The 72089-nt window shown below is 35.7% G+C and overlaps 1 protein-coding gene across 2 annotated transcripts; it reads right to left on the reverse strand.

Annotated features, from left to right (window-relative positions):
- Positions 1-24636: 24636 nt before the first annotated feature.
- Positions 24637-35205, reverse strand: LOC140168482 (uncharacterized). 2 transcript variants are annotated; one of them, XM_072191885.1, is made up of 4 exons: positions 34919-35205; positions 34082-34204; positions 27114-27237; positions 24637-25496 (listed from the first exon to the last, which is right to left on the reverse strand). In XM_072191885.1, exons 1-4 carry the CDS (start codon positions 35021-35023, stop codon positions 25483-25485), a joined length of 366 nt encoding a protein of 121 aa, XP_072047986.1. In that variant the 5' UTR covers positions 35024-35205; the 3' UTR covers positions 24637-25482. The 2 variants fall into 2 exon arrangements, with proteins under 2 accessions (XP_072047986.1, XP_072047985.1); XM_072191884.1 differs by having other exon boundaries at positions 27114-27246; positions 34919-35202.
- Between the last annotated feature and the right edge of the window lie 36884 nt (positions 35206-72089).

Raw genomic sequence — 72089 nt, forward strand, 5'->3', positions numbered from 1 at the left:
TACTTCATCAAAATTGAATTCACTATAAATCCATTATAACTTGACTTCGACTAAAACATGTAATTGAATCAGGATATATAGACCTAGCCTTTCAAGCACATGACACTGTTCACTTTCAAGTTTCAACTCTTATTATTGATAAAACCGCCACTTCGCAATAGATAGGATGTCGCCATTCTTATTTGATTTGTTTTTCTTGTTGCACACCACTATACATGCAAAAATCCTCATTGAACGACATGTTCATATTGATGATTTTGTCAATGCTGATGGGAACTACAAATGAAATTTGGTATCAAAATAAAGCTATTCATAAGTGATAATGTTATTATATTATCTGTATACCATGCTAATCATCAACTTCTTTTAACCATCAACCTTACAACCCCCTCCCCACCCCACCCCCATTTTTTTTTTTTTTTTTAATCAACCTGGTGTGGTTCTCAGAATAAAACACTGAGTTTGGAGTTTGATTCGAACCCGATTTGGTGGTGTGTAAAATCAAGATTTGTTCAAGTCTACTCACCACATACTCACAACAAGTATGCATTTCTCAATGGGCTAACTTTTTAGCCTGATTACAAGTCTGTCCTTTTTAAGCAACAATTTCTCATTCAATTAAAGCATCAAAATAAATTGCAAATGTTTTATTTTTTTTATTTTTTATGAAACAATATGGACTTTTCATAATAAAAAAAAAAAAAAAATCCTCTTGTAAGTATATGCTGTATTGCTGTATAATATTATACCATGAATGCTGTATAATATTATACCATGAATGCTGTATAATATTATACCAGCATCAGTGCACTGCATGCTGTATTGCTGTATAATATTATACCATGAATGCTGTATAATATTATACCAGCATCAGTGCACACATGCTATGCATGGGTGCTGTATAATATTATACCATGAATGCTGTATAATATTATACCAGCATCAGTGCACACATGCTATGCATGGGTGCTGTATAATATTATACCATGAATGCTGTATAATATTATACCAGCATCAGTGCACACATGCTATGCATGGGTGCTGTATAATATTATACCATGAATGCTGTATAATATTATACCAGCATCAGTGCACTGCATCTAAGTATATGCTGTATTGCTGTATAATATTATACCATGAATGCTGTATAATATTATACCAGCATCAGTGCACTGCATAACTAAGTATATGCTGTATTGCTGTATAATGCTGTATAATATTATACCATGAATGCTGTATAATATTATACCAGCATCAGTGCACTGCATGCTGTATTGCTGTATAATATTATACCATGAATGCTGTATAATATTATACCAGCATCAGTGCACACATGCTATGCATGGGTGCTGTATATTATACCATGAATGCTGTATAATATTATACCAGCATCAGTGCACTGCATAAGTATATGCTGTATTGCTGTATAATATTATACCATGAATGCTGTATAATATTATACCAGCATCAGTGCACACATGCTATGCATGGGTGCTGTATAATATTATACCATGAATGCTGTATAATATTATACCAGCATCAGTGCACACATGCTATGCATGGGTGCTGTATAATATTATACCATGAATGCTGTATAATATTATACCAGCATCAGTGCACACATGCTATGCATGGGTGCTGTATATATTATACCATGAATGCTGTATAATATTATACCAGCATCAGTGCACTGCATCTAAGTATATGCTGTATTGCTGTATAATATTATACCATGAATGCTGTATAATATTATACCATGAATGCTGTATAATATTATACCAGCATCAGTGCACACATGCTATGCATGGGTGCTGTATATTATACCATGAATGCTGTATAATATTATACCAGCATCAGTGCACTGCATCAAAGTATATGCTGTATTGCTGTATAATATTATACCATGAATGCTGTATAATATTATACCATGAATGCTGTATAATATTATACCAGCATCAGTGCACTGCATGCTGTATTGCTGTATAATATTATACCATGAATGCTGTATAATATTATACCAGCATCAGTGCACACATGCTATGCATGGGTGCTGTATAATATTATACCATGAATGCTGTATAATATTATACCAGCATCAGTGCACACATGCTATGCATGGGTGCTGTATAATATTATACCATGAATGCTGTATAATATTATACCAGCATCAGTGCACACATGCTATGCATGGGTGCTGTATAATATTATACCATGAATGCTGTATAATATTATACCAGCATCAGTGCACTGCATCTAAGTATATGCTGTATTGCTGTATAATATTATACCATGAATGCTGTATAATATTATACCAGCATCAGTGCACTGCATAACTATAAAGTATATGCTGTATTGCTGTATAATGCTGTATAATATTATACCATGAATGCTGTATAATATTATACCAGCATCAGTGCACTGCATGCTGTATTGCTGTATAATATTATACCATGAATGCTGTATAATATTATACCAGCATCAGTGCACACATGCTATGCATGGGTGCTGTATATTATACCATGAATGCTGTATAATATTATACCAGCATCAGTGCACTGCATAAGTATATGCTGTATTGCTGTATAATATTATACCATGAATGCTGTATAATATTATACCAGCATCAGTGCACACATGCTATGCATGGGTGCTGTATAATATTATACCATGAATGCTGTATAATATTATACCAGCATCAGTGCACACATGCTATGCATGGGTGCTGTATAATATTATACCATGAATGCTGTATAATATTATACCAGCATCAGTGCACACATGCTATGCATGGGTGCTGTATAATATTATACCATGAATGCTGTATAATATTATACCAGCATCAGTGCACTGCATCTAAGTATATGCTGTATTGCTGTATAATATTATACCATGAATGCTGTATAATATTATACCATGAATGCTGTATAATATTATACCAGCATCAGTGCACTGCATGCTGTATTGCTGTATAATATTATACCATGAATGCTGTATAATATTATACCAGCATCAGTGCACACATGCTATGCATGGGTGCTGTATATTATACCATGAATGCTGTATAATATTATACCAGCATCAGTGCACTGCATCAAGTATATGCTGTATTGCTGTATAATATTATACCATGAATGCTGTATAATATTATACAATGAATGCTGTATAATATTATACCAGCATCAGTGCACTGCATGCTGTATTGCTGTATAATATTATACCATGAATGCTGTATAATATTATACCAGCATCAGTGCACACATGCTATGCATGGGTGCTGTATAATATTATACCATGAATGCTGTATAATATTATACCAGCATCAGTGCACACATGCTATGCATGGGTGCTGTATAATATTATACCATGAATGCTGTATAATATTATACCAGCATCAGTGCACTGCATCTAAGTATATGCTGTATTGCTGTATAATATTATACCATGAATGCTGTATAATATTATACCATGAATGCTGTATAATATTATACCAGCATCAGTGCACTGCATGCTGTATTGCTGTATAATATTATACCATGAATGCTGTATAATATTATCCAGCATCAGTGCACACATGCTATGCATGGGTGCTGTATATTATACCATGAATGCTGTATAATATTATACCAGCATCAGTGCACTGCATGAACATGATTTTTTTCAAAGTGGACCAGGAAAAAGTTCATTGTTTAAGTTAAAAGTTAAAAAAAAAAATAAAATAAAATAGGAATCAGTGCACACACGCTATATGCATGGGTGCTGTATAATATTATACCATGGATCAGTGCACTACATCACAGTATATGCTGTATTGCTGTATAATATTATACCAGCATCAGTGCATGCACACATGCTATGCATGGGTGCTGTATAATATTTGTGTTGGGGTTCGGACATAGAGTTAGAGTTTATCGACGACGACGATGTCGTCGTTTCACCGACGCGGCGACGGCGGCGCTGAAGCGAACGATGGGAGTTATACTGCGTTTCGTGATTTTTTGCTGGACGCGTCTCTGTCGCCTCGCTTTCGACGTTATTCTAGACGACGCTTTTGTCATTTCGCGACGTCGGGCGCCGACTTCAAAATTAGGTTAGGGTTTAGAATTAGGGACGGCTATACGTTAGAAGTACATATATAGGATTTAGGGTTATTGCGATGGTTAGATTAGGGGTATTGTGGGTGTAATTTTAGGGCACCCCCCCCCATTTATAAAACATTCTTCCATTTAGACAACATGGGATATTTTTAGCATGCAATAAGCCAATAACAAGATCCATTGTGCAAAATCACAGGTCCATTTCAATGCAAACAGACAATGTAAACAGCTAGCCCTCATTTCATATTCATAACCTTGGATTAAGGGTGTAAATTACAAAAGGTGTTACATAACAAGCATCTATATGGCCATGCAGAATCATAGGTTATGTGTGTACTGTAGTACATTGTAGCATTGGGAAATTTGCCTACTGAATAGAATGCTAAAATGCACAAAAATTAAATGAATTAACATCTGGGAAAAGTTAAATTATATATTTTTTTATTTATATGCAGGCTTTTTGCTAATCAATGGTTCGTTGGATGTGTTCGCCATCTCACGATGCGTCGCAAATTACAAATAATTGACGCGTCATTTCAAACGGCATGATTTAGCCGATAAAATTCGGTATGCATAAAATTTCATTTTAAAAAGGCTTAATCTTGTATATGTTGTTGCTACCCTATGGCGATTACAGATATGGCAATGGCATGCATGCGCTCAGCTACATGCAGTTTCGGTCAAAGAAGAACGGCACTTGTTTACATTTTGAGAGCGTGCACAGTGTAAACACGGACGTGTGTTTCTGATCGGTGATTCAATCGTCTGACAATCATAACAACATACGCGGTAATCTGATTGGCCGATTAAGCGCCAAAATGTCGTTCATTAACAGGGCGCTTAAGCGCCAATCTGAGTAAGGGACTGCCGTTCTTCTCTGAAACTGAGTGTGGTTCAACATGCATGCACGTACATGTATGTCATGTATGTATGTGTACTGTGTAAGTAAGCTTAAACAAATTTTTTTGTACTTACTTCATCAAAATTGAATTCACTATAAATCCATTATAACTTGACTTCGACGAAAACATGTAATTGAATCAGGATATATAGACCTAGCCTTTCAAGCACATGACACTGTTCACTTTCAAGTTTCAACTCTTATTATTGATAAAACCGCCACTTCGCAATAGATAGGATGTCGCCATTCTTATTTGATTTGTTTTTCTTGTTGCACACCACTATACATGCAAAAATCCTCATTGAACGACATGTTCATATTGATGATTTTGTCAATGCTGATGGGAACTACAAATGAAATTTGGTATCAAAATAAAGCTATTCATAAGTGATAATGTTATTATATTATCTGTATACCATGCTAATCATCAACTTCTTTTAACCATCAGCCTTACACACCCCTACCCACCCCACCCCCATTTTTTTTTTCCATTAAATCAACCTGGTGTGGTTCTCAGAATAAAACACTGAGTTTGGAGTTTGATTCGAACCCGATTTGGTGGTGTGTAAAATCAAGATTTGTTCAAGTCTACTCACCACATACTCACAACAAGTATGCATTTCTCAATGGGCTAACTTTTTAGCCTGATTACAAGTCTGTCCTTTTTAAGCAACAATTTCTCATTCAATTAAAGCATCAAAATAAATTGCAAATGTTTTATTTTTTTTATTTTTTATGAAACAATATGGACTTTTCATAGTCCGTTTCGAAAAAAAATCCTCTTGTAAGTATATGCTGTATTGCTGTATAATATTATACCATGAATGCTGTATAATATTATACCATGAATGCTGTATAATATTATACCAGCATCAGTGCACTGCATGCTGTATTGCTGTATAATATTATACCATGAATGCTGTATAATATTATACCAGCATCAGTGCACACATGCTATGCATGGGTGCTGTATAATATTATACCATGAATGCTGTATAATATTATACCAGCATCAGTGCACACATGCTATGCATGGGTGCTGTATAATATTATACCATGAATGCTGTATAATATTATACCAGCATCAGTGCACACATGCTATGCATGGGTGCTGTATAATATTATACCATGAATGCTGTATAATATTATACCAGCATCAGTGCACTGCATCTAAGTATATGCTGTATTGCTGTATAATATTATACCATGAATGCTGTATAATATTATACCAGCATCAGTGCACTGCATAACTAAGTATATGCTGTATTGCTGTATAATGCTGTATAATATTATACCATGAATGCTGTATAATATTATACCAGCATCAGTGCACTGCATGCTGTATTGCTGTATAATATTATACCATGAATGCTGTATAATATTATACCAGCATCAGTGCACACATGCTATGCATGGGTGCTGTATATTATACCATGAATGCTGTATAATATTATACCAGCATCAGTGCACTGCATAAGTATATGCTGTATTGCTGTATAATATTATACCATGAATGCTGTATAATATTATACCAGCATCAGTGCACACATGCTATGCATGGGTGCTGTATAATATTATACCATGAATGCTGTATAATATTATACCAGCATCAGTGCACACATGCTATGCATGGGTGCTGTATAATATTATACCATGAATGCTGTATAATATTATACCAGCATCAGTGCACACATGCTATGCATGGGTGCTGTATAATATTATACCATGAATGCTGTATAATATTATACCAGCATCAGTGCACTGCATCTAAGTATATGCTGTATTGCTGTATAATATTATACCATGAATGCTGTATAATATTATACCATGAATGCTGTATAATATTATACCAGCATCAGTGCACACATGCTATGCATGGGTGCTGTATATTATACCATGAATGCTGTATAATATTATACCAGCATCAGTGCACTGCATCAAAGTATATGCTGTATTGCTGTATAATATTATACCATGAATGCTGTATAATATTATACCATGAATGCTGTATAATATTATACCAGCATCAGTGCACTGCATGCTGTATTGCTGTATAATATTATACCATGAATGCTGTATAATATTATACCAGCATCAGTGCACACATGCTATGCATGGGTGCTGTATAATATTATACCATGAATGCTGTATAATATTATACCAGCATCAGTGCACACATGCTATGCATGGGTGCTGTATAATATTATACCATGAATGCTGTATAATATTATACCAGCATCAGTGCACACATGCTATGCATGGGTGCTGTATAATATTATACCATGAATGCTGTATAATATTATACCAGCATCAGTGCACTGCATCTAAGTATATGCTGTATTGCTGTATAATATTATACCATGAATGCTGTATAATATTATACCAGCATCAGTGCACTGCATAACTATAAAGTATATGCTGTATTGCTGTATAATGCTGTATAATATTATACCATGAATGCTGTATAATATTATACCAGCATCAGTGCACTGCATGCTGTATTGCTGTATAATATTATACCATGAATGCTGTATAATATTATACCAGCATCAGTGCACACATGCTATATGGGTGCTGTATATTATACCATGAATGCTGTATAATATTATACCAGCATCAGTGCACTGCATAAGTATATGCTGTATTGCTGTATAATATTATACCATGAATGCTGTATAATATTATACCAGCATCAGTGCACACATGCTATGCATGGGTGCTGTATAATATTATACCATGAATGCTGTATAATATTATACCAGCATCAGTGCACACATGCTATGCATGGGTGCTGTATAATATTATACCATGAATGCTGTATAATATTATACCAGCATCAGTGCACACATGCTATGCATGGGTGCTGTATAATATTATACCATGAATGCTGTATAATATTATACCAGCATCAGTGCACTGCATCTAAGTATATGCTGTATTGCTGTATAATATTATACCATGAATGCTGTATAATATTATACCATGAATGCTGTATAATATTATACCAGCATCAGTGCACTGCATGCTGTATTGCTGTATAATATTATACCATGAATGCTGTATAATATTATACCAGCATCAGTGCACACATGCTATGCATGGGTGCTGTATATTATACCATGAATGCTGTATAATATTATACCAGCATCAGTGCACTGCATCAAGTATATGCTGTATTGCTGTATAATATTATACCATGAATGCTGTATAATATTATACAATGAATGCTGTATAATATTATACCAGCATCAGTGCACTGCATGCTGTATTGCTGTATAATATTATACCATGAATGCTGTATAATATTATACCAGCATCAGTGCACACATGCTATGCATGGGTGCTGTATAATATTATACCATGAATGCTGTATAATATTATACCAGCATCAGTGCACACATGCTATGCATGGGTGCTGTATAATATTATACCATGAATGCTGTATAATATTATACCAGCATCAGTGCACTGCATCTAAGTATATGCTGTATTGCTGTATAATATTATACCATGAATGCTGTATAATATTATACCATGAATGCTGTATAATATTATACCAGCATCAGTGCACTGCATGCTGTATTGCTGTATAATATTATACCATGAATGCTGTATAATATTATACCAGCATCAGTGCACACATGCTATGCATGGGTGCTGTATATTATACCATGAATGCTGTATAATATTATACCAGCATCAGTGCACTGCATGAACATGATTTTTTCTCGAAGTGGACCAGAAAAAGTTCATTTTTTAAGTTAAAAGTTAAAAAAAAAAAAATAAAATAAAATAGGAATCAGTGCACACACGCTATATGCATGGGTGCTGTATAATATTATACCATGGATCAGTGCACTACATCACAGTATATGCTGTATTGCTGTATAATATTATACCAGCATCAGTGCATGCACACATGCTATGCATGGGTGCTGTATAATATTTGTGTTGGGGTTGGGACATAGAGTTAGAGTTTATCGACGACGACGATGTCGCCGTCTACCGACGCAGCGGGCGGCGCGGAAGCGGAACGATGGGAGTTATACGCGTTTCGTGATTTTTGCTGGACGCGTCTCTGTCGCCTCGCTTTCGACGTTATTCTAGACGACGCTTTTGTCATTTCGCATGACGTCGGGCGCCGACTTCAAAATTAGGTTAGGGTTTAGAATTAGGGACGGCTATACGTTAGAAGTACATATATAGGATTTAGGGTTATTGCGATGGTTAGATTAGGGTATTGTGGGTGTAATTTTAGGGCACCCCCCATTTATAAAACATTCTTCCATTTAGACAACATGGGATATTTTTAGCATGCAATAAGCCAATAACAAGATCCATTGTGCAAAATCACAGGTCCATTTCAATGCAAACAGACAATGTAAACAGCTAGCCCTCATTTCATATTCATAACCTTGGATTAAGGGTGTAAATTACAAAAGGTGTTACATAACAAGCATCTATATGGCCATGCAGAATCATAGGTTATGTGTGTACTGTAGTACATTGTAGCATTGGGAAATTTGCCTACTGAATAGAATGCTAAAATGCACAAAAATTAAATGAATTAACATCTGGGAAAAGTTAAATTATATATTTTTTAAATTAAATGCAGGCTTTTTGCTAATCAATGGTTCGTTGGATGTGTTCGCCATCTCACGATGCGCCGCAAATTACAAATAATTGACGTCATTTCAAACGGCATGCGTATTTAGCCGATAAAATTCGGTATGCATAAAATTTCATTTTAAAAGGCTTAATCTTGTATATGTTGTTGCTACCCTATGGCGATTACAGATATGGCAATGGCATGCATGCGCCAGCTACATGCAGTTTCGGTCAAAGAAGAACGGCACTTGTTTACATTTTGAGAGCGTGCACAGTGTAAACACGGACGTGTGTTTCTGATCGGTGATTCAATCGTCTGACAATCATAACAACATACGCGGTAATCTGATTGGCCGATTAAGCGCCAAAATGTCGTTCATTAACAGGGCGCTTGCGCCAATCTGAGTAAGGGACTGCCGTTCTTCTCTGAAACTGAGTGTGGTTCAACATGCATGCACGCATGTATGTCATGTATGTATGTGTACTGTGTAAGTAAGCTTAAACAAATTTTTGTGTACTTACTTCATCAAAATTGAATTCACTATAAATCCATTATAACTTGACTTGACGAAAACATGTAATTGAATCAGGATATATAGACCTAGCCTTTCAAGCACATGACACTGTTCACTTTCAAGTTTCAACTCTTATTATTGATAAAACCGCCACTTCGCAATAGATAGGATGTCGCCATTCTTATTTGATTTGTTTTTCTTGTTGCACACCACTATACATGCAAAAATCCTCATTGAACGACATGTTCATATTGATGATTTTGTCAATGCTGATGGGAACTACAAATGAAATTTGGTATCAAAATAAAGCTATTCATAAGTGATAATGTTATTATATTATCTGTATACCATGCTAATCATCAACTTCTTTTAACCATCAACCTTACAACCCCCCCCCCACCCCACCCCCATTTTTTTTTTTTTTTCCATTAAATCAACCTGGTGTGGTTCTCAGAATAAAACACTGAGTTTGGAGTTTGATTCGAACCCGATTTGGTGGTGTGTAAAATCAAGATTTGTTCAAGTCTACTCACCACATACTCACAACAAGTATGCATTTCTCAATGGGCTAACTTTTTAGCCTGATTACAAGTCTGTCCTTTTTACGCAACAATTTCTCATTCAATTAAAACATAAAAATAAATTGCAAATGTTTTATTTTTTTATTTTTTATGAAACAATATGGACTTTTCATAAAAAAAAAAAAAAAAAAATCCTCTTGTAAGTATATGCTGTATTGCTGTATAATATTATACCATGAATGCTGTATAATATTATACCATGAATGCTGTATAATATTATACCAGCATCAGTGCACTGCATGCTGTATTGCTGTATAATATTATACCATGAATGCTGTATAATATTATACCAGCATCAGTGCACACATGCTATGCATGGGTGCTGTATAATATTATACCATGAATGCTGTATAATATTATACCAGCATCAGTGCACACATGCTATGCATGGGTGCTGTATAATATTATACCATGAATGCTGTATAATATTATACCAGCATCAGTGCACACATGCTATGCATGGGTGCTGTATAATATTATACCATGAATGCTGTATAATATTATACCAGCATCAGTGCACTGCATCTAAGTATATGCTGTATTGCTGTATAATATTATACCATGAATGCTGTATAATATTATACCAGCATCAGTGCACTGCATAACTAAGTATATGCTGTATTGCTGTATAATGCTGTATAATATTATACCATGAATGCTGTATAATATTATACCAGCATCAGTGCACTGCATGCTGTATTGCTGTATAATATTATACCATGAATGCTGTATAATATTATACCAGCATCAGTGCACACATGCTATGCATGGGTGCTGTATATTATACCATGAATGCTGTATAATATTATACCAGCATCAGTGCACTGCATAAGTATATGCTGTATTGCTGTATAATATTATACCATGAATGCTGTATAATATTATACCAGCATCAGTGCACACATGCTATGCATGGGTGCTGTATAATATTATACCATGAATGCTGTATAATATTATACCAGCATCAGTGCACACATGCTATGCATGGGTGCTGTATAATATTATACCATGAATGCTGTATAATATTATACCAGCATCAGTGCACACATGCTATGCATGGGTGCTGTATAATATTATACCATGAATGCTGTATAATATTATACCAGCATCAGTGCACTGCATCTAAGTATATGCTGTATTGCTGTATAATATTATACCATGAATGCTGTATAATATTATACCATGAATGCTGTATAATATTATACCAGCATCAGTGCACACATGCTATGCATGGGTGCTGTATATTATACCATGAATGCTGTATAATATTATACCAGCATCAGTGCACTGCATCAAAGTATATGCTGTATTGCTGTATAATATTATACCATGAATGCTGTATAATATTATACCATGAATGCTGTATAATATTATACCAGCATCAGTGCACTGCATGCTGTATTGCTGTATAATATTATACCATGAATGCTGTATAATATTATACCAGCATCAGTGCACACATGCTATGCATGGGTGCTGTATAATATTATACCATGAATGCTGTATAATATTATACCAGCATCAGTGCACACATGCTATGCATGGGTGCTGTATAATATTATACCATGAATGCTGTATAATATTATACCAGCATCAGTGCACACATGCTATGCATGGGTGCTGTATAATATTATACCATGAATGCTGTATAATATTATACCAGCATCAGTGCACTGCATCTAAGTATATGCTGTATTGCTGTATAATATTATACCATGAATGCTGTATAATATTATACCAGCATCAGTGCACTGCATAACTATAAAGTATATGCTGTATTGCTGTATAATGCTGTATAATATTATACCATGAATGCTGTATAATATTATACCAGCATCAGTGCACTGCATGCTGTATTGCTGTATAATATTATACCATGAATGCTGTATAATATTATACCAGCATCAGTGCACACATGCTATGCATGGGTGCTGTATATTATACCATGAATGCTGTATAATATTATACCAGCATCAGTGCACTGCATAAGTATATGCTGTATTGCTGTATAATATTATACCATGAATGCTGTATAATATTATACCAGCATCAGTGCACACATGCTATGCATGGGTGCTGTATAATATTATACCATGAATGCTGTATAATATTATACCAGCATCAGTGCACACATGCTATGCATGGGTGCTGTATAATATTATACCATGAATGCTGTATAATATTATACCAGCATCAGTGCACACATGCTATGCATGGGTGCTGTATAATATTATACCATGAATGCTGTATAATATTATACCAGCATCAGTGCACTGCATCTAAGTATATGCTGTATTGCTGTATAATATTATACCATGAATGCTGTATAATATTATACCATGAATGCTGTATAATATTATACCAGCATCAGTGCACTGCATGCTGTATTGCTGTATAATATTATACCATGAATGCTGTATAATATTATACCAGCATCAGTGCACACATGCTATGCATGGGTGCTGTATATTATACCATGAATGCTGTATAATATTATACCAGCATCAGTGCACTGCATCAAGTATATGCTGTATTGCTGTATAATATTATACCATGAATGCTGTATAATATTATACAATGAATGCTGTATAATATTATACCAGCATCAGTGCACTGCATGCTGTATTGCTGTATAATATTATACCATGAATGCTGTATAATATTATACCAGCATCAGTGCACACATGCTATGCATGGGTGCTGTATAATATTATACCATGAATGCTGTATAATATTATACCAGCATCAGTGCACACATGCTATGCATGGGTGCTGTATAATATTATACCATGAATGCTGTATAATATTATACCAGCATCAGTGCACTGCATCTAAGTATATGCTGTATTGCTGTATAATATTATACCATGAATGCTGTATAATATTATACCATGAATGCTGTATAATATTATACCAGCATCAGTGCACTGCATGCTGTATTGCTGTATAATATTATACCATGAATGCTGTATAATATTATACCAGCATCAGTGCACACATGCTATGCATGGGTGCTGTATATTATACCATGAATGCTGTATAATATTATACCAGCATCAGTGCACTGCATGAACATGATTTTTTCTCGAAGTGGACCAGAAAAAGTTCATTTTTAAGTTAAAAGTTAAAAAAAAAAATAAAATAAAATAGGAATCAGTGCACACACGCTTATATGCATGGGTGCTGTATAATATTATACCATGGATCAGTGCACTACATCACAGTATATGCTGTATTGCTGTATAATATTATACCAGCATCAGTGCATGCACACATGCTATGCATGGGTGCTGTATAATATTTGTGTTGGGGTTCGGACATAGAGTTAGAGTTTATCGACGACGACGATGTAAATGCGTCTCTGACCGCGCGCAGACGGGCGGCGCGCGGAAGCGGAACGATGGGAGTTATACGCGTTTCGTGATTTTTGCTGGACGCGTCTCTGTCGTCTCGCTTTCGGACGTTATTCTAGACGTGACGCTTTTGTCATTTCGCGACGTCAAGCGCCGACTTCAAAATTAGGTTAGGGTTTAGAATTAGGGACGGCTATCGTTAGAAGTACATATATAGGATTTAGGGTTATTGCGATGGTTAGATTAGGGGTATTGTGGGTGTAATTTTAGGGCACCCCCCCCCCCATTTATAAAACATTCTTCCATTTAGACAACATGGGATATTTTTAGCATGCAATAAGCCAATAACAAGATCCATTGTGCAAAATCACAGGTCCATTTCAATGCAAACAGACAATGTAAACAGCTAGCCCTCATTTCATATTCATAACCTTGGATTAAGGGTGTAAATTACAAAAGGTGTTACATAACAAGCATCTATATGGCCATGCAGAATCATAGGTTATGTGTGTACTGTAGTACATTGTAGCATTGGGAAATTTGCCTACTGAATAGAATGCTAAAATGCACAAAAATTAAATGAATTAACATCTGGGAAAAGTTAAATTATATATTTTTTAAATTAAATGCAGGCTTTTTGCTAATCAATGGTTCGTTGGATGTGTTCGCCATCTCACGATGCGTCATAAATTACAAATAATTGACGCGTCATTTCAAACGGCATGCGATTTAGCGATAAAATTCGGTATGCATAAAATTTCATTTTAAAAAGGCTTAATCTTGTATATGTTGTTGCTACCCTATGGCGATTACAGATATGGCAATGGCATGCATGCGCTCAGCTACATGCAGTTTCGGTCAAAGAAGAACGGCACTTGTTTACATTTTGAGAGCGTGCACAGTGTAAACACGGACGTGTGTTTCTGATCGGTGATTCAATCGTCTGACAATCATAACAACATACGCGGTAATCTGATTGGCCGATTAAGCGTCAAAATGTCGTTCATTAACAGGGCGCTTGCGTCAATCTGAGTAAGGGACTGCCGTTCTTCTCTGAAACTGAGTGTGGTTCAACATGCATGCACGTACATGTATGTCATGTATGTATGTGTACTGTGTAAGTAAGCTTAAACAAATTTTTGTGTACTTACTTCATCAAAATTGAATTCACTATAAATCCATTATAACTTGACTTCGACGAAAACATGTAATTGAATCAGGATATATAGACCTAGCCTTTCAAGCACATGACACTGTTCACTTTCAAGTTTCAACTCTTATTATTGATAAAACCGCCACTTCGCAATAGATAGGATGTCGCCATTCTTATTTGATTTGTTTTTCTTGTTGCACACCACTATACATGCAAAAATCCTCATTGAACGACATGTTCATATTGATGATTTTGTCAATGCTGATGGGAACTACAAATGAAATTTGGTATCAAAATAAAGCTATTCATAAGTGATAATGTTATTATATTATCTGTATACCATGCTAATCATCAACTTCTTTTAACCATCAACCTTACAACACCCTCCCCACCCCACCCCCATTTTTTTTTCCATTAAATCAACCTGGTGTGGTTCTCAGAATAAAACACTGAGTTTGGAGTTTGATTCGAACCCGATTTGGTGGTGTGTAAAATCAAGATTTGTTCAAGTCTACTCACCACATACTCACAACAAGTATGCATTTCTCAATGGGCTAACTTTTTAGCCTGATTACAAGTCTGTCCTTTTTAAGCAACAATTTCTCATTCAATTAAAGCATCAAAATAAATTGCAAATGTTTTATTTTTTTATTTTTTATGAAACAATATGGACTTTTCATAGTCCGTTTCGAAAAAAAAAATCCTCTTCTGTACAAATCATGCCAAATTTATTCATCTTGAAGTTCTGTCCCAGGCGCACTTTTAATATTATCGGAAAGTGTGTAGTGTTTTTTTCCATTTCCATACCACAAATTCATATTTCTTTGTTGTTTTTTCTTTAAATTGATGAAATTCTGTACACTATTCTCGGTAAATTGAAAATGTTAATATTGTGCGCGCTATCGGCGGAAAACACGTCTGCCGCGGTATGATTTCAACGTACAATTAATAATTTGTTTAACTCTTAATATTTATTGTGTAGCAATTTTACAGCAAAATAAAGTTATTACTACATGAAAATTGAAGCGTTAGGTAATTATTTATTTTATTCTTTGAGTTTAATGCATTTTTCCATCTGCAATTTTGTGCTTTCGTTCGTCTTTGCTTGCGCTGCGGGGAAGCCCTTGTTTACGGCATTTGTGTGACGTCACAGTAGTGCTTTCGCGAAATCCCTTACTGGAGGAAACAATTCACTCACCAATAAATCCAAATACTTTATTATAGAAAATGCGTGTATTGGCGATGCCGTGAACAATACCTGTTGCTCTGGCATTGAATGAGTTTCACTTTGCGTTATAAATTTATAAGCAATGGTCTCAACATCATGCTTGCACGGATGCTCAGAGCACAACATTCCATTGGATTGCGACTGATAATGCAATTGGGTGGACCAGAGTTGAGTTATTGACCTTTTGTACCGTAAATCTTTCAGATGCAAAAGACTAGAAATTCATATCTGGTGTACACCTTAAGTTATTAGGTGTCAAAATTTGCCGATTTTAAGCGCCATTTGTGGCTGAACCACTTTAGGGGGGCCTAAAATTCTGTAGGGGTCTAGAAATTTCTCTTTTTTGAATTGCTCATAGACATTGGCACATGGTTAATCCATTCTGAACATAATTAGGACCTATAAGTGCACTGTGGCATTATCATGGGTCCTTCAAAATCAAAGATAATTTGATTGAACAGTATGAAGTGCTGATTTTGACCCCCTCTGAAATCCCAACGAAATTCCTAAATCAATCTTTTTTGGCATTAGGCATTTCAGACACAGCCAGTGAGTGACCACATTCAAAGAGGGTCACAACTGATTTAATTAAGAAGAAAATGCCTCTCAAAGAGAGCGCTTTGTCATTTGGACACCTTAAATTCCCAATTTTGGTCAAGGTCGCCAAACTTAGATGGCCCGCCATTCGGAAACGAAATTGAATTTGATTTTTTTTCTTGTGACCTCACCTAGGGGTCCATGAAAGGTACCCCTGAGCCAAAGGAGAGCATAATCCAAGAGGGTGGGTGTACACACAGTCTGTTTTGACATGGACTGACCCTATGGCTATTCTGACACAAAAACCTAACCGGTTTCATCAATCAGACGTGTTTGTATGCACTGTGGTGGTCTTTACACTGCGCCGTAACTCGCGGCTGCAGTGACATGCATAACACGCGCTGTACGTAGATATGCGAATTGCCCCGTGCTATAATGGCGATTTCATCCGTAAATACTGTACAAATCATGCCAAATTTATTCATCTTGAAGTTCTGTCCCAGGCGCACTTTTAATATTATCGGAAAGTGTGTAGTGTTTTTTTCCATTTCCATACCACAAATTCATATTTCTTTGTTGTTTTTTCTTTAAATTGATGAAATTCTGTACACTATTCTCGGTAAATTGAAAATGTTAATATTGTGCGCGCTATCGGCGGAAAACACGTCTGCCGCGGTATGATTTCAACGTACAATTAATAATTTGTTTAACTCTTAATATTTATTGTGTAGCAATTTTACAGCAAAATAAAGTTATTACTACATGAAAATTGAAGCGTTAGGTAATTATTTATTTTATTCTTTGAGTTTGATGCATTTTTCCATCTGCAATTTTGTGCTTTCGTTCGTCTTTGCTTGCGCTGCGGGAAGCCCTTGTTTACGGCATTTGTGTGACGTCACAGTAGTGCTTTCGCGAAATCCCTTACTGGAGGAAACAATTCACTCACCAATAAATCCAAATACTTTATTATCGAAAATGTGTGTATTGGCGATGCCGTGAACAATACCTGTTACTCTGGCATTGAATGAGTTTCACTTTGCGTTATAAATTTATAAGCAATGGTCTCAACATCATGCTTGCACGGATGCTCAGAGCACAACATTCCATTGGATTGCGACTGATAATGCAATTGGGTGGACCAGAGTTGAGTTATTGACCTTTTGTACCGTAAATCGATTCGATGGCAGGTTTGAAGACTCTCTTTCCTTTGTGTTCAGGCGAGACAATCATGGGTTCAAAGGACATGCTGCAGATGACCGTCCATGTCTTTAGAAACAGGAACTGCCCAAATTCAAGAGTCTAGCCGTTGCTCTGCTGGACGTAGAAGAAGAAGCAGAAACTTCCCAGAAACAAAAGTCCAGCCGTCGCTCGGCAATTACAATGGATTCACCGGGTGGTTATAATTGTTTTTTTCATTTTATACCGCAGGTATTCCGTAGCTCCACAATAGAGATTATTCTTTTGTTTTAATTGTAGTCTGATATATTATTTTATGATTTAAAATTTGGGATGACGAGGAATGTTTGTGTGAGGTTCAAAATGCAGATATGAGGAGCATAATATGAAAAAGTGCGATTAGAGGTGGATATGATTAAAGATTTTCAATTGAGTTGGGTTCCAAATGTCATCACGAGACAACGAGTCTCGTTACATAGCCATCTACAACCCAGACCTCAACCAAGACGGAGGCCGCCACCACCTTTCAAAGACCTACGGAACGCTTCTGGAGTCACATAGATCGATATCACAAGATCGATCACGTGACTCCAGTACCGCTAACGACTACCAGCAGTCACAACAGCTGAAGAAGTGAACTCGGATGAGTCACGAAAATTTCTGAGTGAGTTTTCATTTTGCTTGTGTGAATTAGTTTAAATGTTTCAAATAAATATGTTGGAACTTAATTAGATAAGAAAAATCGTAAATTTACCTTTACGCTCATTTAAGTTATGTAATGTTTACCCCAGCACCTTACCATTGATTTTTACAGTAAAATGAATAGTTTTCAATTCGCTCTTGTAATATTATTCGAAGAGATACTGACTTTTTACTTCTTAGTTGGTTTAAATAGTCATTTCCTTTTATATTTAGTAGGTAATTTGATGAAAATTGCATTTTCATAGAACGTTTAGCCCAAATCAAATTTGCCTATACTTTTGTAGATAGCCAGAATTTCCCAAACTTGCGCGGGCGCCCTCACATTATGACGTCATAGTGATATTATGGGGGGCATGTTTGCACTTATTTTGAATGTACTTTGAAAGTTATTCATCTTGCGCTTTTCCAGGGTATGACATTAACCTCTTGTACATGTTGTACTGATTCTACGGATCATCATGATATAATAGTAACATTTGATGTTACAATACAAATAACTATGTGTACTTTCATTCTGGACAAAATTAAGTCCGCTCTTCTGGAAAACTTGATTTTAATTTCAAATCGTTATCCATCCAGACTTGTTGCAGTCTAAGAAGTGTGCTGTTGAGGAGTGCACACCAGTAAATAGGAATCTCCTATATCCTTTTTGAAAAGTCACAGTGTTTCAAACGAGGAAACGTTCAATACGACTTAATATAATACATTAGGAAAGGCTTAAAAACAAACAATTAGGCCCTGATTAATACTTAATCCTCATTTAGGCCTGGGAAATAGATTGTCTGTGAAAGATGAGCAGGAGCCGACTTTTTATGAAGATCTGGCTAAGCTTTCAAAATGTGGTACATTTCAGAAACACCAAGCTATTTCTGAGTCACCATAAATTGCATATTATATAGGGTGATCTAGTGGGCAATTTTCTGAAGAAAAAAAACGCTGGACTCCGTATGATTTCTCTGTAGTAGATGTCTTCAGCCGTCCTTCAACTTGCAGAAAGCGTAAGTTTTGAAGAGCTGAGTCAAGTCAAGAAATGACGTTTTCCCGGACCCTGTTTGTACAGAAAGTCAATGGAGGCTATTTACTGGTGTGCACCCTGCACATTTTGATCTTTTGACCTACTGTCACAAACTTTTCGTGATTTAAAATCTGTTACTGATAAGAGTCTTCAAAATTAAGCTACAAGTGAAAGTCTGGCATATCAAAAGTCAGTTTCTTGATGGCGAGGAAATTGCAACCAAAATTGTGAAACAAGTTAACTCTCGTTTAAAATTCCTCTCAGACAAGCAAATTTTTTAAATTTTTAATCAAAAAGTGAAGAAAATGTTCTGCTCGGCTCTTGTTTTTTGCCTGTTTGATTATTCTATTTCCTCCTGGTATTGCGCCATTTCTAAATATCATTCGATCAGATTGCAGCGTGCTCAGAATAAAGTTACAAGATCACATGTATCATGATTATCATGTATGATGATTTATTAATGTGTTTTTTTTCCCAAAATTTCTGAAGTGGATGTAAGGGGTTTTGAAACAAAGTTCTTCAAATAATGGATGCAGATTTTGTTCTACATATTTTTAAACTTCATTCGGATCGATGTGACTTACACGAGTTTGGATAAAAAAAGAGAGCATTTCAAAAGTAATATAACTAAAAAATATTTTCTCTCAAAATACGTCATTTATGAGTATAGCGAATGTGACTGTCGATCTGTCACGATGTAATGAGCCCGTTACAAAGGTTTGGCGGGAATCCTGAAGGAGGAAATATCCAAATTTGTCACTTTTGAAAAGCTCTACTGTTCTATTCAATTTGGTATAACTTCAATAGGTATCAAAATAAGCAGCACAAAATTGATTACTTTATTTGGTAAGTTTTGGTAAGGGTTTAATAGTATCTTAAAGGAGTGTTTCGTGATCCTAGCAGTCTCTTTTTATGACATTTTAAGTAGATTTTCGCGAGTTATGCATGATTATGTGTATTACACTGCTCCATAGACAATGTGTTGTAATTTCGTTCTAACGACATTCAAATTTCACGATATTTTTGCGAAACGAATGAATTTGTAGGAAATATTTGGTACATTAACATTATGTATATAGCCAGAGGTTTCCAGTGGTATAAAAATCTTTACTTTTTTGAGAAAAGTGGGGGGGGGGGGGATGAGGCTGTGGATCACGAAATGCCCTTTTAATATATTGCGTTTGTTATAAGTGTACGGATACTGTTTGTGTGCAGTATGTTATAGCTTTCAGATAACGAAGAGCTATCTACTCCTTTCATGATTGAGATTTGATGATAATGTCAATATTCTTTGATTTATACATTTTTGTAAGATAAATGGCGTTGCGTTGTCTTTGCGTTGTTATTACCATTATACCCTTTGCAAATTTAGAGTACAATGACCATCAAAGAAGCGGACTCAAGATCATCATCGGGTATGATTATATCACATACGCTGTTATGATTTTACCACATGTATACGCTGTTAGCGCTCACCACTGCAAAAACGTCACATTGTTGTGATCAATGGGAACAAGAGAATAATTTGACGTGAGTCACGTGACATGTAATCTCCATGATTAAGGGGGTTAGTTGCAGATCTTTATGAGGGACATTGTATAAAATTACTGTTTGAGAGACAGCAGGGTGGTTGCCAACTTTTATAAGGTCAAAGGTCAAAAATGCCGTACGTATGTTCAATTTGTTCACAATGTAACGAGTCTAAACCATGACGTTTTGAATTTCATCCTTTTCCGTACCGGAAGTCAATGTAAATCTTTGAGAACAACATCCTTTACTTATGTCGGGAGTGGAAAAATAAAATTGTTTATTATACGGAATATCAGATATTAATATCTTCTCAATAAACTTCAAACTGGTTCAAAACTCTTCTGGGGGCACGTGCACACACTAAAAGTCGCAAATTCAATCAATCACATTTTCGATTTCCATAAACAGATGCATCAGTTGGATTGTAGATCATACTATTTCTTATTTTGCGTGACAAACCCAGAAATATTACTCATGGCTTGAGCTTTTGCCATCTTGGCTGATGCCATGATCACACGTGTATGTTGTGATCTGGTCCACTGCGTTTACCGTGGATGCACTCTCACTACCAGGTTTGAAGGTTGGTTTTAGCAGTGGATCATATACGTGACTGAGAGAATAAGCCCGTTGATCTTTCAAAACACAAGATCCCCACAACGATGCGTCTAACCAACACCATTAAAAACATCTAAGTTCACCTAAAGTTCAAGAAAGACATTATGGAAATCAGTGATACAGTATACCCTGCAAAGGCTGCGATAAATAATATGTCGGAGAAACTGGTAGACCCTTTGGAGTCAAGATAAAGGAACACTAGAAAGACTCCGAAACTCTCAAAGACACTAAATTTACTATTCAACAGAGAGGCTTCCACTACAGAACAACATAAATCCGCAATTACAGATCATATCGCCCAGGAAAATCACGTCATCAACTGGGCAGAGGCAAGCATTCTAGACAAAGACTCTAACGCCGCATCTCGTTGAATTAGAGAAGCAATATAAATACGCAGAAAGGGGGCCAAAACGATCAACCGCGACGACGGGGCTTATTCTCTCAGTCACGTATATGATCCACTGCTAAAACCAACCTTCAACCCTGGTGGTGAGAGTGCATCCAACCTCCGTGGGAAACGCAGTGGACCAGATCACAACAAACACTTGTGATCAAGCCATATATTGGGTTTGTCACGCAAAATAAGAAATAGCATATTCAGTCTAAACGCAGGACAACCGATTCTTTTGTTCTGCTTAGTCGCGCTAAAAGTCGATCGATACATGTTAAAATCAGCACAATTCCGAGATGCACCTTTTTGCTATGAAATTTATTTTCTTGGTCAAATGTAAAGCAAAATTGTTTTTTTCTTCAGTAATGTCAAATAAAAACATAGTGCTTGGATGAACATTTTTTTTTAAAATCCTGGTGTTAAAATTAAGCATCAAATTGTGTCTTTTAGTGTGATATTTTTGATTTTTATAGGCCTTTAGTTCGCCCGTGAGCTTTTTACAGAATTAATTTTTAGCGTCTCAAACTAATATAGTTTGCTAAAGAAAGATATTTCCCACCTCTGTAAAGCACATCGTGTGGGTCTATATATTATAGTTTTGTCAGAATTTCCGTTTTTATTTTACCCTTTTTCCCTTCATCCTCCGACAATGTCAAAATCAGTACTTTATCTCGAAAGCAACCAGCTGAATTAATCGATATTTCAATTGTTGTCAACCAGGTCCCTTTTCCATTGAAAACCAGGATTGCCTGACCAGCGATTTGGTAGCCCAAATCCCCAATTCTGGTAAATGAGGTGAATTTTGGAAATTTGCTCCCGTGATAGCATGCAATTTCAATTTATAGGGGCTATGGATTCCATGATTATGAAAACCATTTTGTCTGTTTGTTTGTTTGTTTGTTTGTTTGTTTATTTACCTAGGATGAGGTCCATGGGAAAATCCACTGTCCAAACCTAGAAAAATTCGCGTGTTATTAGAGGGGATTTTAATTTTCTGTCCCTCCTATCTCAAGGTGATTTTTGAATGACCCCCATCGGGCATCGCGGGTTGGCATTTTCATTACACCCTTCAGACTTGCGTTCGGGTTTGTGTAGGCCTATTTGTCATAATTTAGCGCTATAGGACCTACTTTATAAATGTATAGCTATAGCCGTGCTATATAAATATTATAAGGTACCGGTATGTAATATTATGTAGGCCTATGGGGGTGGGGTGGGTACTCAACACATTTTAACCATGACTTACAATGCAAGGCTCATTGTTGCCATAAATGATTTTTCCTTTAGGTCATTATAATAGGTTGTTATAAACTTCCATGTTTAACCTTGTATTGTTTTGGCTGCTTCATTATGACTTTCGGTGGGTTTAAGAAATTTCAAACAAACACAAACTAAAGGCACTATACCCAGTCACCTTCATGACAATTGAAACACCAGGTAATTTCTTTGCTATATTGAAGTTCTGGCAACACTCTATCCAGGCCGGGCACCCAGAGATATCGATCCACAATGCTAGTATTAGCCGAAGATTTCACGCGTGGATTTGAAAATATTTCAGCTGGTAGTCAAAAATTATGGAATCAAAACGGAAATTCTGACAAAACTATAATATATAGACCCACACGATGTGCTTTACAGAGGTGGGAAATATCTTTCTTTAGCAAACTATATTAGTTTGAGACGCTAAAAATGAATTCTGTAAAAAGCTCACGGGCGAACTAAAGGCCTATAAAAATCAAAATATCACACTAAAAGACACAATTTGATGCTTAATTTTAACACCAGGATTTTTAAAAAATGTTCATCCAAGCACTATGTTTTTATTTGACATTACTGAAGAAAAAAAAAATTTTGCTTTATATTTGACCGAGAAAATAAATTTCATAGCAAAAAGGTGCATCTCGGAATTGTGCTGATTTTAACATGTATCGATCGACTTTTAGCGCGACTAAGCAGAACAAAAGAATCGGTTGTCCTGCGTTTAGACTGTATTGAATGTTCTCGAATATTTACATTTGCTTCCAGTACATCAAAGGATGAAATACAAAACGTTATTGATAACCTGCGAAGGTCTTCATGACTTGGTACAACCATTATAGTCCGGCTCGTAATCTCAGACCACGATTTCTCCTCTGCTTCACATAAACTTTGGAACTCGATCTTTACCTTCTGATCTTCGACGCTCACATCCATTGGACATTGAAAAAAAAAAGACTCAAGAATACTTCTTTTCAATATTGACTTAATGTATATATGATACTGTTTATTGATCATCATATTCTTGTGTTAATTGTACATGTATATGCACATTACTAAAAGAGGTATATCCCAGCAAACACAAACTGTTTTGGTAAAATCGTCATAGTTTTGGTCAAAACTCTGAACCATTGAGTTATATTTAAAATGACAGGTATTATAACGCGTTTTTTAAATGTTTACATAAAAAGAACCACTACAACACTATTTTTAATGTGTTTAAAATGTTATTGTAAGATATTTTTAGCAAATATTTTTGCAAGCTATTTTGTCAACACTTAACTAAAATTATGTTAGAATGTTTTGCAGTAAGTTTTTACAAATGTTTTGCATATTAAAACGTTGTATACTCTTTATAAACACTTTCAATTGTTCTGCGTTTGCTGGGATATAATGTTTTTGTGTTTTTTTGTATTATATATAATATTCTATTATGTTTTTATGTTTTATAGCGCCATGTGTTAGATTTATTTCTAGATAAATGCCGTGTTGCATGTTATTAAAACGTTGTATACTCTTTATATACACTTTATAGAACCCAACAATATTACGATTTCTGTCAATTATTCTGTGTTTGCTGGGATATAATGTTTATGTATTATAATTCTATTGTGTTTTTATGTTTTACAGCGCTTTGGGTTAGATGTATTTCTAGATGAATGCCGCTTTCCAAATACTTCTATTTCTATTCTAATTTAAAAGGTGTATCGCCTATCGGTGTAATCAACCTTGTTGAGCCACTGCTAATGTTGTGCCCGTCAAGCAACCTTTCGATAAATAAGTTAGCCCATCACTGCTGCAAGCTAAGATAATGTTTCCATGACACACTAGGCTACCCAACCTGTAGTGGAAAATGAAAATGTTACAATCTTAGCTTAACGTTTACAATTAGATATTAGAGAGTTTACGAAATGGAATTTGAAAATTTACTTCAGCTATAAAGGCAACTTTGCTCGGTTTTACTTCAACGCAAACGTCTTATTGGTTGTCGCTTAAACATATGTATCAATATGCTCCCTTTTGTTTGGTAAAGTGGGTTATTGGTCATACTTCCAATACAAAAGACTCTACCTTGGGCGCTTCGTTTGAATAAACATGAATGTACTCGCCAGGCGATGACCTTCTTTACAGGGATTATGTCGGGAGCCAGCGCTAATCGCCTTATCATATTATTTTTAAACTTGCTATAATGTTTCGATTAAATAGTCTTATGAAAATACCCATATTATTTAATAAAGGCTCAATTGTTAAAGTTAAAATTGCCTTTGTCAATTTCATATTTCCATTTTACAACTCACAGCGTAATGAGACACCAATTATTTCTTTCGTTTCCCTCGTTATCTGTCTCACCCTCCCCGTCCCCTCATGTTTCAGTGTTTTCCCTCCCCTCCCGTCTACATATTCTTCATAGGAGTAGATCGGGGGGGGGGGGGTTAAATCCCTCCAATATTTTGCCAGTGGGGATGGTCCATACAATCATTCCCCCAATGTTGACGCCTGTATGTGGGTTTCTGACTAAACTTTGGCCATTTTAGCCCCCAAAGCCCAATTCACGCGCATTTGTACCATAAACTTATTCTGTCGCCAAATGATATCGGATTCACTTATTTCAAGATTTTTTTCTCCAAAAACTAAGCTAGGGGGCTGTGCAATAACAATCCTCCGCCCATTTCAACATGTTTTTGATAAAAAAAAAATTGGCCCGCTCTCTTGGCAACCCACCCAAAAATGCTTGCCCACCCAGCCCCCTCCCTCACCCCTTGCGCATGCCAAATTTTGAGGAACCCGATTTGCAAACCTTAATTGTCTAAACATAAATACGAGCTTGGCGATCAGTAATTATGCCATAAATTTTGTCCCATAAGTGTGTGGCAAAAAACTCTTTCCCCCTTTGATTTTACCAAATTTGCTTGACACCCCCCCCCCCCACATCCATTCGATCTGTCCAAAAGTGCTTGCCTCCTTTTTATTTTCAACAAATCGCTTGCTCCTCTTTTGACCTGTCAAAATGCTTGCAACACCCCCTCCACACACACACCACCACCACCACCAAACCATCACCCCCACACCCCACACCCTCAAACACCCTTTTTTTTGTCCTGCCGATTGAGGTCACTTCAAGGTCAGATCAGAGGTCACTTCAAGGTTATTGCTGGACTTCGTGGCCTTGTAAGGCTACAATATATCTAGTTTGTGGTTTGGTTTTAGGTAAAAACGTTTTAATAACACAAAATATTTTGTATCAAAATACACTGCAGCAGCATTTTTAAAAATGTCGTCAAAACGTTATTGTAAAATAATTTCTGGAAACAGTTTTCCCCAACTATTTTGTTATCACATAACATTATATTAGAATATTTTGCAGTACGTTTTCAACAAAAAATTAATGCTATGAAGACGTTTTATACCTTTTATGTAACACGACATTTAAACTTGTTCACTTGCAACGTTTTCTAACCTTTTGAGCTTGCACACAAATTTGGGTGAAGTAAGCAAAATTCTTCATACGTCTGCCGTGCATCAATTATTTCTTCTGTACGCTTGTTGTCTTGATTGTCATTTACATTGTCCTTGAGGAGATCCTGTAAGTCCTTGAAATGAAGCAAATCATGATGCTAATTACGTTAAAGGGCGTATCTATGAATAAATGATGTTTGAATTCACATGTTTGATACACGCCCGCATTTGTGATACTTAAAGGGTATATATATTGATCGGACAACATATCATTGGCAAGCTAATATTATGAGGACAATGAAAATGACTCCTTTTTTGAGAAAATAAGACGTTTAAAATTGATATTCTACAAAAAACAACTGTAAGCGGATTTGACCTAGAAAAGGTTTGACGTCATAAAATGAAATGTGCCCGCTTTGAGAGAATGGACTGTAAGCACTCTCAATGCACAGAACGTATACTGTTGGTGTTCTCAGAAAAAATCTGAATCAAGTATAACAAATTTAATGGTTTTTAAACATTATGGATAAAATCAGCCGCTTCTTTATTATATATTAGTAAATTGTGATATTACAATTGAATACCTGAATGGAAAAAGGGCCCAACTGCAATGTTTTACAAAAATGAGTTAGACCCAGCATTTTATTGCCAGCAGATTGTTCTTCCTTGTGTGTGAAAGATGAGCTAAAATCCACTCTCTAAATAGTCTTGCACATACACTTAATTATGTTTTTCATGGAAGAAAGGCCCAACTCGGCTGGCTCTTTGTGTCCTTGATCAAGGCACTTCACTCTACTTGCTTAGTGCTTCGGAGGGCACTTTAAGCTGTCGGTCCCGTGTACATGCATATTTTCTCACATTAATGTAGTGTGCACGTTAAAGAACGTCACAGGCTATTCGTAAAGAGCAGGGGATCATCCCGGTACTGTTGACTGTACTTCAAAATACACTCAGCTACTCTAGGTTCCAGAGTAAAAATAAGTACAGCTTGTCTGTACGCAGTGCGTAATACTCATACATATGAGGTCAGCACTAATAAGGAAGAAGAAGAAGAACTCCGTGGAGTTGGGCCCTTCTTCCACAAATATTTGGTTTAAAAGGAATTTTGTTCATCAATGAAATCTGTTTTTCACTACAATAAACTTTCTTGCTAACATGTTACATGCTTCTACTTGTGCAATTAATGGATAATTACCAAATTTCTGTAGATATTTATAACACATCTACTTACAGAACTGGTACTTGCAGTATATATTAGTGATTTTGAATGTATATGTAATATTGTATGTTCGTTTATTCAAAGTCTCCTGTACCGTTGCCGTGGAAACATTATCTATAATTTTGAATGTATGTAATATTGTATGTTCGTGTATTAAAGGTCACCTGAAGATGAAAACATTCTGCCTATAAAACTTTTCCAAATATTAATTTTTTTCTGAATATCTCAAAAACAGTTTTGATGGAGTTGGCCCCTTCTTCCACTCAGGTATTCAATTCATATCGTTATCAACACAGAGTGCCGAATACGCAAAATTGTTGTTCTGAGTAAACGGCGTTTGAAAATATTGGTACCATTCCATTGGTCCTTCTAAAAATTTAGAACATTCGTGAGCACTCATTTGAAATGTATATTATAGAATTGAATGCACACGAATTATTTGTAATACTTACATGTTCTGAAACAATCGATATATCCCTCAAAACGCGTTTTAACAGCTATTCGGCTTTATGCTATATCCAAAATGTCTCTACCACTGCGCAAAGAGTCGTATTCGGGGTTGAATACGCACTCAACTACGTGTAAACCATTTGAGGCTTTTGTGTAGAAATTACTGGTTGTCCTAAAGCTATGTAGACTTAATTTGGTATAAGTTATAAATAGTCATTGCTGTAATATTTAGCAAAAACGCGAGGATTTTAAAGCAGAAATAACAATATTGACCTATATTTTACGTATGATTTTCTGGGATTTCCCAATTTTACGAGAGCGCACTCACATTATTTAGCCATAGCAATATAATGTGGAGAATGTTTGTACTTATTTTGGCATCACTGGATAGAAGATACTTGGATAGAAGATACGTTGGTATCAAATATAACAGTATAGGATATTTATTGGAAATTCGGGGTTTCCAGCTATACAATACTATAGATCAACCTGATTTGTACAGCTAAGTATACGATTCGTCTCTTTGCCGAATTCACTTATCGCACTAAAGGTGCGATTCGTCCAATTCAAAATTTCAATAACTACGTCGGGGAGTAAGATTTACCATTAATTTTTGGTGGAAATAAAAATAACCTGAAACATAATCATAAGCATATAATAACTCAATTTGCTCAAAATTCTCAATTCGTCACTCTGCCGAATTCATAACGATATGTATATCAACATCATGAGAAATATTTGGACTAAAAAATAAAAAAATATTCTGTGCTTAGAATTTGAACGTAATCAATATTGTATTTATTATGCAAATAAACAATTTCAATGGACCGATAGCTAACCTTTTGTCGACCATTGAAGGTCGCGCATTTATACATGAATGAACATGAAAAGAGCTCAAGGCACATGTGTTTATATCGTGAACATAGAGGAATCCCATTCTTGATATTGGTATGGTTTATTCTATCTTACGTTGTTTTATGTGTAGTAATATGCTTAAATGAAAAGGTGTTCGGGATTAACCCATTCTCCCCTATAGTATCCGCTTCATTTACTTACGTCATTCAGCCCGCTACCTTGAAAATTAATTTCGCTTCGAACGGCGTACGAGCCCGAATTTTACCAAAACAATTTCTCTTTTTTCAGGAGAAATATGCAATAAAAAATTGCAACGAGTGTCAACTTGTAATGTAATAATTATTCTCTTCGAATGGAGTTGAACTTGTTTTTTCAATAGATATACCCTTTAAATGTAATACAGTCATGGACAAAAGTTTGGAATATTTTTTATTTTTGTATCAAATGCAGTTTACAATCATATTAGCAACAAGTTTATTGTTCTGGAATAGTGCTCAGTTGAAGTTAATTGAAAGATACCAATGTCCTTTGATGTTTATATCACATAGTTTGTCAATTAAACAAAGAATTACCTGAAGAAGCGCATTACAATGGAAGGATCACACAATCGCAACACTTTTGGCGGTCTCTTTGTATCACAAAATGAGATTAAAGACACTAGCAAACTTTATTGTTTAAACAAAAAATTTAACTCTCACTGCTCGTAAGTCTCTTGCTTGAGAAAACATAACTCAACATTTGGTGTGTCCACCCCATGTCAGCTCAAGGTCATGTACGCAACATGACATTCCCCAGACCAGGTTTGCCAAGGTTCCTTGTGGAATATCTCGCCAGCAAGCAAAGAGGGCATGTCTAAGTTCCTGCAGGGTGATTGTTTGGTTGTCCTTGTTACCTAACCTGCTGGATATATCTGCCCATAAGTTCTCCATAGCGTTCATATCCGGGCTCAAAGCCGACCAGTCCAGGTGTTCTACATTCTCATTTTCAAGGAATTCCCTCACGTGTTAGACTCGCCGTGGTGTTGTCATCTTCGATCACGAAATTGTTTCCGAAGTATGTTCTTTCAAACGGAAGCATAACCGTATCAAGAACATGCAGGTATCGTTCCTGGTTCATGCGTTCTTCTAGCAGGTAGAGATGTGATTTCGAACTACTGTGAAATGCTCCCCATACTGTGATTCCACCACCATCTCCCTGGACTCTAGACAGGATACAATCCTCGTGCAGGCCTTGACCAACCTGTCTTCGGACCTTGAATCGGCTATCTTGTCTGTAGGGGAGGAATCGGGCCTCGTCACTGAAGATCACATTACGCCAGTGGCCTACTGTCAAATTCCGATGTCTCTGTGACCAAAGCAAGCGCGCATGCCGATGTCTTTGCATAAGTATCGACGTTCCTATTGGTCGTCTTGCGCGAAAACCTGCACTAACCAGTCTATTGTTCACAGGTTTCCTGGTAACAGGCGCGTTTATGGACCTCAGCCATTCTGTTCGTAGCCGCGATGCAGACTTCAAGCCGCCATTGTGGCAAAGTCACAGGAGAGATTGGTCTTCCCTGACGGGTGTCGTTCGGGGCCGACCGGACCTGGGTCTAGATGTAGTAGTTCCGGTCTCTCGACGTCTCTTCACCTATATGGAATTCCTAATGCGGCACCAATATCCTTCTGTTTGTAGCCGCGATTACGTAAGTCAACGACGCGGGCGTACAAATCTGCGCTCAACTTGCACCCTATGATCAGAAATATCGTATACAACAGACAGATGCAACAAAGTAAAGCTGGTTTCTTCACACGGTAATGCAAAAACCAAAAACCTTATGAATCATATCGCTAAAATAACTGCAAAAAGGATACCCGATGGTTCATTGGTCAGGCATGAGAAGGCATTGTCCTACATTACGTATTGTGTGGTATGGAATGGTACCTAAGACCTTGGCAGACACCCGTGATCCATTTTGCATGGCTGACGGGTCATTGATGGTAAGAAATCTGCACTTAATAACAGGGCTATGCAAAGAAATAAAAATATTCCAAACTTTTGTCCATGACTGTAGTATCCCCCATCAAATAATTATTATTTTAACCCGAGCATTATGTCTGTTATATGGCACGCCGCACCGGACAAACTATTGTTCACAATGTCTGATAAACAGTACCAAATATATAGGGTTTCGAGCTTAGGAGTTTTGTAGAGCCGAGTTTTGGGAGGGAATGTGACATATATGGCACATACGCTTTTGGTAATGCATGCCAATAAGCTAGTGCGATGTGGCTAAATTATGCCTTCTCAACTAGTTTATTTGAAGAGCCAAGTGGGAAATTTTAGTGATCATGAAGTGCCAACATATTAAGGGAGGATTTTGCGAGAGAGCACGTGCGCACCTGAACGCATATCGGGTAGGGTCCAGGGGCATGTAATGGCCCCTGGAGGTGTCCAGTGTGAAAGCCCCAGCCGCGGGGGTCCAGGGGGCAGCGTCCCCGTAAGCTCTGAGATTTTAGGGCTTTCTAAATGCTCAGATGTGGTATTTTCACCATCTTTGGTTTAAAATTTATGTGAAAAAAATTATATAGTAAATTTACCGTGTGTCACTTCGTGCGCCACTCGACTAACTCCAAGCGCCACAAGTGCCCCTTTGCTTCCAATGGACATTTTATTGTGCAATGTCATTGTACAAGGAATACATCAAAAAAAATTCCACATAGCCCTCGAATGAAAAATATTTAATTATCTTTCTAATCACTCAAAAAGCATTATGTGTAAATTTTACATCCGAACTAGAGGCTATTAAATTTTTACGAGCCTTTTTATTTTACATGTAAAGCCTATGGGGTGACGATTAGAAATGGACAGCAATATTGAAAATCCCTCATGCATTTTGGGCCATTTTAGACACTAAACGTCTCATACCAGTTCTTGGACAACACCCGGCCCTCCCGGGACAAATTTATCGTAAAATCCCTGGTTACATGACGTTAAGTTCCGGACCATCCCCGCAAAGCCAATAATACGTCTCGAGGCATTTGACAATCCCGTGCAGTCGATATGCGCAAAAGTTTGTATGTAGTGGAACTATCCATACTTGACCATGAAATATGAATTGTTGTGGGTGTTTATATATGCCAAATACGGGTTTTACCACCCTACACGGGTTTTACTGCCCTATACGGGGTTAACACCCTACTGAGGTATGCCGACAGCCAGAAATTACAACTCACAAATTCAATGTCCAAATCAACCAAAGAAAATTTAGAAAACAAGCTTTTTTCGTGGATATCTGTTCAACCATACCCTAAAAAAGGATCATCATGCTAAAATCACGAAATGTCCCTTTACCTGAGGATAACATTAAAGATGGATATTGATTTGCAAAGCCATGTAGTTACTGGGCGTATATTTCTTGTTTTTTTGGATTGACTTGGGATACGACTTCATGCATGGAAACGTAACGTAACGTAACGTAACGTAACGTAACGTAACATAACATAACATAACATAACATAACATAAACATAACATAACATAACATAACATAACATAACATAACATAACATAACATAACATAACATAACATAAGAAAACGTATAATGTAAGTTCGTAACGTAACATATTATATACATACACACAATATGCCAAGTGTGCCATATCACTACCATATCTACAGAAGAATTATAATTATAAAGCTGACTTATCAGGTCGAGGGATGTGGGTCATCACACATAAAAGGAGATGAAAAAGCATGAAATTTTTGAATATCCTATACTTTTGTACTGAGCAAGTATATATGCAAAAATAGCTGGAAATAAAAAAAAAAAAAGCACAAGGATTCCTCAGAATTATTACAAAAACCACAAAATGGGGAATCAATTCTACCAACTTTCTGACGACCTTTTATAACCTTTTGCGAATGATGTCGAAAACATTTTGTGTTTGCTGGGATATTATCATTGTTCACCTGAAAATATAATCAAATTAATCTATTATTTTACACCCATATTTGGGTGGTGAGTGGGACAAAAATATCCTTCTGGTGTGATATACAAAAGACAAATGATACCAAATACTAAACTATGAAACAAAGCTAGCCAATACTGACTGAAGCAAGAAGGCTGACAAATACGCCGTATCTATAGCAAATTCCCTCAAAATATAATCCCCAAGGGCACGGCACTGAAACCCAATGAGCATTATGAATAACCAAGAACTTTGCAAGGAAGATCCTTAGTCAGTCGGAGTAGTTTAATATGTAGGCACATAATCTGATTGGACAATCGCATAAAATAATATTCAACTGACTAAGAATGAGAAAGATAGGAATTTTTGTCGTAGTGGATACCGGCTGTGTCGGCATCCTTTACTCAAAATCTATCACAGGGTAGAGGATAGAAAAAACAAAAATTCCTATCGTGTTTAACTTTTCTTATTTCTCACAAACTTGAAATTGCTTACCGAGAGGAAGCTTTCATCCAGTATTCTCTTGGACGTCTTCAGCCCCAATATTTGGATCGTGGGGGCGCTGTTGGCTATTCTGAGCCACTGACACCAGTAGCACCAGTTCCTATCGTTTATTTTCTAATTAACAAAAAGAAATGAGCAAACGTGCAATATTGAGTTCCTATTACTCAAAGTACGACCTTGACCTTAGAAGTCCCGTTAACTGCTTAAGTAATTTGGAGTCCTAAAAATATTCATACATTCAAATGTTCAAACATTATTATCTATAGACAGATAATGGGACAAAGAGACACGAACTTTGAGATTCACCTGTTAATTGCCATTACCATCTTTCAATATATAAGCAATAAATCTTAGGTTAAGAATGTGTTATAAGCATATTCAGCATTAAACTCGTTATAAAACTAATAAAGTTATTTAGCATTAGTAACAAATCGATTAAATTGTTATGAATTCATTCCAAAGGCAAAGAAATCATCAAAATAATTAAATCATCCACCCAAGCACAACAATCTGGATGAGCTTGCTAAAACCGTCTCCACCCCAGTGGCGTAGCCAGGATTTGTTCAGAGGGTGGGCATAAGGGGCAGGGCAAATTACAAGGGAGCAAACATTGACGAAAATTATCAAAAATGGGTTAAAAAGTACCCAAAAAAAATGGTTGAAATTTTTAAATATTAGGGCGGCCAACACGGGGGCCAACATCCCTCAGGAGGTTAGACTTCTCACAGAAAGGGTAGATGCCCCCTTCCCCTTGGCTACGCCACTGCCCCCCGCCCCATCTACGCATATATGATTATGCAATATGCAATGCATAGTATGCATACCCACCTTGTATTCTCCATCTTTTTCTTGCAATTCTTCAGATTGAATTACGGCGCTGATTGCCAATGCGAAGAGCATCAGGAAAACAAGTACCATATAAAGACGAGTCATCGTGATGCTGTTTGACTGCTCAAAAAAGCTCCAAATACTCTGCAGGAATATTATTCGTAGTGGTGTCTGCTATGCCGTTGCAAGAAATTGAATAATCTAAATATGGAATTTCAATCTAAAAGTTGAGAGATCAGTGTAACTAGACAGAGCGTGAGCTGATGCAGATTATCATACTTCTGCCACAAACAAGTAACTATATATAGGCCCTATAGTACGTTTTCTAATGTTTATCAGAATCACCGACAATGGACATAATTGAAGACCGAATTAAAAAGATCGGTTTGCGTCTGACGTCAGGACAAAGGCGTGGCATGATTGGTTGCTGACCTGCTCAGTACGGATTTTTTAGTCTGGTTGACAGGACGCCATACGCAAGCTAGTCTTTTAATTCAGTCTTCAATCATAGTCTACATCAGAACATTATACCGTCCCATAATGCATTGCCATTGTGCCAAATCACATCATAATTGCAATCATTATCTCAAACGTTTATCAGAGTTGCTGCTGCCTAAAGATATAAAGGTGATCTTAGCATATCAAGCTACTCGCAAGAAAGATACACACAGAAGGATAAAGATATCCTTACACAGCCTTACCCCACCCCCTCACTTTTTCCTTTTTCCTATTAAAATTGAGATTTTGTATCGTTTAGAGGTTATGAACGAAAAAGTGATAGGCTCATCCCAAATTGTGGTATATTCCACATACCGTTCTGTGGGCCATTGTAAAACATGTTTTTACTTCTAATATCAAAACTGCTATTGGAATTTATTTTGGATAAAAATAATTGTATTATTTTGGTATAGGCCTCAATGTCATGTACAAAATATAAAAACCCTGACCACTTTTAATACTGCTTATTTCGGGTGGGTTTCCAGAATTACGTACGTAGCTCTCCAAGCAGAGGCCTGTCCTGCATCACAGTATCCAAGTCAGATACTTCCGGTCCAGTGTCCTATTTGGGCACATCTGGCATCTACATTTTACATAATAATAAGGACGTCTACCGGGCATTCAGAGCAATAATTTTTTTTTTTTTATTTGCTTTATATGTTATATAAGATACATTGGTTTGTGGACACTGGAGTGAGGCATGCCGGGAAGGCAATGTTTCCTGCTGCGGGACTATTAGCTAATCGAATTGAATTCAACATAAACTGAATCCTTCAATTCTTAGTGCGTATGATACATTGTCAGTTAACCTGAACGTTGATCGACTGAGGGCAGTAGTGTAAATCCACCAAAATACAGAAACAACTTGTGTCACATATATACTGTGAAATCCACCCACTGATTATTTTGATGATAATGTCAATATTCTTTGATTTGCATAGAACATCATTTTGTCATGTAAATTATATATACTGCGCCCAGAAAGTATCCTTACACTTGGAAAAATATTCCTAATTTTAAAAATAAAACCATATTTGAGTCAATTTATTTTTTTTATTCTGCTCATTATAACACCCCATTGAATCCAATGTGACATCCAGGAGTAAAGTTACAAGCATTTGATTTGACGAAGGTCCCGTTTAAAAAGTGACAAACTGCCCTATACCTATACAATCCTGATCGGGAGCACGCGACAACGATGTACAGCCATTATGGACAATAATGGGGGTCACATAAAATATTGATAGGATCAAAAGAACTTAAAGAAAACTGATAAAATAAAAGTTGTGAAAAGTACAAAGAAGAAAAAAATGAAATCATAACTTACTGGTTCAATAAAGCATAACTGAAGAAACTGTGTTGTCTCTTTGTTGCGCTTGTTGGAATCTTTTCGCCATGTTTAGCCCAGTTTGTCACTTTTAAAACTGGACCATCGTCCAATCAAATGCTTGTAACATTACTTCTGGAGGTCACATTGGATTCAAAGGGGTGTAATGTTCAAGATTAGATAGTGCGTCTATTACAACAACAAAAATTACCCACATATGGTTTAATTTTAAAATTAGGAATTATTTTCCAATTGTATGGATACTTTCTGGGCGCAGTATAGTTAAATGCACGTGTTGCACGTTCCTTTCGTTGTATACTAATTTTCAACCAAAAATACCCAAAATCTTCCAAATTTGCCATAATTGGGCGCTTTTAATCTCCCAAATGCGCCCATTGGACGCATTGGTCGCCACTGAAAACCCACCCATCAATATATCCATTCAAGCGCATCAGCAGGAAAATCATAAACAACATCAGATCGACCTTAACCGAGACATAAACAGATAGCCAACAGATATCTGCTCTTGTTTTCTTTAAACTCCCATTCGCAACTTAACCTCAATTTTTTTTTTTTTATGTCGAGCATATCCAGGCATTAACAGCTGAAATCTAGTAGATAACGCTGACGAAACTTCGGCAAGGCACAAGTGACCTGGTGAAGGGGGTCGCCGTAGATATATGGTCGGGGTATTTTTACAGGGCAGGCAAGTGTAGCCGACAATCAGGCGTTACCCTAATCGGAACCGACTGTAACGAGGTCTTTTGTCATGGATCATCTGCCCCACCATTACCAGATGAACCACGGGGAGAGCGCATATTTGTTTTTTTTGGTTGTTTTGTGTGTTTTTTTGTTTTTGTTTTTGTTTTGTTTTGTTTGGGGGGGGGGGCCTTTATTAAATGTTTGAGTTGACATGGCTGTGGATCCAGTCATTGTATATATTTTACATTTGCAATTATCAATACTGACTATAAAGAATAAGAAAATGTCAAACATCTGCATTGAAACACGTCGTTTACATGACAAAATGACTTTGTATATCAAAAAATATTGACATTATCATCGAATCGGATAGCTGTACTTTAAATTTTCAATGAATAATTATCATATTAATTATAATTATCAAACAGTAGTAACAACGAAAGGGAAACGTCAAACATCTGCATTTAAATACGTTATTTATACATGACAAATGACTTTCTATGTAAATCAAAAAATTGACATTATCATCAAATCGTATAGCTGTACTTTAAATTTGCAATGGAAAAAGTATCATTATAATTATCATTATCAAACGGTAGCATATTGAAAGAGAAACGTCAGACATTATTATTATTATTAATATTATTATTATTATTATTATTTATTTCACCAGGGAGAGAATTCCCGTCTTTTATTACACTGTAGTAAAATGTGGAAGCATCAAGACTTTTGATTTTAAGAACTCAAAAATTAAACATGCTGCTTCTCGTACTGTACCTATGCACATCAGAACCCCTTTTGAAATGTTCTTGTGGATAAGATGCACTCCAATAATCAAAACTTTTGATTAAGTCAGGCACCTTGTCTATGCAAGAATTTCAGCCTGGCACTTTCTTTGCAAATGACATAATTTATTAGCAATATTCTCCCCCGGAGCCATGTTGGTTAATATCAATTCCAAGATACTTAACATGAAGATGTCCTCGAACTTTTTCTAATAGTAAATTATTTTGAACAAGATATTTTTCTAACTGAACATAAATGACCTTTTCCTTTTCAAGGATTTTAGAAACAATGTTAAGGGATCTAAAATGAGCGTTTATTGCGTTTCGACAGTATTTTTGGTGGGACATGAGAGCACCTCAGAACTATCGAATTGCATTCTGAATACGAAGCATGTCTTTCTGATATCAAATAATTTTCAATTTTTGAAAATCACAATATAATACAAATTTTATGACAAATTATAAAAATTTGATATTTTTCAATTTTTTGATATATAACAGTCCTCGAAGTAAATTATAAAAATCTAATGATATATTCTTAAAGTGTATGTAGCAGGGACGAAAAGCCGATGGTCAATTGAAAATTTTGACCTTTCATATTGAAGATATGGATTTTTCCCAAAAAGACCTAATTTTTGTTGGTGTTTTGGGAAAAAAATCCATATCTTCAATACGAAAGGTCAAAATTTCCAATTGATCGTCGGCTTTTCATCCCACCTACATACACTTTAAGTATAAATCATCAGATTTATAAAGTTTACTTCAAGTACTGTTAAATATCAAAAATATCAATTTTAATGATTTGCCATAAAATGTGTATTAAATTGCGAATTTCAAAAATCAAAATTATTTGCTATCAGTAGGACATTCTTCGTATTCAGAATGCAATTCGATATGTCTGATGTGCTCTAATGTCCCAAAATAAATACTGTCCAAACGTTCATACCCCACCCTTAAGAATTCTAATTGGCGTGTAATTGCTAACATCCGTTGTTTTGTTCTTTTTATACATGTACAAAGGTTTAACTTTAGCCATTTTGAAATGACTAGGTACAGTATTGCTAGAAATGGAGAGATTAACAATATGAGTTGTTTTTTTAAGAACTGAAGCACCATCTTTTAAAAACCTTGCAGGAATATTGTCCAAACCAGTACTCTTGGTAGCATTAAGACCACAAAGTTCCTTTTCAACTTCAGATTAATGGAATCGATGAGCTTGGAACCATAGAAATCTTGAAAATTGCAGAATTAGTTGAGAAGTTATTGCAACTAATTGGTAATTTGTTAACCAAGGTAGAGGCAATGCTTGTGAAGAACACATTGAATTGATAAGCATTTTTATAGGCTCAAAGCATATGCTACCATCTACTTCTAAAACAATACCGGTATCTTCTTTGGTTTTGTTACTGTAACCAAGACTTATGAGTTGTTGACAAAGTTGTTTAGAGTAGTTTTTGTTTGCTTCCAATTGGCTCCGAAAATATTCAGATTTTGCTTTTTTACATCCCTCTGAACTTTATTACGGAGTTTTTTATATTCTTTGAAAGTATACACTGTAAAAAAATTGGGCGAAATTTCGCCCAACTTTGGTTCATATGCATCCGGGATCCTCCCCGATGTTGGGCGAATTTTCGCCAATAAAGTTGGGCACACGTTTTTGCCAATATGTTGGGCTAAAATTTTTACCAACAAATGGGACAGTTTCCTTACCCAACATCTGGGCAACTTTCTATGAAATTATTTGCACCAACTGTTGATCACTTTTTGAAATGTTTGAAAAAGAAATTGTTGGTCGATTTCCTATTAAATGTTGGGAATTTTAAAAGCCAATTGTTGGTCGATTTTTGGCAAAGCATGTTGGGCAAAATACAACCAATAGTAGGTTAAACACTATGATGGGAAGTTTATTTCACTGTTTGGTAGGAAATTATATTATAAAGTATATCATTTAATTGGGTATAATGCTTAGTTTAAGCCCAGTTCATGCCGCTTGTTCATACCTTCAAACGTCTCCAATAGACCTTGAGGACCCCAATCCACACAAGCTTTGCAGCAGCCCATTCATCGGCCATCTTGTTGTCTGCAATGATTGGCATAATTATTTTTTGCACAACACAAATGACCAATCACAGTTCACAAAGGAACACCATGTGACCATGGTTTCGCAAAACTCCGCACGCAATTATTTCACAAATGAGGGGTATCATGTATCCTTAGTCCTGGGCGCCACAACCCCTAGCTACGCCACACACCGACATCTCCCGCTTAATAATTACATTATACAGCCAGAGACACTGAAATGAATACCCGGGATCGATACACGTGAATGTGCTATGCACGATTGATATTCAGACGATAAATCTTTGGATACCGGGGTAGAAAATGATGAATATCTCCCGTAAATGATTTCGTATAAAGAAACCAGATTTGGTTCCTTGCACTTGAACATATATGTTCAACGGATATTATCGTCGTTAGCTAGCGTCTTGAGAAAGAAGCTTGCGTCTTGACTCAAAAACTGACAGAAATATTCAGATTTTCTGATGTGAGCGCTCACTCACATGGCGTATACACACAGGTCACACACAGCGTAGTGTGAGCACTCACTCACATGGCGTATACAAGCTCACTTTACACACAGAGAAGTCAATTACCGAGCTACGGAACAAAATGGCCATGCGTGGCTGTGGATTCAACCTATCATGGCGATTTCTGCCATGAAGATATCGGGGCGATATCCGAGCAAACACAAAAACGTTTTAAAAACGTTTTAAATAAGTTATATTTTGGCTTTTGGTTCAGGTAAAAACGTTTTAATAACATTAAAATGTCGGGTTATATAAAGGTCATGATAACGTTTTAAAACGTTTTGTATGAAAACACACTACAACAATATTTTTAAATGTTTTCAAAATGTTATTTTAAACTATTTTTTCAAACATTTTTGCCAAATATTTTGTAAATACTTAAATAACATTATGTTAAAATATTTGAACCCAGCAAACACAGAAATGTTCTTAAAATGTTCTTTTCAAAACCTTTTAATAACATTTAAATGTCGGGTTATATAAAGGTCATGAAAACGTTTTTAAAACGTTATTGCAAATATTTTGGACAAACATTTTTCGCAAAATATTTTTTCAACCCCAAAATAACATTATGTTTAGAATGTTTTGTATCAAGTTTTCAAGAATGTTTTTGGAATGTTATTAAAACGTTTTTATACCCTTTATATAACCCGACATTTAAACGTTTTCTGTAAAACATTTTTGTTTGCTGAGCAGTAGATTATCAAAAATGTTTTTAAGGTAAAGAAACGTTTTATACTCTTAATATACCCTTTATATAACCCGACATTTAAACGTTTTCTGACAACCTTTTATAACCTTTTGCGAATGATATCGAAAACGTTTTGTGTTTGCTGGGAGACACTGTGCGCCACTGCCCGCGTCTAAGATATTCTCTGTGGGGTAGGGCGCTACCAACCCTAGTTACGCCACTGGCTACAAGGTGGGAGTTGTTGAAGGCATCAATACGACTGCGATAGTAATGAATGAAGATTATGTTTGTAGCCAGACGAGGGTTTTTTTTAGCTAGATGTATGACTAACTACTCATAGATGTTATTATGTTGCGCGAAAAATCAGACTATTAAAGCCCCAAGTAAAGGTGTGTTTTGCTATTTTGTGGGCCAGTGCTCGCAAGGTGCAAAAGTATGCAATTTTACACTATTTGGGACAAAAAATGTGGTGTTTTGATTCACCAATTATATTAGGTGTGTATTTTGCTTCTAAAATAAACATAGTTTAGATATTTCTTTTTTTGTGGTTTTCCTGGTGATTAAGGGCCCTATCATATAGTGACGTATTCGGCATTTTTAACATTTTTGAGAAAATTGATATATTAGTTTGTTATGTTCTACTGTATATATTCACCGAAACCCATGTCTCAAAGTGGCTTAATTAGTAAGATATTAATTAATTTAATTATGTCGTATTTGCAAAACCTTGAAATGTCTGTATCACATAACGACGTATTTGCCGATCACCTATACTGCACAAGCCCAGTATGTCGTATATGCCGTTTCACATAGTGACATATTTGCGCAATAAATATCATAACATTTTCTAAATAACTTTGTGCTGAACGGACTTGTGTTCTGAAAACTTAGTTCATCTTCATATTTTTATAATAATGTAATGTTTCAACAGTATGATTTCAACACGATTTACTGGCAAATGAAATAGTTATTTTGCCTGACAATACTTCCTGATGCGGATGGTCGAATAAATACTATCTCAGCGCATCTAATTATTATGACATTCGTCCCCATTGCAGTAAATGGATTGATTCAAAAAAGAAAACGTTTGTGGTACCCGACGTTCTACAGCTTTTTATAAAAATATATCGCGGTAAAAGACCAAAATTAAAAGGAAAATTGAACTTTGGAATTCGAAAAGTATAAATCACGTTGGGTCTAAGGCTGCGCTAACACTTTTCTTTGATGACTTTGACCACAATTCTTAATTTTTTTCAAATATCTTCAAAAAACAATAACTGAACAGAGAGTAGTGCGTATGATACATGTACATTGTCAGTTAACCTGAACGTTGACCGACTGAGGGCAGTAGTGTAAATCCACCAAATACAGAAATAACACATACTCTTTGAAATCCACCCATCATGTAAATGATGTATTTAAATGCAGATGTTGCACGCTCCTTTCATAGTTATTACGGTACAAATTTTATTCTTAGGCATATAGCCACTAATGATAGTTATTCATTGCAAATTTAAAGTACAGCTATCCGATTTAATGATAATGTAACTTTTTGGATATACATAGAAAGTTATCTTGTCATGTAAATGACATACAGATGTTGAACGTTTTCTTTGCGTTGCTATTACCATTTTACCCTTTGCAAATTTAAAGTACAATGACTGTCAAAAACGCGGACTTAATATCTTCATCGGATATGATTTTACCACATACGCTGAATAAAACGTTCACCACTGTACAAACTTTACATTGTTGTGATCAATGGGACCAAGAGAATAATTTGACATGTTTGGAAGTGTAATCTCCCTGATTGGGGGAGAGGGTTAGGGAGCAGAGTATCCCCCCCTGAAAAAAAATGTAAGAGAAAATCGGGAAGGTAAAGAAAACGAAAAAGGACAAGGAGCCCGTTCCCACCACCCAGATCATGGGCCAAAATAGTGTAAATAATTTGTGCGCGAACATTGTCCCAATAAAGCTCGAAGACTTAACATATATACAGTATCTTTAAAAAACAACCAGTCCAGTATCCACTGGTAATACCGGGCCAAAATAATGCAACTGTGACTTTTTTTTCGTCTTCGCCCCGAAGTTTTTATTTTGTCTCTCCCCTCTCCTGACCAAGAAAGCTGGCTACGCCCCTGTCCACTAGGAACATTTTACAGATCTGTATGAGTGTCATGGAATGAAATTACTATTTCAGAGACAATTAACTGATTCGACAACAGACTCCAAATTAACTACAAATTGCGCTATATTACAGTTGAAATCCGCACTTCTCCTGTCGAAGGTTTTGGAAATATCTTCCACAAGAGGAGGTGTGTTTTTTAAATGTAATTGCCAGAGTTAGTCATTTTGAAACCCATACTCCCCCTGTATTGTGGCTTAGCCAATATAACGCTGGAGTAAGTATTTCAAATAGAAGTTACCCAATTGTGTATTCTATTCAAAATTGATACTCCCTCTGTGGCAGACGTTAGCCAAATCTTCCACAGGGGTATTGTGGATGTTAAATGGAATAGCCCAATGGAGTGGTTGCCAAGTTTTATTCAAAGGTCAAAAATTCTTCCGTACAAATGTTGATTTTTTTTCCAAAGTGTAACAAGTCTAAACCTATATTGGGTAGTTTTGGGTAGGGTGGTGCGAAGTCATGAAGACTTTTGCAGGTTATCAATAACGCTTTGAATTTCATCCTTTTGCGCACTGACACTCAATACATGAGCCAAAATGTGACACGATCTGGTCCATGGGGGCCAAAGGCGGCAAATTTAAAACTGAGATAAAGGTTTTGGAAATATCTTCCACAAGAGGGAGGTGTTTTTAATGTAATTGTCAATGTAAATCTTTGAATATAACTTGCCTTACTTACGTCAAGATTGGACAATGGCAATTGTTTATTACACGGAATATCAGCAAAAAGCAATTACATTAAACAAAATTAGTTACTACCATTACTAAATTGCTTAGTACCTGCACTTTAATACTGATGTTGAATCCCCGGGTCTCTTGAATACTCGGTTGCAAAGTCATGAACCTTTTGTATGTCCCTTTTTGTATATATGTTTTTCTCCCCACTTTTTGTCTATATCACTGTTTCCTAATTGCCGACTTTAGCCTGATTCTTCAGATCTGGTAACATATATCCCGCTCCCCTAAAAGATCAATAATCTTAAATTAATCTGATAATGATATCTTATTTATATTTGAAACATATATAATATTACATACTTTACAAAATTCCAACATCGCTGAAGAAGAATTCGACAAACTGTAAGTTGACCATTGATCTAATATCATGTGACATAATTACAAAATTGCACAAATTTTTACATCTTCCGGGCGTACAAGTGGACGTGTATATCAAAGATGTAAATCTTAACCTCTTTTTATTCTGCCCTTTTTGGACACATTTCAATGGACAATTTTGGCATATAAACCACAGATATGAATGAAGTAAATGTTTCACACCTCACTGTTGCTTTATATTATAATGATTTCTTACAAACAAAATCAACCATATTTATAGTTAGACTCTGCTTTATATGTTCAATATCATTGACTGTCTTTAATATCGTGTTTGACGTACACATGGTGTGTTTTTTCTGCGTAGTACACGCGTTCATTTCGTACGCGCTGAATCTTCAATAGAGGCTACATAAGCGATTTAAATTGAGCATATTACACTTATTCGTACGATATTTTCTTACATTGTTCTCCAGTTAATGCTCTAAGTCTAATATATGTGACCGTCCACCACAAACCAGTCGGCAAATTGTATTCTGAGTTACATGATAAAATGTGCATGAAGGTCGTATTCATAGGTACCTCAAGTTGGTGCTACATTTCATTTGTATGGATCTCATTTGGCTAGAGCCAATCAAACACCTTATAAGCCAATCAATAATCCTATTGTTGAAGAGGATAATTTACAAGCTTCTATCTATGTCTATAGAATTGTTAAATAGCTCTAGTCTTTGTTTGCTTTGGCTAAATCCTGTTCATGTGGAGGGTTACAAAGCATTGTATTTGGTCTACAGGTATGTATAACCACATGCAAAAATTAACAATGAGAGGAAATTCCCGAACCTCGTTGACCGCCAATTATGACTGTTTGACATGTATTACCAGCAATGTGGAAAAAGAGACACATGTAGAACCGAAATAAGGTACCATTTTGTTGAAGGAGCAAAGTTCAACAAACCATAACCCCGCTTCTGGGTATCGTTTGAAGTAAAAAAATGATATACCATTTTAAAGCTTATGATATATATTTTCTAAACACGAAATAAAACAAACTTGACCGGGGGCCGACTTTACGTCTGGTTTGTGGTGGACGGTCACGTACACGTATTGTATTATTAAATACACAATATTGAAACATATTTGGGGACTACGTTAAACTGACGTCAAACGTGGGTGTACTTTTTTGAACATCTCTGTATTATAAATTAATATAAAAATAAAATTCTCCATCATGGTAACAGAATTTTGCTGTATCAGAAGCAAATCAATAGCGCAAAATTATTTTAGGAAACACTCGGGTCTAATCTATAGATATCTGTAGTTACTTGCACTTGTTCTTTTGACAAAGCGCTGTTGTCATGGTAACTATAAGTGTTAAATTAATAGAACAATAAATCTCTTCACGACTACAGAATTTTTATTATATTGCATCGGAAGCAAATCCATAGCGTACAATTATTTTAGGCAACACTCGAGGTCCAATCTATAGTTTTTATGTGTAATTCCTTGTTTCCGTCTAACAAACTCGCTCTGGCCATGGTAACTAAACATCGCAAAAAAAGTAACTAACCCCCCTTAAATAATTGTCATTATTCAAAAAGGGGCTATTGTATTATAAATCTGTAAAATGCGTTGGAAGCAGAATTTATTTCTGCGCATTTTGACACCTCATTTGATACGATAGCCCAGAAAACAATAAAACACCGGTCAATTTAATGACATTTATGACATTATGTCGGACTTTGTTCTGTTGACCTACCAACACAACAAATTTGGCTGATTCCATTTAGGTGCAAGTTGAATTGTGCTGAATTTTGTGCTGCATGCTTTCTGTCAAATTGCAAAACAATTAAAATGTGTCTTTCATTGCCAGTTAGAACTGACTAAATGATTAGGATGCGGCTGTGTTGCATTTGGCAAAACGGGATATTATTTTTAAATGCAACTAATGGAATGGGGAGTAGTATTATACTACTTTGAGTCTACATAAAAGTTACAACACTGCTGAATTAGGCCATCTTAATTAAATCACGTGTCTTCATAATATACATTTGCATACTTTGAGCTAAGGCCATCTTAATTCAATCCTGTGTCTCAAAGCTCCCGCGCGCGTTAGTAAAATCGTGCGCGTAGTCCTCTTTGAAAATCAAGAAGTTCATCTTTTTATCTCTTTTTTTTTTTTTAACAAAAAGGCGAAAATAAAACTAAAAATTCGTATTTGATTTAAAGTTTTCGATTTTTCCGCAAACTGTGGACACAAAAATAATAAAAGAGAAGAATAATAGTTTGTAGCAGTGCCTTTTTTTGTCTGCTATTCCAACATTTACAACATTGGATATTATTTGCACAAAATGCTTGTCCGAAATCCTGTACTGACACATAAAAAAAATATTAAAAATAAATAAGGATGTAAAGTAAGGATGAACTAACATTACTTTTAGTGCCCTATTTATGACGCGACTGCATGTGCATTCATATACACTAGTGTTTAGTGTTAAAGTAAGGATTAATTAACCAGTCCTATATTTCTAAGCCCTGACGCGACTGCATGTGCCTTCATATACATTTGCATACTTTGTGCTACCAGTCCCCTATTCTGAGCCCTGACGCGACTGCATGTGGCTTCATATATACAATTCCATACTCTGGGCTAAAATATGGATTAACTAACATTACACAACCAGTTTCATATTTCTGAGCCCTGACGCGACTGCATGTGCATTCGTATAATACATTTGCATACTTTGGGCTAAAGTAAGGATTGACTAACTAGTTATTTACTGGTAAGCGATGTCTTCCACCCACCGGATCAAGAATTTAGGGTTAGGGTTAGAGTTAGATTTAGGGTTAGGGTTAGGGTAAGGTTTAGGGTTAGGGTTAGGGTTAGGGTTAGGGTTTGGTTTAGGGTTAGGGTTAGGGTTAGGGTAAGGGTAAGGTTTAGGGTTAGGGTTAGGGAATGGTTAGGGTTAGGATTAGGGTTAGTGGATCATTCTTGATCCGGTGGTTGGAATACATCGCTTACTTTATTTACTACCAACCTTTGTCATCTAAAACATTCTGTGAGGAATCTGTAACGTATGCGTTATGAAATGAGCTATATACTATTCACGGCGGCAACATTTCAGCAGCTTAGCGAACTTTCTCTTGTAATATGTTTGAATACTTCTTTGGGTAGCTGCGTAAAATACGGGATCGAGAACAGGATTCATTTGGGAAACAAGCATCATGATATAGATAAGACTAAAATTGTTGTCGATTTCTGGGTGCACGAGGCTGATAATGGTATAAATGCAATACGGCAGGAATGTCAGTGTAATTGACGCAACAAGAGCTCCCAATGTTATGGCGGACTTCATGTATCGCTTACTATAAATGTCCGTGTCCTGGTTCATGTTGTTTCTGCTCTGAAGTCGTTGCTGATCCTCAGTGATTGGCACCGTAGGTTGTTGATTGCTAACGGCAGATATTTGATTGCCAGAAGCTTGATTCCGAGTTGTTCCTAATGCAGAAGATTGCGTCAAAGCTCTTGAACTGCATCCAATCTGATTTTTCTTGTGAAGTCTTCGACGCAGAAGTATTACAAACAACACGCTTAGGACTGCAATCAAGGTCATAGGTACGAAATAGTATGCGACCGACACAAAGAGACCATATTCGTACATTCTTCGCGCAGGGTATAAGCAGTAAAGACTAAAGTCAATGTTTGCCGCTACGGCGTTCACTCTCTTGGTGTAGTTCCATAAACTCAATTCAATCACCGACATGACTACTCCAATGCTACAACAAATAAGGATAAGTACTTTAAACAATCTGGCAGATTGTAGTCTCATGTATGTATTGTAGCTAAGTCCAACGAAGAGGACTCTATCCAAACTAATGGCGAGCAAAAGAAGATTACTTACGTAGTACGTGTACTCTAAAAATACCGATATCATGCAACCAATTTCGGCATAAGGATACCAAGAAAATGTTATTCCATAGTACACGAAAATGTAGATTCCATATATTAAATCGCTTACTGATAGCGCAAGAATCAGGAGATTACTTGATTTTAACGTAAGACGTGGTTCTTTTCTGAAGGCGTGGATTGTCAGTGAATTGCCTATGATCGTTAAGATTGCCTCTACCAAGGTAATTGCTCCGTAGATGATCAAAAGTGTCTCCTCTGATAAAGCCATAAGTTGAAGGTAAACCACAAGAGCTTAATAGAAGTTAATGAGGCGATATGTGTCACGTAACAATTCTGGTAATCTGCGTTATTAATGGTGATTCATCTACCGTCAAACGAGTGCGTGACGATTTCGGTAATTTCCGCTATGGTGTTTTTCTGACATGACATTGGTAAGTGACAATGCCAGTAATTTGCGCTATGGTGATTTTTCTGTCATCAAACTAGTAAGTAACAATTCTGGTAACTTACGTTATAATGATTCATCAGCCTTCAAACGAGTGCGTGACAATTTCGGTAATTTCCGCTCTGGTGTTTTTCTCACATGACACTTGTACGTGACAATGCCAGCAATTTGCGCTATTTACGCTATCTTTCTGTCATCAAACTAGTACGTGGTAATTTTTTTTCTGATATCTAACAAGTTTTATGTCTGCTTATAAAAATAGCCAATAATGCAATATCTATTTAAAGGTGAACCTCATTGAAAATAAAGTTATATATCAATGGAAATCTTATGATGTCAGGATATTAAAAATTATTTTTTCCGATTTTTCTGATGGCCAATAAAGCTGAAAAATTAAAAATGATTGAATTTTGGTCTTTTTAAGGCGCCCAAAAAGCACCCAAATCAATCGTCTATGACCTTGGGAATGCTCGTGACGTAAGCTCAGGGTTCGCAGTCACGTGATCTTACTCGGAAACGTGTAAACAAGACTTGCTTCCTGTACTTTGCAAGCTGCCCGGCAAGTCTGATTTTCACAATAAAGCTTGAAATTAGAGGAATCTTCAAGTTGCTGGTTCCTTCTATATATATTAGAAATAATAGAATTATTGTCAACACATAAATTTTCCGTAAATTGTTGACAAAATTAGTCATAACTGGCTGGGTATAACTGGGTAATTGAGTTTGAATTTCGCGCTGGGATCAATCCCATGCGCAAATGTTTGCTGCTACCGATGTCATGGACTGAATAAACATGATCGAATAACAAATTAAATACTTGTTTGTGACATTCCCTATATATTCTTGATTCATTGTAAAATGTCTGATTTAAAAAAATATCGTCTTGCAGTAGTCCAAAAATTAATAAAAAACCGCCGATTTCATCAAATCCAGCCCATATAAAGGTGTTCATATTTAGCGTATTGCGGTAATACATTCTTTCCACACAATCGCGATTGAAAGAAACAGATACTCGGGCAGATACTTTATTATAAAATAAATACAATTTAGGCTTAGTAGACCGTTATTTGATGAAATTCTGAAATCTGAATAAAATTAAAATATTGTCACTTGTGTCATGATTCTTTATTGATAGTACAATCAGTGTACGGTACTGAAAAAGTGAAACATTCATATTTTATGAATTACCGAACACGATGCGTAAATTGCTGCTGAAGTACAGGGACGGATATGCACAAACACAGCCACTCGCTTCGGGGCTTCGTCCTCTGTGTTTCATGGGGTGTTTCAGCAAATTTGATCAATCGTTCCCTTATATTTGGAACATTTACAGGAATAAATTTTGCTGATGAAGTAGCAATAAGTTGGAAATATCAGAATGTGAATATCAAATTGGTCATTTTGTCTGCAAGTACAGTACAGTCGCGGATACTGAACACTCGGCGTAGTGAGACTCAGTCAGTCACTGGGCTCATCCCGTATGTATCTATATACGAGTTCGCCTATCATACATGACCGGTTGTAAAGCTAAGAAATAATTAAAAATCCTGTACATGTACCTTATTCTATTCCTTCATTTTCTCATTGTGATAAGTTCATCTCAACTTGGTGTGACGATCTGAACTGGTAGCACTAGCAGTTATTTTTTTGTAATCTGTTTTCATTCCGGTTCTTCGGCGAATCTTCGCTCTTCGTGCTTTCCTATGCATATCGTGGATGGCTTGGCCTATCCCAAATCACCCCGGCCAGCACTTTTCCCATTTTTAAATCCACACACTTTATTCAGGAACTTCATTCTTAATTTGATCATGATATTTCCTTCATATTATTCTTATTTTATTGAAGATATTTTTCATGTAAAGTAAGTTGACAATGACTGAATTCGTGCATCGGCCCGATGCATGCCACAGTAATACACGGACATTGTGTTTACAATCAAACCCGGAAGTAACTGTGTGTCCCTGGGCTGACGTCATCAACGAAAGCGCCCAATTTGAACGATTTCGTTTTGTAATTTAGGGGGGCCAAAATCCAATCTTTGCATGGAGATTATGTCTAGCCTGGTACGCTATGCAAATAAAAAATATTCTTTTCTGCTTCCTGACATCATAAGCTTTCCATTGATATATAACTTTATTTTCAATGAAGTTCACCATTAATAGTAATTGTACCTCTGATAAACGATAAACTGAATTTATATAGCGCCTTAGCATGTAAGTACATACATACATACATAAAAGAATTTATATTGCGCCTTATCATGAAATATCAAAGCGCATTACAATAGTCTTAAGCTACAATAGTCTTACGCTACAAAAAACATGCAAAGGAATATAAACAAAAACAATATTATGAAATAGGAGCTGGTACCACATACAATGCAACAAAGCGCTTAAGACAGTATACTTCCACTATATTTATAAATACGTTTTTATAAATACGCACGTGACCCATGGGCACGACATACCAAGACCAGCAAGTGTGACCAAATCTCCATGCATTGACCACTATATCAGAATTGAATAGCAAAATTATTACACATGGGGGATTCCGAATTTGTATTATATATGTTATCCAAAACAACATTTTAGAAACATTTGACGACAGAAAAAAATCAACGACGGAAACGTTTACAATATAATCACAAAGTTGAACAAAGTAGACAATTTTGCTGCACAATTGATAGGAAGACCATCTGCTATGTAGAAGGTGACTTCGAGACTTACTGTCTACATGCTGTTAATGGCAGCGTGGAGGTGGTCACGAGCGTATTTTTAAAACCGCATTTATGAATACAGTCGAAGCATACTGTTAGAAGTATGTACACTCTATAGGTGGTGGTACGCTCTTTATTATGTACTTTCGTATGTGGTACCAGCTTCAATACAGATATCCCTTTATGCAAATTTTATCGAAAAACTGTCAACATGAACAATATAGCAACAAACGTTCATTTATTGCGCAGTTGGCGGTGAGAGTACGTAGTAAACGATATAGTTGGAAAACATATTGATAAACAGAAACATTTTGACGTCATTTCCGATATACGCCACACCTTGTTTTTCTAGTTTTTCCTCAACATGACTGCACAAAATGATTTTTTGATTCTTACTAGTATAAAGCTTTAGTTTTAGAGCGTACGTAATATGAAATGGTCAATTCGCCAGTAGATCAGTTGTTTAAGAAATCAAATTTAGGGCTCTATTATTAGTGACCCAAGGCCACAATTTATTCAGTTATCCCAGCGAAAGTGTAAAAAAGTAAACATTTTGTACAAATTGCTTAAAAGTGAAGTAAGACGTTACAATTGTGTTTTGAAACGAAAAATGTGGAAAACAGCAGTAACAGTATTGCCAAAATTGAACCCCCTTTCCAATTTTTCTAGTTAAAGCCATATTGACATTTCCATAAACTTAGATGGTATTTCTTTTGCATTAAATGTTAGCTTTTACTCAGATATCTCCCCTTTTTATTTTGATCCGAACATATGAGGTAAAGCAAAGAAAATGGAAATTTACTACCAGCGCTGATATCGCCAATGCATGTTACCCCGTCGGCCGTGCTACGTTACGATCCTTTGATGTGTGTATGACCATCCCGCACGCCATGTACTACTGTGTTATATACATCGCGTAAGCTTACTTACTTATCGCCTTTCACCCCTTCCCGGGGTATAGGCCGCCAACAAGTGTCCTCCAGATCTGTCTGTCTTGGGCTTTGACTTCAATCTCACTCCAGCTGTATCCCATCTTTTTAGTGTCAGTCTGTAAGTCCCTTCGGCAACTGTTTCTTGGTCGGCCTATACTCTGAGGGTTCCAAGTGAGTGCCTGTCTTATTGTGTTACTTCTTGGTTTCCTAAGCGTATGTCCTACCCAACTCCATCTCCTTCTGCCTATTGTTTCTTTCACTGGGTCTTGATGGGAGTTCTTCCACAAGTCAGAATTACTGATCTTGTCTGGCCAATGTATCTTGAGAATTCGTCTTAAACAGCTATTTATAAATGTCTGCACTTTGTGTGTATTGCTCTTCGTCATTCTCCATGTCTCAGCACCATACAACAGTACTGATTTGACTATTGCATTGAAACGCCTGAGTTTTGTGCGTTGTGACAGTAGTTTTGAGTTCCAGATATTTTTAAGCTGCATAAATGATGTTCTTGCCTTTCCAATCCTAGCCTTAACATCGGCATCTGAGCCTCCTTTCTTATCAATGATGCTGCCAAGGTACGTAAATGACTCTACCTCTTCCAGAGCAGCACCCTCCAATGTAACTGGTTCAGTACTACTTGCATTTACTTTCATTACTTTTGTTTTTCCTTTGTGTATATTGAATCCTGTTGAATGTGAGATGGCTGCAAGTGTGGTGGTCTTATCTTGCATCTGATGTCTAGTATGCGACAGTAATGCCAGGTCGTCAGGAAAATCCAGGTCCTCTAGTTGTTCCCACAATGTCCACTGAACTCCATTTCTTTTCTGTTTCGTTGTCTTCATTATCCAGTCGATGACTAGAAGAAACAGGAAAGGAGAGAGCAGACATCCTTGCCTGACACCAGTTTTCATTTCAAATTGTCTGGTGAACTGCCCTTCGTGTAAGACCCTGCAGCGAATACCATCATAGCTATTTTTATTAGATTGACTAGTTTGGTGGGTATGCCATAGTGTCGTAGAAGTTGCCAAAGAGTCTCTCTGTTCACACTGTCAAATGCTTTCTCGTAATCAACAAAGTTTACATATATTGATGAATTCCATTCTAAGGATTGCTCTATTATGATACGATATCGACTGATATTTCCATCATAGTATTATTAACGACGTTTCCTGCGTTATATTCAAAATATTGGATTTTTACAAACTACTGCACCTATAGGCCTAGAGTCTTGATTTGAATAATTGATTGGAATAATTTACCATCCCAAATCAAAGCTATTATTGACAAAAAATACTTTTAAATATGCCATAAAACACCTTGCCAGAAGTGCGTTAACCCAAGAGTCAGCTGCATTTGTGTAACCTGTTCCTTTCTGTCCTTTTGCTTGTTTTTTCCTCCGTCCCAGGCACCGTCTTGTCTTTATGTAGGACCCCATTGGAAATAAGTTTACACATTTGCAGCTAGACTTTATGGGTTATCCTGGCATTTCGGATTTTTGGTGCCTTTGCTTGTATCCATATGTTTCACATAATTATGCTAAATTTGTGATAATTTGTGATTGATTATATTTATTGTTCTTGTCGATTTTGCCGAATAAATATGAATGAATGAATGATTTGTGCAGGACGTGTTTTTTTTTATCTTTCGACAGCCATAGTGTTACTGTCTATGATTTATTAACAAATAATACAATACAAGATGGCTGATTTTATGTTATAAATTGTTTAACATCAAAAAGGACAAAACAAAACGAAAACAAACAATACAAACAACAATGATACAGACAAAAGAACAAGTTTCCCATGTCATTTTCATCAGGTGCAGAATGAGAAAAAAAGTTTAAAAAAGAGGAATTGCAAATAAAAACAGATTGGCAGGCAATTAAGTGACTTCAGTCCTCATTAAGGTCAGATGTGCATTTCTTGAAATGTTTGCCCAATTTACCTTTACCTTTGGGAATCCTATACTCTGTATTTAGTTTCAATCTCACAAAGTTCATAAAAGCTTGGAAACTGGGAGAAGTCTTTTGAAATTTACATCTATGAATATAAAACTTCAAACATAATAGTTTATTACAATTCTGTGCTCAGAGTCATAGACATTAATATGTTAGTATAATAAAGTACATTTTCGTATAAAACGGAACATGAAAAATATTGGGGCGCCCCCTTAGCAAATGTTGCAATATGGCTTTATGTAGAGAAATTACAGGTTCATGCAAAATGACTTATTTGTATTCACGAATTTCTGCTTACCCACAGCAGACTATGTTAGCATATCTTATCATTTGGCAAAAATCTGAATTTTGACGATTTTTATCCTAATGGCTACATGGACGACTCCACTTCCCGGGGTGACACTTAACACAAATGACCATATGGGTATGGTCATTTTTAGATTTCGCAGCTCCAAAAGATCCCCTATATTTGACCAAAATAGAGCTCCAAAAATAGAGCTATAAAAGACCCCAAAATTGCTCATTCCTCATATTTCTTGGCGATTTTAAGCTAAAAAGCCGCCAAGAAAGACACTTGATTTTGACTGTTCGCAGCTCTAAAAGTCCTCATTTTACTTGTTTGCACCCCGGTTCGCAGCTGCAAACACCTATTATTATCACTGAGGTATAGGACTTTTAATTTTTACTACTTGATTATATTTCTACATGTTCATACTACATACTCGCACGAGTCCGTTTTTTTTAAATCACATTTTTGTTCCTAAAATGGGGGGGGGGTTATAGCACCCTCAACGGGCACTCTCTCCATGGGGCTTCATGTAAAGATAAAAAATGTCCTCAAATTTTGCATATGATGTAGATTTAACATCTGGAATGTAATGCAAGTGATGTAGTTGCTGCTCTTCTAAATTCATTTTTAAAATGTCCGCCCCAGACCAAGGTGAAGATCCCATTTTACCGGTACGCGTCAGCTCCCAAAGACCCACCACCTCCAAATTCCGGGGGAACATACCCACCAATTTTTTTTTGATGTGCCCCCCGTGCCCCACTCCTCGCAGGAGAATGAAATCACTATTTAGGCCTTTAAAACAAATACTTCAGTCACGTTTATCCTTGAAGTGTGTGACGGGTATCTGTCACGAGTCGGATAACTCAAGGCGATAATGACCTTTTGCCCGAATCCGCTTTGACAAATACACTACAAAACACACTGTTCGCTTGACTTATATTAACAAATTTAGAATCTTTAGAAAGTTAGAGCATGATTAGACAATATTCTTGCTTGTCAACATGAATATAAACACAGCACAAGATATAAGTCCCCCTCTGAACATGTCGTCATAACCAACGCTCTGCAGGGTCTATTGTTCTATTGTTTCCGATTAGAGCACTGACATATTGGAAAATGTTGCCAATCAATATTCATGAGAGTGTACATTCAACGTCCAGTTTGCGAAATTGGGTGAGTTGTGTTTGGTAGGTGTGAAATACATCTGACTGGGCGTTTTAATTACTTAACGAATAAAGGCATTGACATCATCGAATGGCTGCCCAGTGCTGTTATGTGTTTAGTTATTATATAGGCCTAATAATTATTATCAAATGTATTCATCATTCCTTTCTTTTCCCTTCTCTGTACTTATTCTTTCCTAGGCCTACACTTTATCACTCCCTCGCTCTCATTGTCCCCTCTCACCCTCCCTCTCTCATTCCCATCATTTTCCTTATATTTCTATTTATCTACTAGTCTTTATTATATCTTTTTATTTCTCCTGTCCTCCAGCCCTCTCTCATTCTCCATATCCCTCCTCCCTCTTCCTCCCTCCTCCCTCCCAAGACTTCTCACAGAGGTGAATCTGCCCTCCCCAACCCCCTCCCCTCTTTGGGTACGCCACTATTTCTATACCAATCTCCTTCTTAAAATAAAATTAAATGGACATTTCTTAAAAACATTTATAGGCCTATACTTATACTTACATGTATACGTATAGCGATTACCATTATAGTGTAGTATAGATATATGGACTGGACATGGCAGCCTTCATACATTATAATGTGTAATCGATCAGCAAGAGCATTCAATTTATTTAAATGAAACGCCTAACGTCAGGTGGGTGGTAAAGATGATTGCATCGACAGCTAAAGCCTCCTTATAGACTTCAGACCCACACAAGCACACATTTGGGATACGTGAGTACAATGGTACCACTTTACACATGACTGCCCTTACACATGACTGTAGTGTGGTCACTTATTGATACTCGCCCGTTGTCTAGAGCGTTAGTATAATGCCGGATCAGTGACCAATTTAATGGCGGAACCTCTTTATTCGAAACAATGGTACCACTTTTATGAATAACCTGTCGCAACTTCTAATCGGCATCAAACGAACAAAAGATTATATAATCTATTGCGACTCTATTTCTATTTAAAAGCTCTTTGGTCATAACAGTGTCAGGTTTCTTTTGTACCAATAAAACCAACTTCGAATTAATTATATGACTCTTCACTAAGTGTTGTGTGAAAATGAAAGATGTCCGTGCAAGCGTCGCTATCCGAGCCTGAAATGTTTACAGAGATTTTATCAAATCAATATCTACTTTCTATAATATGACTAAAAGTTAAAGGTCTGTTGATAACCATCAAATATCAATTTTCTTTGTTTCCCAAACGGTATTGATATAGCTAATTGCTTTAGCTCAGCAAATAACAATCACAAGTGGTATAAGTGACAGGTTCAGCAATAACCATTAAATATAAATTGTATTTGCTTCCAATTGATCCAGCTAATTGCTTTAGCAAATTGCAATCATAAGTGTTAAATTCTCTCTGCTTTTCATTTTGTTGGATTCATAATTTATATTTTGATTGAAATGTCACAAAAATAGCTTTTGTCGTTTTTTGAATGGATTTTCAATTTCGTTGATTTTTCGTTGTCCTGTTCTCTTCTCGCTTTAGACGTACGCACAACATAAACCGTTTCTTACCAACCGTACAATTCTTAAGGCTGTATTAAAAGAACAAACAAATTATAATATAAATGAATAGTAAATAAATCAAAATGTTATAACACCTAAATGTATAGAAATAATTATGACAACATTTGTTATATTTTCCCCTAAATATTAGGGACCGTCTCGACCCCTCCTTTACAAATCTCAAAAATTTCAGCCCCCCCTTTTTTGAGATAAAAATTGTGGTTTAACCCCATAGATAAGCATATAAACTCAATTTTTGCAGGAAAATTTGTGGTCATTTTTTTCAAGGCCCCCCACCCCCTTAGGAGGTTCAAAAATATTTCAGGGCCCACCTTTTGGCATCAGGCCCCCCTAACAAGTGTTTGTGAACGGTCCCTTATTATAACAAATAATAATGCGAACACCAAATATAAATAAACATCTCAAAAAAAGTAACTAACCCCCCTTAAATAATGACCATTATTCAAAAACGGGTTATTGTATTACAAATCTGTTGGAAGCAGAATTTATTTCTGCACATTTTGACACCTCATTTGTAGCAATTGACTAAATATTGACGTCACGGCGTACACTTAAATCAATGTAACATAAGATTTGAAAGTTACAGTAAACTATATTGATTTGTATTCAGTGTAATGTAAGGAAATCTGTGTAATGATATCTGAGTGTTTTTATCATAAAATGTAAGGAATAACATATATTATTTGGCTAAATTAAATTAAAAATAAATGTAAATAGCGCCCTCAATTTGCACACACACATATATATAGCTTCTGGAATAAAAATTACCATAAAAAAGCAGAAAAAGAAAAATCAGTTGATAAAGAAACGAAAATCTATCTTAAAAGTAGCTCAAAATATATAGAGTGATGGTATTGTCCAGGTGTAGAAGTGAACATTATATGTGATTGTACAGCACGTATGAGCCGTAAATTCCCTAAATTGTATTCTGAGTTACAGTGTAAAATGTGTATGAAGGTCGCATTCATCGGTAACTTAAGCTGGCGCGACATCTTTCTCATTTTGATAGTCAAACACCAATCAATAATCCGATTGTTGAATTGGATAATAAGCTTCTACCCTATAAATGGCTATAGAAGTTTTAATAGCGTTGGTCTTTGTTTGTTTTGGCTAAATCCTGTTCAAGTGGTGGGTTACCAGGCAAAGTATTTTGTACAGGTATGTAAAACCAACAATTAACAATGAGAGAGCTTTCTTAAACCTCGTTGACTTGGGGATGATTTGAAATGACCGCTAATTATGACTGTTTGATATTTATTGCTAGCAATGTGGAAAAAGAGACACATCTAGAAACGAAAGAAGCTACCATTTTGTTGAAGGAGCAAAGTTTAACAAACCATAACCCCGCTTCTGGATATCGTTTGAAGTCAAATGATATACCATTTTAAAGCTTTTCATGTATATTTTCTAAACACGAAATAAAACAAAATTGACCGGGGAAGAATTTACGGCTCATTCGCCGCGCACGTGTACGGTCACATATAATGTTTTGTTAGAAACTTGAATAAATGACCACATCAAACAACCGTGAAAAGGAACATGATAATATAATGTTGAGGAAATAGTTGTGTGGATGTGATAAAATGACCATTACGTCTAACTACCTGGAGAGAATTGATCAAAAACTGAATTCCCTCCCGAGGTTAATTATTATAACAAGGATGTCATTATAGCTAGAGGCAGTATATAATACAAATGGGTCAATGAATTACATAAAAATGACCTTGTGTGGTATTTGGTTCCCAGGAAGTGAGTTTTGCCAGAGGCAATTTGTGGTTATATGTTGATCCCGCACTACAAGAGTTATTACCGTCGATTTGGTTGAAAAAGGAGGTGAGACATGGTCAAATCTCTCCAGGTAACAAAACGTAATGACTGAGAAATGAACGATAACTTACCAAGTGCTGGCATATGGTACTGGGGTAGATGACCGTGAATACCAATGATGATGTCATGCTCGTGTTATGTCCGACGTCAACGTTTACAATGGTAATAGAGGCAAATACATAAACAATTAAGACAACAAAAGAATATAAGATACCAGTGTAAAATTCGGCCAAACGCGACTAGTTCCCAAGGAAAACCAATTGGTTCTATGTAGAACAAAAATAAACATTCAGAAAGACTACAGTAAGTAGTAAGAAAAAGATTTTTAGAACCAAAAAGAGTTGACATCCCTTTTAACTTTTCATAACATTGTTATGAGTCCCTGAATGGAAGTAATAAATTATAGAAAGTTCCTATTCCTATTTAAATCTATAGGGTTCTTTATGGAACTTGTCAATGCTCTTTATAGAACTTAAACATTGCTTAGGGTGCTGTGTACAGGGTCTAAGTTGCACTTTTTCCAAGAGTGTAAGGGGGTAGGTAAACATAAGATATGCTTTCTGTTGCTGTGTGTTTATAAAACCTATTTTATTTTCTTGATATAGCCAAAGACTTTGATGAATATGAATTTGAATAAACTGAAGATTGCCCCTTAATAAAAAGAAGACACCGCCTAATGAAATCAAACTCTCAAGAATATAATTTCGATTATACTTTATTGTGTTAGCAATATTGGTATAAGATGCGATCTAAATCCATGTTCAGTTGCGAATCGTACATTTATCTGCATCACATTATTACATTTACGTCGATTATGTTCTACTGTAACAGTATGTACAAATTACCGTTACTTAAGGGATCTAAAATGAGCGTTTATTGCTTTTCGACAGTATTTTTTGTGGGACATGAGAGCACCTCAGACCTATCGAATTGCATTCTGAATACGAAGCGTGTCTTTCTGATATCAAATAATTTTCATTTTTGAAAATCACAATATAATACAAATTTTATGACAAATTATAAAAATTTGATATTTTTCAAATTTTTGATATATAACAGTCCTCGAAGTAAATTATATAAATCTAATGATATATTCTTAAAGTGTATGTAGCAGGGAGGAAAAGCCGACGGTCAATTGAAAATTTTGACCTTTCATATTGAAGATATAGATTTTTTTTCCCAAAAGACCCATTTTTTTGTTGGTGTTTTTGGAAAACAATTCATATCTTCAATACGAAAGGTCAAAATTTTCAATTTATCGTCGGCTTTTCATCCCACCTACATACACTTTAAGTATAAATCATCAGATTTATAAAGTTTACTTCAAGTACTGTTAAATATCAAAAATATCAATTTTAATGATTTGCCATAAAATGTGTATTAAATTGCGAATTTCAAAAATCAAAATTATTTGATATCAGAATGACATTCTTCGTATTCAGAATGCAATTTGGTATGTCTGATGTGCTCTGATGTCCCAAAATAAATACTGTCCAAACGTTCATACCCCAGCCCTTAAGTCTGCAAAAAAAGTAACGAAGCTGTTATAAATACGCCTATATCTTCATAACTAATAATTGTTTCCACAATATTTCTACATAGAAAGAAGGATGATTTATTTATGCGCATTTTGATATACTCCATTTGTCAAATGTCGGTCATGCTTTTAACGAAAAATACCCGAATTAAAAAGTTGCAAATTTACAGCGATCAATGGTTATTACGCATGCATTGTGGCACGTAAAACCCTCCATTTATCTTCGCGCTGACTTCAATTAAATACAAATAGCTACAACATTTGAATTTGGGTTTTTTTTTTCGTTAAAAACACTGCTGTGTTGTTAATATTGAACGAAATTGGACAAATGTTAGTTATAATTATTTGTTATTATATTAAATTCATAGTTTTCTTGATATAACCAAAGCTTTCGATAGATATAGATAGATTTATTGTTATCTTCACTCAAAACATGATACAAAGAATACTACATAAGAATAATACGTGATAAAGATTTAAAGAATAATTCATAAACGATAAAATGCATAATACAATGATCAGTGAAAAATTACAATTGAGGCCTCTCTAACCCCTTCATACAGGTACATAGCATTTAACTGTCATGGCAGGGTGGTAGACGAGAAAAGATGACGAACCCACCCAACCAACCAACTGCCATGTCCGTCAATGACATATTCTATATGGTCCTGTGCCACAACCAGGGGTACCTTTGTGTTACATAGTTTAAAAAAGTGAAATGTTTCAAACATTTTACCTACACGTCTCATTTGAAGTGGTTCATCCTCCTGAGCATTTTGACACCTGAATTTTTTTTATGGAAATCGGTTAAAAAATAAGAGTGAGCGGGTACAAACAATCACAAAGTAGGTGGGATTTAACTCCACCTCTTTTTGCCACATTTACAATCATTCTGAGCAAGTATTAGTCTTTTAAAGGACCTTCTGTATTTATATACTTGGATTAGATGTCTGGGAGTTCATTTAGACATTTTTTTCCTAAATTCAAATTTTTAATGGTGGTTTTAGATCAAATTTACGATACGAATCCCTCCCCCTAATCCTCCTCCCTCTAATCCTCAACCACCCTTGGCACATTTCATGCCAAACGTCATAAGAAAATAATTAAAAATTATTAACAGGTTAAAAACATGAGTAATATAGAATAAATTAGCCTCAATTTACGACCTAATTGAATCTTCTAAGTGAAGGAATACTCAAGAGACAATGTTTTGAAATCCAAGCTGCACATCAAAATGTAGCAAAACCACCTTTTGGGGTACCCCAGTATATGACACAGGATCATATATGTGACATGATCAAGGGAAATGAGTCACATGTCGGCCCTGGTCGAAAATGAGTTTTACACAGGTTTCTAAAGAGGACATTTAGAGCTTTCAGAAACTGAAAACCCCATGTTGATACGACATTTCTTTGTGAAGTTACGTCAATTTATCAATCGCTGAAAACAATATAAAACAAAAGAATTTTAACGCTTTCTTTGCTGATATCTCAAAATCAATATTAGCGTCATCCGACTCATTCCCCTTGATCGTGTCACATATGTTGAACATTTGCAAAAACATTACAAAACAAAATGCACTTGTCAAATATTAATTATAGTGACAAGTAAATTGATGAAATCACAGTGCACAATAAGTGATGCAAGTACACATGATATAAGACTGTGGATTTGAATATAACTTTGAAAAGGCATTCTTATTAAACTCCAAGCACTATGGAATATTTTCGAAACATTTCCTAATAAAATAATGATTAAAGAGTTTAACTTCAATACTACACTACGCTAAACACAAGCGAGTTAGACCAGGTCTAAAGTTAGACCTGGGGAAAGTGGAATTTAGTCCCAGGAGAAAGGACATTTTCCTTTAAAATTTACTTAAGTTAATTTGTATTATTTTTGAACTACTTTGCATTTAAATCTTTAGAATTGCTATCTACTCTAGGAAGGAAATAAGAGTAAAGGACCATTCCGGATGGAACTAAATTCCACTTAGATCAGGTCTGACTTTAGACCATGTTGACGGAAAGTCCAAACTCAGGATTATGTTTACAAACCATAGGGTTTCATAACTTGGTTATTACTGCATGATTTGCCGTCACTGATATCTCAAATTAACGAAAACATCTTTTCTAAACTTGAAATTTACAATATACACGAAATATTAAAGTAGCGTATACAGCCCTTTTTAAACGGGCGCCCTCTCCCCCATCAAAAAAATAGAAGAGAAATTGGAGAAAAGGAGAAGAGAAATGTGCCTGTGCGCCCGGGCTGTGCGCATGTAATTTTGACAAAATTAACGTCATATTTGACCATTTCAGCTTTTAAAAAGGCACATTTACGCGAATTTGTTCCAATTTTAACGATATTTAACCATTTCAGCTTCAATATGATATATTTACACGTTTCGTAATCCTTTCTTAGCTCACCGGGAAATTCGCGCCCATCGGCTGCTGAAGTTCTGTATACGCGCCCGTATTACGTGTAACGTTTCGTACTTGATTAAAAACATTTCTGTTCAAAATTTTCATAAATAGAAATGGTATTATAGTATTGTGCAATACCCATAGCAAAAAGAAAAGTTTCCCGGTGACCACCCGATGACCATTCGGTGGTCATCAGAAACCTTTCGGGTACCTTTTCCAGAGTTATCCGAAAGTGCCCGCTAGCGGATACCTTGCGGATACCTAATTGTTATCCAAAAGTTTTCGGGTAGACATCCGGAAGTCTCCCAAAACTCAAATATTTCAAATGAGTTACCCAGAAGGTTCCCAGAAACTTAGATTCTTTGCAGGAGTTACCCGGTGGTTATCCGCTTTTAATTTGACCTTGAAAATAGCATTAAGCATCTTAAGAATGTATTGTGGGTGGGTATATGGTCAAAGGTCACTGAATGAATTCAAAATGGAGAAGCTAGCTGTTGGCAGTTGGAATATATTTGTGCAGAATATTCAGTTATTTGTGGTCCAAAATGTATGGATTTACATTTAGGACATTACAAGATGTTTACTAATTAATCTGGAACATGCTGTAGAAATTATAAAGCATTGAATGCTTGATTTCAAATGACAATGCAGGTAGGAAAATTTGCATGAAATGATTTGTATTGATGCAGTCTTTTATACACTATGTACATGTACCTAACACATTTGAGTGTTTTAGTTTATATCTTTTCTAGTAAATCATACATGTACATTATGTTGACAGTAAATTAATGCCAATTAAATTACTAATCATCAGCTAATGTGTCAATTAACTTTTAAGCTTTATGTTTAAGCTAGTGTTGTAAATAAATTATAATATTTGATATACAAATTATATAGGCTGTGTTAGTAATGTGATCACATTTAGGTACTGTAATACATGTATATACAATTTGGTTGTACATTAATTGAAATGTATACACCTTATAAAGGTGTGAACCAAATTAAATCAGAAGAATATTTTTGTACAATAACTACAATTACATTGTACACTTTCAAGTTTCTTAATAGCAAGATAGCACACTGCCATGACTGCAGGTCCAGTTGTATTTCTCCAAAACTACAATTCAAATAATAAGCTAAATTGTCTAATACATTTGTGCATACTCATGTATTTGTATTTCTGCATTCCCCAAAAGGTCAACAGGAAGTCTCAAAAGAGGTCACCAGGTATATCGTCACCAACAAAGTTATCCGCTAGGTCCCCGAAAAGTTATCGGGTAGTTATCCGCTAGTTCCCCAAAAAAGTCACCGGGTGGTTACCCGCTAGTTTCCCAAAACAGTCATCGGGTAGTCATCCGGTACCTATTGCCTGAAAGGTATCCACTATGGTTTCCCAAAAATTTATCGGGTAGTCACCCGCTACCTATCTAATTTGCATGTGAAATTTGCCGGTGTCTACCCGGTGACTATCGGGAAGTTATCCGAAAAGGTCTGATTTTTTGCTATGGGTATCTATCATACATTCAAATAACTTTTCAGTTTAATATATGATTTATACAGGGCGTCCCAGATAAGTTTCTTTCGCCGAGCTCCAGATTTATCGACATCACATTATTACATTTACATCGATTGTATAAGTTACGTATTCTAACACATATTCTACGTATCTAACTGCATAGTACGACTCGTATATGTATCCATTAATCACATCGATTGTATGCAATATGCACGAAATATATATGGTTGTTCAAATTTAAGTTATTTGATTTAAACATTTTGTTTAAATTCTCGTAAATTGAGTAAATACTATACATAGTCCTGTGCAACATCAATATATATTATACATAAAATTCAATTACAGTTTAAGATATCATTATACAGGTCGTCCCAAGAAAATCGCCAATTAGTGTTAGATATGATTATATATGCATGGCGTCCGAGAAAATCGGCAACATATTTTTCGCAAAGCTCCGGATGTAATTAAGAATCACGTATTGCAAATATTGTTACACACCGTAAAACCTCGTCGACAAGCATATAGAGTGCTTTTGATGAAAACTAAATTAAAACGAAACAGCCGTAAATATGCGAATACAATAGATGAGTCTTACAATAATACTTGTTTGTATACGCTTGTATCTGTAATTTATTTGCTTAATCTCTATAATGTTATAATTGTATGTATGGAAAGCGCCTGGATTAATTTAGATTTCATCAAAAACTCTGTATATGCTTGTAGACGAGGTTTTACGGTATTTGGAAACCTAAAGTCATGTTATTTTATTTGTCAATATCTTTTTGAAAGGTTTCCAGTTATCTGTGGATACTTAAAGACAAGTTTCGAACCTCTTAAATCTTTAAAACGACTTACAGTGCTCTAATTACTAACTCAGGTTTGTGCTATTTATTATGTTGGTTGGTATGAGCCTCTTTTAGTTTAGTAATTTTCCAAGTTACCGATGCTGAAGTTGTGTTAAATATCAATATTCTTTTGTAACTTACTTACTTTCTTTCTTTCTTTCTTTCTTTCTTTCATTTTTTTCTTTCTTTTTTCTTTCTTTCTTTCTTTCTTTCTTTCTTTCTTTCTTTCTTTCTTTCTTTCTTTCTTTTTCTTTCTTTCTTTCTTTCTTTCTTTCTTTCTTTCTTTCTTTCTTTCTTTCTTTCTTTCTTTCTTTCTTTCTTTCTTTCTTTCTTTCTTTCTTTCTATCTTTCTTTCTTTCTTTCTGTTTTTTCTTTCTTTCTTTCTTTCATTTTTTCTTTCTTTCTTTCTTTCTTTCTTTCTTTCTTTCTTTCTTTCTTTCTTTCTTTCTTTCTTTCTTTCTCGGTAGCACAGACGATAAGAACTTTACACAGAACTATTTTGGTTAAATAAGCGCTTGCATTAGAAGTGTTTGAACAGAAGTTAGATACTACTTTTATGCAACATTGTTGAGTATTTATGTAGATGTAGAATCATTTATTTTGATCCTGATTTATTGTTCTTAGTTTTAAAGGTATCTATATAATCACTGATCACAACAGAGAGCGTATAAAGGAATGGGTTAATTGAAGAATTTATAGGTAAAATAAAAGCCACTGTCCACGCGTACACCTCTGGTGACACGGTAACAACACCCAATTGTGCACAAAGACATACAACGCTTAAAGGTATCCAGCACAAGAAATCTGTTAGAACAATAAGGGATATCTTAAAAGCCATTCGTAAATCTTTTTCACGTTGGTCGTTTTTTACGAATTTTTTAGATGACTTTCTTGCATCTGTAAAAATACTAACATAACATGCAAGAATAAATAAAAAGCAAATTTGATTCAATCCGATAAAAACAATGATTGAAAAATAAGAAGCCAATGTCTGTCCGCTTACGAACGAGTGAATGTATGGAATTGCTTCTATGGTGGTTTCATTCTGAATCTCAAATCTAAAATCAAATTTAACTCCTCTAAAAAAAATATCTTTCCCAAACTTATCTCCTCCATCCCCAAACAAAAACTGTGGTATACTTTCGGTGTAATCTTTGACAGTGTATAAAAAAGTATGTACATTCAGAAAGCGGGTGACTGATGAGACTTGTGTCCGTTGGACCATAGGTATACCTATGCATACCTCAGATACGTCTACGAAATTGGAATCTACATATGTTAAGAGCACTGGTACGACGCCCATTAAACATGCTAGGAACCATACTGTACCAATTGCTACTTTTGTGGTCCCGTGCCCGAATCCCACTTTCTCAAGTGGATATTTTACATTTAAACACCGATCGATGCTTATCAAAACCAGCAAAAACACAGATGCTTCACTAGAAATGACAGATAAGATACTGATTATTTTACAAATGACCCCGTTTCGCCAAACTTCAGAGTTAGAAGGAAAATAATCTGAATAGTAAAGATCAGCACATGCTAGAACAAGCATGTCTACCCCCATTATAAAGTCTGCTACGGCTAAATGGATTATGAATAGTTTTTTGTCCATAGGCGATTTGTCCTTGAACAATCTCACATAGATGGTAATGGAATTTGTTATGATCGCTATCATACCAAGTACCCATATTGAAAGCCGAAGGAAAATGGTTGGAAACATCCTTTGACAAGTCAAATACGCCGATTTTGAACGCGCAGGTATGCAACTTGCGTCGCTATGGATAAAACAACACGCACCATAATCACTCACCAAGACAGTAGAACTTCTAACAGGTTTAAATGAATATTCCGAGACCAGTTTGAGAGGATTATTTCTGAAATCAACGACCTGAATTCCCGTGATCTCGCAAAATTCATCACATATGTTATTTAAGAAATTATCCGAAACATTCCACATTTTAAGAGTGCTGGATTGATCACAACCTGTAAAGTTGAGGTAAGTCAACTTATTTTGTTGTGTTTCAAGGTATTCAAGTGATGGTAAGCTCGTGAATTCAATTACACTTATTTCGGACAATTGATTGCCAGCCAATATGAGGTAAACAAGTTTGTCTAGAGTTTGTATTATTTGTGTAGAAATGACACTGATACGATTAAATCCAAGATCTAAAATTCTTAAATCATTCATACTGTTGAATAAATTTAATGGCAAATATTGTATTTCGTTACTTGTTAAGTTCAAATATTTCAGGCGATTGAAACTGCTCTTCATTAATGTGGTAATGTTATCCAAATTATTATATCCTAGTTCAAGTGCTAAAATATTAGCTGGATCGCTAAATGACGGTGACACTACAACATGATTATTCTGCAAATTCAAAAATTCTAAATTCATTAAAAATTTGAATATGTTTTTAGGCAAATCTGTCAAAATATTATTACTGAAATCGAGTGAGATTAAATTTCGGGAATCAGTGAACAAAAAAGGCGGTATTCTGGACACGTTGTTATTAGCGAGGTCGATTGCAATAACACTTTTCATATTATCAAACGCACCAGTCGATATAGAATTAATTTTGTTATTTTCCAATTTCAAGATCTTTATATCGGGTAATGTATTGAACTGTATTGTCACCGAAGTTAGAAAATTGTTACTGATATCTACATATTGTAGGTGTGGTGTTAATTCAAATACACGTGGCGGGAGATCTTTCAAACGATTAAATTGAAGTGTAAGAGTATCTAGATTTGTTGAAGAATCGAACAGACCGTTTGGTATTTGTGATATACGGTTATGATCTAAGCGCAGAAATTTGAGGTAAAATAGATTTGTAAATACTTTGTCTATTATTGTAAGCTTATTAAAACTCAAATACAGTGAACGCAAAGCATTACAGTCTTGAAAGATATCACTTGGAAGGGACATCAAATTGTTTTTATCTAAAAAAAAAATGTTAAAGATTTGAAGCGTTGGAATACCGTTTCGTTTAGGTTCGAGATGTAATTGTTCTGCAATGAAAGTCGTTTCATGTACACAGTGCTCATATATCCAAAATACTCTGATATGCGATTAAAAGATAGATCTAAAGTTTTAAGACGCCAAAACCGATTATAAATAAATAAATCGGTAGGTAAGAAAGAAATGAGATTCCCTCTTAGAATCAAAGCAGTTAAATAGCGATATCCTTTGACCCATTCAATTTTGTCTAGTTGATTGTTTTCAAGGTTTAGATATCGCAAATATTTTACACTATCTTTACTTGTCACAGCTATCATGGTTTTCAAGAGATTGTTTCCCCAAGTTAACCGCGTAAGGAATAATAGAATATCAAAAATACCATTGGGTACTTCACTTAAAACATTATTTTGGAGATATAAATACGTTACATTTGGGGTAGCTTCAAAATGTTTTAAAGTCAAGCTATCTATACGATTGTTTTCTAGGCGCAGTTCAACTAAGGCAATTAAAGGTTGAAAGATAGTCTCTGGCACTAAACTAATGTTGTTAAAATCCAAGCGCAGATGTGTCAATCTGGTTAGGTTGGCAAACAGGTCATTGGGCAAATGTTTAATGCGGTTGAATGATAAATACAATCTATACAAATATGGAAACCGATAACTGTGAAAAGCATCTGGATGTAAATTTGTTATGGAATTATTAGATAGAACTAACTTCCATACATTAATTAAAACACCAAATGATGTATTCGTTATTTCAGTCAAAAGATTATTATCGCACAATATTTGGTTTTGAGTGGAAAATACTTCTGACAAAACGTGCAATTTGTTGTGACTAAGAACTATCATTTCACATTTATGAAGCCATTCAAACGCGTCAGTAGCAATATACCTCAAATTGTTGTAAGTAAGGTCTAATATAATAACAGTTATATTAGGTAGAGGACTAAAGTGAAGGTATTGATTAAGTTGGTTAAATGATAAATCAAGCTCAAATAAGTCGATACCTTCTAAAAAGCTAGGGTCATTAATAGAGTTTGCGTTCAGGGAAACCATAAACAAATTGTCCCCATGAAATCGGTCATTGAAAAAATTGGTAGGCAATCTTAAAAGTCGGTTATTATCCATTTTGATAGTTACCACCCCATCCAGATCATCAAAGGCAGCGAGTTGTATGTGTGTAATTCTGTTATAAGACAATATCAACTTGCTTAATCTATTTAAACCACTAAACGTCCTATTTGAAATATGTTCAATGACATTAAAGCGTAACCAAAGTTCACCCAAATTTTTAAGTGTAATAAATGTGTCGTCTTCCACTACTTTTATTTGATTCAATGACAATTCCAGATTAGATAATTTAGTGAGTGAAGTGAATACACTTACATTCATTGAAAGAAGTTTATTGTTATCTAAGTAAAGGTACTCTAATTTTCGCAATGATTCGAAAGCATCATGAGCTACATGGGCTATGTTATTTGAATAAAGATCCAGACGTACTAACTTTGATAAATCACGAAATAGATAGCTGGATATGTTGCTTAATGAATTGTAAGCTAAATCAAGAACTAGTAACTCACTAAGGTGTTGAAATACATTGGGAGGAAGATAGGTCAAAGAATTGTTATAAAGCTTCAAATAGCTTACCTTAAGCTGGGCAAAAATCTCTTCTGGTAGGAAAGTAATAGGATTGTGTTTTATTTCAAGCCTAAACAACCAATAAAGGGGATCAAATACGTGATTTGGCAATGACGATAAAGCATTGTTACTTAGATACAGTTCTCTTACGTAAAAGTATCCATGCTGTTCGATGAATGCATCTTCTTCAATACTTCCAAATCCACAATGGCGAAAATCAAGCGAATACATTTGCTTCTCATAGACCAGAAGAGTAGAACGTTTGGTTCCATTTTGGTAGATAGTCCATATACTTCTATAGCCTAAACTGCAACTACTCAGAGTCGGGCATCGGAACTGTACTCTGTATCTAGCCACATGCACATTCGGGAAATCGGGGTTTATTAATTTTACTGTCTCTACGTCCTGATGTGTAGACACATTACACGGTTCGTTTTCTGGTGAAATTTGAGATGGCAAAGATTTGTCGTAAACGTTTTCGTTTCTTACTCGAAGTTGAACATAGTGAAGATGGATATCAACAGAGGAATTTGCTGGTAATTTCAGATGACACGATTGTAAGTTGTTTTCATACTGGTTTATGTCAATTGCCGAGTACTTTAAAGGACACCCAATGCATTCTGTATGCTCAAACCACATGTAGCTGAATGTATCATACTCCTTCATGTCCTCAACTTGTATAACTAAATAGGATGCTCTGATATCGCAATGATGAAATGTACCTTTGCATTTAGAGGTCGCAGTACTTTCGTACATTACCGTACAATCGGCGGAACGTTCAGCTGCGTTGCATGGGATTTTATCTTCCATATTATCTCCGTGACCCTGAAAACTTGACCAGGGGAAGAGATAATTGTAGTAATACAAGTCAAGCGTGTCATTTGTGTCAGTTACTGAATTCGAATTATATCCAAATGACTCTTGGACATAAATGTATTGTAAGCATCCGTCAGCAGACATATCGTTGTATACCGTGTATACTAGCAACACCAATAGGTTTTTCAAAATTGAAAGTTTCAACATGGTTGCTAAGAATATTTACCACCAAAATCAAAACTTGAAGAACCGGGGAATATAATCGGCAGTTTTAATAATTACGAAGTTCTGAATTTAACTTCCTCGGCGTAATGCGGCACATACCGATCTCTGGGGTAACTGAAAACTACATAGGCCTAGCAGTATTAGGCTATCATGTTATTGGCGGTACACGCGATGCAACAAATCGCGCGAGAACAAGTCGGGGTAAGCTGGGGTAACTCGTGTGTCGTGGAAAAAAATCACACCAAATAGTGTGTTGTGTGCGCAGGCGAAATGGAACAGCTTCAGTAGAGTCTTACGCTATAGATAATTAATCAAATAAATGGATATCACGGACTCATTTCAAATTAAAACGATTGTTCCGCCATGCATGTTATGCGAAAGTTTTTGCCCAGGTTCAAGCACATCTCTGTTACGACGTCCAACTGAACAGACATTTTTCAATAGATTGATTCACCTTTTTGCACAAGGAACAGCGAAAGGTTTGAAATGTTTAGTTTCTAGTACGATATTTGACGAATCAATATCTAATGGAAAGTTCTTTCATCACCATTTGCATTACTTCTAACATCCGATTGATGCAGTTAATTGCG

This window comes from Amphiura filiformis, chromosome 13 (genome assembly GCF_039555335.1).
Source record: "Amphiura filiformis chromosome 13, Afil_fr2py, whole genome shotgun sequence".
NCBI lineage: Eukaryota > Metazoa > Echinodermata > Ophiuroidea > Amphilepidida > Amphiuridae > Amphiura > Amphiura filiformis.

What these genes read in the sequence shown, in the direction of transcription:
- LOC140168482 (XM_072191884.1), bottom strand. Translation starts at nt 35,023, where the DNA reads ATGACTCGTCTTTATATGGTACTTGTTTTCCTGATGCTCTTCGCATTG. An exon ending in AAAAAGATGGAGAATACAAG is followed by an intron (nt 34,205 to 34,918) that starts GTGGGTATGCAT and finishes TTTGTTAATTAG; the next exon opens with AAAATAAACGATAGGAACTG. An exon ending in TGGATGAAAGCTTCCTCTCG is followed by an intron (nt 27,247 to 34,081) that starts GTAAGCAATTTC and finishes CTTCATTTCAAG; the next exon opens with GACTTACAGGATCTCCTCAA.